The sequence below is a fragment of the Pagrus major genome, chromosome 17 (genome assembly GCF_040436345.1).
Source record: "Pagrus major chromosome 17, Pma_NU_1.0".
In the NCBI taxonomy this organism is placed as follows: Eukaryota; Metazoa; Chordata; class Actinopteri; order Spariformes; family Sparidae; genus Pagrus; species Pagrus major.
The window spans coordinates 16,004,640-16,055,364 of NC_133231.1; the positions used below are offsets into that span (position 1 = coordinate 16,004,640).

The window sequence follows — 50,725 nt, forward strand, 5'->3', positions numbered from 1 at the left end:
TGACTACAGGGGGTTTATTAACGCGATCAGAGGGAGTGGGTCGATTTTTTTTTTCTCCTATAGTTTTTCAGCTCATCTCCCTCTCGAAATGCTGTTTTTCATCTAAGGTGCAGATGTTATGATGTACTGAAAGCATTACAGGCAAAACTTAAGTTAATAGAGCAAGAATCGATTCTCAGGTTGCAGCTCTGCAGGCGTTATAGGCCTGGAGTGACTAATGCGCACAAAGAAATAAGATCACAAGGGCCTTTATTCCAAACAACGTGTGGCTCACTAACTTTTATAATCCCTCAAGAAAGTTTCCAACGTAAATTATACTTTGTTTGATAAATGCCAAACTTGATTTATGCTGTTTAGTCGTGATGTAAACAATGTAAACATGTGAAAATAACAACTTGGATTGTCCCAAAGATTTGTTTTCTTTGATATCAACACGCAGCTTGTTGCTACTTGTGTGTCCATGTGTGTGTGTGTGTGTGTGTGTGTGTGTGTGTGTGTGTGTCATTGTGCGAACCACTTTTGACGCATTTTCACAAATTTCCAAGTATTTCTCTCAAGGAGTAATTGAATGAATTTTTAAAAAAAAACATGTTTTATGTGAATAATAATGCAAGGAGAGCTCACCCACAGTGCGCGCTGAAACATCACAGGAAAAATCTAATAGGATTAATGATTATTATCATTCATTGAGGGCCAGACTGCAGCAGGTTTGACGCCATATAAAATGGCTGTACATAAACTGTAGCTCTCATTTCTAGACTTTATGGCTCCAGACTTATAGGAACATGGAGGTGGCCGATGTTGTATTTCAGGGTAAACCCACCTTTGGAGACGTTTTTATGCTGACCTAAATCTGTAGGCCTGTGGTATAAACTCCTAACCCCATTGGCGGTCTAAGGAAACGAGGGTCGATGTGTTTTCTGACTTTTTTTTATTTTTTATTTTATTTTACTTTACATATTGTAGGAGTTTGACTTGTGTTTACCAGTTGTTCGCCTTATATGATGAGAATTAGTTTAAATCTTTTTTTCTTTTTAAATCAGCTTGTGAGTCTGTTACGAAATGACACAAAGGCCATCAGATTGTTTTGTCTTGTTTATTTTAAATTAAGACTTTCCTTAAACAGTACACATCTGAAGCCAGGCTGTTCTGTCGTAGGCTGCATTACATGCTATGCAGGGGAAAAAAACGTATTTATTTCTCATTTTCATTGTATTTGTTTTTTTGTTTTCTGGCTGCATCACGGTTACTAGTTTTTTTTTTTCCCCATTACCTGCATCTCACATGCGCACGTGTTAGCCCCAAAAATGTCATGAAAAGCACAAAGACTATAAACGCAGACACGTCAAGATCTTTTATATATTTAAAAAAAAAAAAAAAAACAACCCAAAAAACAAAACAAAAGCAAAATAAAAACAGCTTACACAGGCGCACTGATCACTTTGTTGGTGCGCAGAGTGGATATCAGGAGATGCAATTTAAATTAAAACAATAAGGATTATGTGCACTTAGGCCTTGGTTTGTATGTGTGTGTGTTTTTGTACATAAACAGTGAGTAAATACGAGAAAGAAAACTCTTTCAAATTCCCAGTGTTTCTGTAAAGACATAAAAACTAGATTAAAATATCTAATCCGTCCAGTAACGCACTACATTTCTGGCAGTCTTCTCTGTATTAAGTGACCATTAAGAAACATGTAGCTCCAGGGCATTGTTCAGCTGTGCCTGCCTGCGTGTCACCTTAATAAAAGCTCCAAACAGCCCTCAGCAGTAAAAAGGTGTCTGGACGGAATCCTGGCATTTTGCACCCACAACACGCCACACCACAACCAGATAAGCTAAGCCAGTGACTCTGCAGTGTTTTGACCAGCAGTGTGTGCACTGCTTTGGGTGAGTCCTTGAGGAATTAAAAAAAAAATAGTCCAATGATAATCATCAGAGCAGGACGAGAAGGGTTAAGAATCCCTCGCCCAAAGGACCTTTTTGGGTATTTTGATGCACCCTGTGCTTCTCAGAGGCACCTCCAGAACCCTTCATTTTTACAGTGCTGTAAAAGTGGCCATAAAGCTATGCATTGTACATAATTGTTAGGGACAGCTTTCAACAACTGAGTTGTCAAACAGGGCTTGTTGTTAAATCTGCATAGGCAGCTCCGTGTTTATGGGCGCTGATCGAGGCTCAAAAAATGTGAGATTCAGAAAGAGATTTAGGATTTTTACCTATAAACTCCTCTGATGCACCACTTTCCCCCACAGTTTTCTCTTTACTTAGCCTAAAACAAAATATACGACACAGTGGAGCTGCCCGGCCGGACTGGGAGGAGTCTGTGGTCGCCTGGTGTTTTAATTGGCTGCAGGCTACAGTGAGAAGCGTGAGTATCAGTAATTATTCAGCAATGTTTTGCACAAGAAATGTCAGCCAGAAAGGGCTATCTTCATCCTCCGTCAAATTATACCACAACGATGACATGCCCCAACAACCAGACTGGAAATTCGTTTTTCGTGGACTCCTTGATCAACGTGAGAAGCGACAGTGGCTCGTATTACCAAAGTAACGGCGTGTATTTGCCACCGGCGTCGGAATATTCATATGGACTCTCCGGCGGCTCGTGTTTCCCGGGGATCGGTAAGCGCAACGAGCCGAGCACCCAGAGCGTGATCCCGTCTCCTGCTCCGTATGTTCAGGGGATGGAAACGTGGCTGGAGACGTCGAGATCCTGCCGGGTGGAGCAGCCCAGCGGCCAGCATATGGCTCAGTGTTCATTCTCACCGAGCATAAAGGAGGAGAGCGCTTATTGCCTTTATGAGTCTGACAAATGTCCTAAAGGAGCAACAGTAGATGACATTTCCTACTCGACCGCATCATGCCCGGTCACCGGCACCACCTTGCCGGTCCCGGGCTACTTCCGCCTGTCTCAGACATACACGTCCTCCAGGCTTTACCACGATGACCAGCCGAACATGAATCACTTCACCCAGCAGCGAGCTGCTCGCCTGGACAGCCAGCCAGCCTCGCAGCCACAGGCTGCCTCTGCTGAGCCGGAGCGGAGGGAGAGCCACGAGGAGGCGCCTGTCCCTGCGCCCTGCGCCCCGGCCAGGGACGAGGACAGCCGCCTCTCCTCGGAGAGCTCGTCCTCCCCCGAGCCCGCTGAGACGTGCAGCGCCGAGTGTCCAGAAAAGCCCGTCAAAGGTGAAGAGGCGACACACAAATAGCAGCATAAAGGGCATGCACAAATCATTTTTAGGCTTCTATTGTTTGTTGAGTATGAATGCTGATTTCCGTTTACTATTAGGGAATTATTATTTAGTTCAGTCACTCACAGGTGCGTTTATTTGATATTAATCTGGCCAATCAGAGCCGGGGATCAGAGCTATTGTGCTTTATTAGCTGTTTTTTTTAACATCACAGATAGGCTGCTGTATATGTGCTATTACACTGCTATTCACACAGGCATGGTGGATTTATTTTAACAGGCAACTTTATGAAGTTTTGATAGTTAAAAAGCACATGAATTATTCTCGGATTTTTAAATATTATCAGGGTTTCATTTATTATTAATAACAAGGCCAATCCAGTGTAGTCCAGGCCTGGCTATAATTTCAGCAGACTGTGCAGAGTATGTTTTATGTCTTAATAAACGTGCAGTTGGCTACAGGCTGCTGTCGTTAAAGGCTGCTTAACGGGGCAAATAGCAGTTTCTGGTAAAATGCTGAATTGCAGCTATATGGCAGATACACGCAGATATGTGGCTGCGCGTAAAATGGTTGTAAAAATCAAATAGAAGACAGAAATCATGCATTTTTGGGGTATTTATGCTCCATAGTTAGGAAGTAGGTGTCAGTTAAAAAAGTGGAATTATGTACCAAAGCATTTCTGCAGTAATTTACAGTAAAAACACAATTTTATTCATTGGGCATGTCAGGTTTTGTTTATTTTGGATTTTGAATTTTACTAGCGCATAATTTCTAATAAATATCCAGCTTTCCTTCCAGGTATGATGTTTGTTTTTCTCACACCTGTTGCCTAACATCCTGTCTCATTTTCCTCGCAGGAGATGGAAAAAATGAAAGTACAGCTAACTGGCTCACAGCTAAGAGTGGCCGAAAGAAGCGCTGCCCCTACACCAAGCACCAGACTCTGGAGCTGGAGAAGGAGTTTCTCTTCAACATGTACTTGACAAGGGAGCGTCGCCTGGAGATCAGCCGCAGTGTGCACCTCACTGACAGGCAAGTCAAAATCTGGTTCCAAAACAGGAGGATGAAACTGAAAAAAATGAGCCGGGAGAACAGGATCCGAGAGCTCTCCAGCAACTTCAGTTTCTCGTGAGACTGTCTGCGTCTTTGGCGCCCTCCTCCATCCATGGCAAGGGCGCCTGTGCAGAGCCTCCCCAACACCCACCCAACTGTGAGAATGTCCATGGAAAATAGGACCCTACTGCTTAACTTATTGTTGTTCTTTCTTGTTTTCACGTCTGTTTTGTTTTGTCGTGGATATGTATTTATAAATGGCTACATTTGTAACGTTGATCCATTGTGTTGAAACTGTTCAGAATGTGACCACAATGTTTCAGAGCTTCAGGCTTGTACATATTGTAAAGTCAACCTGAGTGAACCATTGGAATTTGCATGCTGGACTAACCCCTTGGGAGTACTTGTGTTACAGTTACACGTAAGGCCTCCATGTGACAGCTAAAGAAACCCGAGAGGTCTGATGAATATTTGCACATTTTGCTGGTCAAATTAATAAAACCATCCCTGCAACTGCAGACTTCTTATTTCATTCAGGAGGACAGATTAGGAGCTGCGCGCTGTTTAAATCTTAAAGCTGGCTCAGGTACAGCGCATCGTGCTACTGCCTTTGTGTTTCTGGACTGGGTCCGCTCTGTGCACAGTAAATATTATTACAGTAGTAGAGGGTGATGTTCTTCATAGTTTGGGCCTGTAATAGATGTCTGGCGGCTGTGCACACTTGGTTGCTTTATGTCCTTGACACAGGACTTAAAAGTGAACCGCACTGTGAAAGAGGAACAGTGTTTATTTTCCATTTTGATTACTTAATTTTAAAAATATGAACAAGTGGCTTCTTGCTGCAAAAACATACACAAACAATTATTTTTATTTTTATTGTTAAAATGCTTAATTTTAAAAAATGTTGCAAAACAGTTCGGGAATTGCCGCACATATCAGATCATCGTGTTTTGCGCATTTACAGATTTCTAAAAAAGTTACGTGCAGACTTTTTATGAAAGGAAAATACACAATTTCCACACGGTGGAAAAACACACTGAGAGAGATATTCCCGAAGAGGAGAGCGGGCTGTTGAGTGGTTTAGGTAGTCTCATGTTGTTGGGCTATTATATTCCTCCCACAACACGAAACTGCCTTGATTACCTCAGTAAAACTCGTCGCATCATGAAAAGTGAATCACTATTAATTACTGGTCCGATTTATTAATAATTTTTGGGCGCAGGCTGCCTCACACACATAAAAATTATTATTCCAAAAAGTGTAATAAAGTGTTTTATTGTTGTGCGTAAAACGAACTCCTTATATGATTTTTCTGTTTTTTTCATCATGAAGCTAAATTCTGGGCACATTTAATCTTTCACCACGTCTGTACAATTTAATTTAAGACCACCTTTGCAAAGGGTTTTCAGCAGGAAGTAAAGACGCAGGCTGTGGGGAATGAAAGGATTAAGGCTTGTATACGTCCAGGAGAGGAGCAAAGGACAGACAAGGCCTCGGTTATGATCATTGCAGTCTGCCAGTTGCCTCGCCGTAGGAAACGCCGGATGCGTCTGCCTGCGCCAGAGAAAGGACACAAAGGCTGAGCTTTATTGGTGATATTTAGCTTAGACAGCCAGGTTGTAACCTGAAGAAAAACAACCCAATTGCCCGTGATAAAAAGGGACTGTTATATAGCACCCAAATAACCTCACCCCACTTTCCGTTTTAGATTGCCTTCAAAGTAGACCCGCAGACACAGCAATGTGCATCTTGGAGGCGAATATGTTTTTCATTGTGTGACCTCCAGTGGTGCCTTTAAACACCTCTCTGCTTGTTTGGTCTGTTTTAAGAAGAAGTCTCGAAAATGTTTAATAAAGGAGCCACGAACGACAAAACAGAACCGTTCTCTCCCAAAGTAACAGATTTATAGATGGAGGTCATTAAATTATTATAAGTCTTTTATTTTGGAGGATAAATCATCCCATTAGGTTTTTATGAATGTACAACATTTTTAAAGCAAAGAGCTTGTTTGGTGATTTTACAAATTGAGTCTTTAAAGTAACACTTCGTCTGCTCCCCTCCAACACAACTCTGTTCGATTGCACCTACAAAAGATCTCTCGACAAAAATCATAACGTTTATTGCTTATAAAACGTAATATTTCCCAATAAAGGCGCGGGGATTTGCTATTAAAATATGGTGGGGGAAAATGGTGGCCATTTACTTGAGCAGCAGGCTGATTTATTATTTATTGTTCTGTCCCACGGTCACGTGTTTGGGGCGCCCTATCCAGTCTTGGGCAAGGTTCAACTTGCTGGACGCATTGAGCCCCTTTAGCTGGTGCAGGAGAGCAGCTCGTTAAATGAAATGAATCTGCTTCTTCTGAATCTATCAGGACACTAACGCGCTAATTTTTTTGTTGTTGCATTTTTGCAATGTCGACGTTGGGGACGAGCTATTACGTCGAGTCGTCTGTTCTTCCCGAGCAGCAGGAGGATATGGCACCGAGGTACTCATCAGCTGCAGGGGTGGAGCAGGCGATGCTCACCGAATATGGCGGACACGAGTCTTTCCCCTTGCAGGCGAAATCTTCTATTTTTGGTGGATCTTGGAGTCCCATCTCGGCCCACCCTCCAAACACAGCCACACCGACTTATATACATCACCCGTACGCAAGCGGGGACAGCGATGGCATGTTTACGCGCTCCTGGGCGTTGGATCCGGTGTCCGCGTCCCTGTGTTTGACGGGATTACCTTCGACAGCCATGCATTATGAGATCAAACCCGAGCCTCTGATTGGGAGTGCCGAATGTACAACTTTGGAGACGCACACACCTCTTTTGTCTGACATTGGAAACGAGGCGTCCCTTGCGGAGATTCCCTGCGAAACCACATCCAGCGCGTCGAAAGCCGCGGAGGAGAGCCCGTCAGCAGAGGAAGTGAGGGAGGTGGATGCAAGTAAGCGATGCAGTGTTTTCATTTTACTCTGGTCTCTGTGTGGAACTCGTTTAGATGAGTGAAAATGGCATTAAAGGCTTGAGGGTGTGGAGGAATTGTTTAGGATGGCACAGGCTTGGTTTAGTAGAATAAAATGGGCGTACATTTTTGTTTTGGCTGACAGAGGAACAATAATTTTACAGCTCAGTGACATGATCTGCTGTAGAAAATTCATCAAGGTGGTTGACACACTTCACTGTGTAATTTGCAACATCTACAGAGGAATGTGGTGTGGAATTTGCCATCCTCAGTCCTCAAATAGCTCAGTGAAGGGTGGAAATACACCCAAATAATTTCTTTTACAAATACACAGTCCTGCCAGCAGCAGCAGCAGCATGTCCTCCAGCTGACAGTACACTCTTGTTTTTAACTCTCCTGTCTCCTGGTTTTGACCCTCCTGTTTCCAGATGACCCATCATCCAACTGGCTTCACGCGAAGCCCAGCAGAAAAAAGCGTTGCCCCTATACAAAGCACCAAATCCTCGAACTGGAAAAGGAGTTTCTGTTTAACATGTACCTCCCCCGGGATCGTAGATACGAGATAGCGAGACTCCTGAGTTTGACCGAGAGACAGGTGAAAATCTGGTTTCAGAACCGCAGGATGAAGATGAAGAAAGAAAACAAAGACCGGCGGAGAGACAGTTAACTTGTTATTTGGGACTGATGGTGGGGGAGGGAGGGAGAGGGAGAGAGGGAGAGAGGGGGAGTCTGTCCTTAATATTCCTGACCTGTTACACATGTTGTTGTAAAGTTTGTGTCGTTATGAAACAATGCTGGATGTCCTTTTTTTTCTATGATATCCAGATTTGATGTTTGTGAGAGGACAAAGTGTCTCGTCAGAATTTAGATGTGTTGCATTTTACGCACAGAGATAGTTAACTACACTACATTTGCTATTTGCATGAAATGATCCTTGACTACCTGAATGTCTTTCAGCTACCTATTTGAATTGTTTAAGTTATTGTTTTGTTTTCTTTCTTTTGCAAAATGGATGTTTTTATTTTAACTGTTAGGTTTGATCCATCTGTGAAAACACTGTGCACACTTCAAATACCTCGTCGTTTACTGGTTCCATCCAAAATAAAGAGTAGTTTGTATAGCACATGAGAAAACTATCATGGCTCATTAATTTTAATCTTTTTTTTGTACATAATATTTAAACATACCAAACATATTCTAACTGAGAATGTATCAAATATGCTACTTTCGGCTGAGTTTACCTTAAAAAAAAATCCAAACTATTTCAACAAAGTTAGAATTTTCGCTCCTGTCACTGAACATGAATTTAACAGAAAACCTGTTTTTACATCAAGAAGAAGTGAAAAAAAGGTTTAAAAAACAAACTTTTACTACGTCTTCTGGTTTGTAACCATCGAGCTTTATGGCGCAAACAACCCACAAAGGCCTCTCCAGATTTATTTTCTCTCTGAAAGACTGTTGTCAACCCTCCTGGCAAGAAGTTTCCCATAACAATATTTATATATTACAATCACATTATTGCGGAAATGAGAGGGGTGTTTATTTGATTGAAACATTTATAGTAACTGTTTTTTTTTTATTTATTTTGAAAGACTCCAGGCATACTGTTCAAACAATTATTAAATACAAAGATGAAAAATGACCGCAGTTACTTTAATTAAGTTTGGATATTCTTGGAGCCTTTGATTACAAACCTTTTGGGAAATTAAATCAGCTGCATGGATTGCAAACCAGCGACGCACAGCGATGTAACAATTACAAATACGAAGTTCTGAACGAGCGAGAGCAAATTAAAGCGACACCAAAGCGCATTTGAGCATTTATAGATTCGTTAGCACTTAATTATTGTCTGAATCGCAACATGTGTGCATGCGAGACGTTGTTGGACATTTTTCGGCCTTTGAACGCCCCACAAACTAAACTAGATGCCCTCGTGCAATAAACCACAATCACAGCCTCGGCTGTTTATAAGGTGCGAAAACAGCAGAGCATGTAGAGGCTCTGACAGCAGTGAGGCAGCATTTCTAATGAGGCTCGGGCGGACGGTCAAATATGTGATACTGTTGTGAGATAGGAGGCCTGGAGCGCGCGCGCACGCACGCACTCACACACACAGAGGAGAGGAGATGAGAGGTGTAGGGTATGGCAGGACTGCAGATGGGTCTGTCTAATTACTTTACGACCGTCTACCAACAATTAGACTGTGTCAGTGTCTCAGAGCAGAGACATCCGTTTGTTGTTTGGTCGCAGCTCTCAGGAGGACACACACACACACACACACACACACACACACACACACACACACACACACACACACACACACACACACACAGACATCCCACAACATACATCATTTTATCTAGTGAACAAACAGAGAATAAAACAATTTTAAAAAATGTACAAATGATGACAAAAGAAAGACTAACAACTGAAATGAGCACCAGTGTCCTGCTGGTGGTGTCAGTGCTCCGCGCTGTGCTCGCACCGCCAGCAGGTGGAGGCAGCGGCTCGTCTGAGGAACAATCTGGGTGATGCGTTCACGGCACACCGAGACCACTCCCCATTTATTATCACAGAGCTGCACCAGTTTCCAGACGTTTTCGTCGTAAATCACCGAGTTCCTGCTGCGTGTTCGGTTTCATTTTATCGTCATATGCGGCATCTACTGCTCCTTACAAATCCACGTTTAATTAAAGTGGGACTGTGTGCGGCCAGGGGTTCCTTCTCTGCTTATTGCAGCCTCAGTTCTTCAAATGACTCCATCTTGTGTTTTTAAATAGCTTAGAAGAGAGTCTGTAGATATTATGATCAAGGATGAATTGATTCTAATATTGATATAGAAAGCAAAAAATCACTTTATATCCATGGACATGCGCATTGACCATGACTGAGGTGACAGTATGACCACACATGATTATCCACACGCACACACATTTTCAGAAGCATGTCATCATTTTCCCAGGAGCTGGTTTGGACCTCACTGGACCCAAACTAAGCGATGAACTTGAGGTCCTACAAATAGAAGGATACCCCAACAAGTCTTACCTCTCTTCCTGGTTTCCCCTCTCCCCCCTCCCTCTCTCTCTCACCCCAAAAGGTCATCCACATGTAGCTCATTAAGTCTCTTATTTCCTTTTGGGGAAAACTGTAAAGTTATCGCAGACAACTGATGTTCATATTTAAAAAAAAAACAAAAACATGATAAGATTAGTGAACCTCCAGTCAAGTCTCTCTTCAGAACAGTGCTGTGTGCGTATAGTTGGCATTCCTGTCTGATCCCCATGCGTGTCTGGATGGACCTCTTCCATTCGAGGAGCCGTGCTGCAGGAAAACAGAAAGTTGCTCGGATGTTGTTTGCGGTGGGACCTCTGGTGACCCCTATACATCAAACCTCATGACACCAGCGGTGACAGAGGAGGCCGCGAGTGAACTCTGGAGGAAGAAGTTCAGGGGAGTAAAGTCATGAACACATGGGAGAGTGTTGCACCCACTTATCCTCGCTGCCATTAGTGCGTCGTTTATATGTGGATAGTGAGCTGACCTCATGATGTTAGACAGGCCTATTTTGTGCAGGAAACATTTTTGCAGATAAATCCTTGAGCCATACTGATAGCCCTTCAGATTTTAGAGGAAATAGTTTGGACTTTGCTCTCTAGAGCAGTGGTTAGCAAACCTTTTCAGGTCAAGGACCCCCGAACTGACACAAATTAGACCATGGACCCCATCTGAGTGTTTTATTACATAAAATGAGCAAAATGGTTCTGTTATTGTGTTACTTAAACATGGAGTTACACAGAGAATGAATTATTCCCATTTCTTCTGGGGCTAACCACTGTTAGATAGCCTCTGTCATCAGCCACAGATACCACTATTATTCTACATATTTCTGTATGCTGATTGCTTCAAATCCTTCTTAAAAAGCCATGTTCATATTGTACATTTTTGCCTTTACCCGCAGGGCAACAGAGGAGGACCTCTGAACCAAAGAAGCTGCGAGCTGACAGGCAGACTTCTTCTCTCCCTAAAGGTGGGTTCTGTATCTTGTCATATTATTTTACTCCTTTGCTATGACCCCACACTTTTCCATTAATTTGCCTTCTTAAGGGACAATGAAGGCATAAAGGCAGGACGTCAGTGTTTCCTTTTTTATATATAGTCACCACGATATTTCTGCACACGTCTTCGTGCACAACAGTTTGATTTGCGGCCCTTTAAGTAGTAGTATCTGTCAGATCTTTCTCATGAATCCGCGGGGCTCGATAAATAAACGTGTAATGTGAAAATCCTGTCGTGAACACTGCTTTGTTTCCAGGACACACACACACACACACACACACACACACACACACACACACACACACACACACACACACACACACACACACACACACACAGCACGCAGCTAAATGTGTTTTCCAGAAGCACTACACGGCTGTACTTCTTTCTTTTCTTCCTCCACAGGCAGAATATGATGTGATGTATGATACAATGCAGCGTTAATGACGGAAACAACGTCCAATGAACACACTCAATCATTTCAACAAATAGCATTTCACAGTTTATAACTAAGTGAGTAATAAATGTGTGATAAATGTGTTATTGCACCTTTACATTAGTGAAGACTTCACCTTATTTTACACAATGAAAAACAGGAACAGACTTGGTAAATGTTCATTTTTTTTAAATTTAAAAAAAGTCTTTACATCCAAACACACGATAGATGGAAATAATTCCACACCACAGATAAGCCCAGCATGGTAATTAAAACAGTTTTTTATTAAAAGGGATTCCTCGGTGATGGCAGGTTTGGCCTGCTTGCCTCCCAGATGTCTCTTGTTGTCTCGGAACAGACGGGAAACGTGCCTCTCATGCTCTCAGCTATTCCAGACACCGTCTCCTGTCTGCATTCGTTCAAAAACAGGCAGCAAAACGTGACTTTATGTCCGTTCAGCTCCGAAACAGGAACAGCGGACGTAAATAAAAAAAAAAAAAATGTAGCCGCAGTATAAAATGTCCAGCGTGCGGCTGTAGGGTTGTGTGGAAACACTGTCGAGGTTCATCTTTGTTCTCTTTGTATCAGTGTCCTGTTTCCACACCTGTGTAAATCCATGCTTATATAAACTATTATTTACCTAAATTCTAATAAAAATAACTAGTAAATGCATGGGGTTAGTTTGGATAATTATTTGCAGCAATAAGCATACAGTTTGACAATAAAATAAGCACAAATTAAACTAAATTAAATTGAAAATAAATTCAATTCAATTCTTACAATTCAGGCTAGTATCAGAGTTGATATTAAAATATTGTTCCTTCCCAACATCTGCTTTGTATTCAGAGTACATCCTCACAAATAAGACATAAATAACAGTAAATTAGAGACCAAAAATACAGTTATATGGATTCAAATAAAACGTTTTTAAGCAAATGTCATAAAAGTAAATTATTCTGGAAACTAAACAGCTCACAGACAGATTTTCTTCACGGGGTATCTGAGCGAGAGAAAGGTACGAGACTGAATGGGGTTTCTGCTGAATGCCAACACCCACTCACCTCAGCAGACAATTGCTCCTATGTAAAAGCTGCTCCGTTCGTTTCTAAACCACTAACCAAGTCCATTCCTGTCTTCTGTGTCAGTTTAGTCCTTTCTTGCAAACGAAAAAAGCGACAGTTTCGTCTTTAGATGGATTTCTAGTAAAAGAAAAAACAAAACAGAGATATCTTTGTGCGTAATGGCCGTGCGTCCCATCCAAAAGAAATCCCCACATTTCTACATTTAAAAAAAACCCCTTCTCCTACAGTCTTTTTACCTACAGAGTGGCTGCCCTCTCTTCCTGGTCCATGTATGATCTCGGGGAGTGTTAGATGCTTTAAATGTGTTCTTAGGGCAGGGAGCTGTCAGACCTTTTGGCGAGAAAGATTGATCACGCTCAGGCTACCAGGGCTCTTTGTTTAGAGCCGGAGCAATAAACAGCCATCAGATCCGCACCTTTCCTCCGCTTCACACTACAGTGGCAAATCATTTCACGTTAGAGCCAATGATGCTGAAGTGTATATGGAGGATGGCTGAGGTCAACAGGAGCCCTGTAGGTGGAATAAAAGAAATGAAATGCCATGTGTACGGTGCAGGGAGGTGTTAACTGTAAAAAATGGTGGAAAATGCCTGTTAAATGAATGCTTTTTTTATATTGACACAAAATATTGTTTTTAGTGGATTTCATATAAACACCTCAATGATAAAATGGGTTATAATAACAGGATTTATTTGGAAGAAGAAGAAGAAGAATCAAGAATGAAAATGCGCAAAAATCTGATCGAAATCTATTAAAAACTGATTCTTCTCTATCCTTCCCTCTCTCTCCTGTGGTGTGCGTCTCTGTGTGTGTGTGTGTTGGGGGAGGGGTGGTCATGTTGTTGGATGTCTGGTGCAGCTTTTCCTCTCCAAGCGAACCTTTCATGAAAATCTCATTAGATTAACGCCTCGGCGCTGATAACGAGTGTGGAAACGTCGTCGCGTTATGAGATGCGAATGTTGCCGGTGGAGTGATGATTTGTGGAGTGCCACCGTGGACATAAACGCACACAGGACATGCACACACACACACACACACACACACACACACACACACACACACACACACACACACACACACACACACCACGGCTCACACGCGCGTACCCGCACGGCACACTGCGTGGACGCGCAGAAGAGGGCACGGTTTGGGTGCATTTTCGGGAGGGAGGGGGGGCAGCGGTGGACAAACTGACCCAAAAAAATGTGTAAATAAAGCAACCCCTACCCCCGGAATGAGGCGTTACCCCTCCGACTTTCTCGATCAATCACAGGGGACAGTGGCTTCTTTTGATAAAAACCCCAAATTGTCATTGGGCAGATGTAATCATGTGACAAGCAGCACGGTCTAATTCCAACCATGTCCTCATGAAAGCAATAGTTTATGGCACAGAGGTCTCCATGCGACTATATCCAGTTTGCTTTATGAAAATAAACTGCTTATTAAATCTGAATCCACTCTGAGAGTAAATCAGCGAGCTTTTTTTTTTTCGGGGACAAGAGAGGAGGAGATGAATTACGAATTTGGGCGAGAAAGTGGTTTCATCAACAGCCAGCCGTCGCTCGCTGAGTGCCTGACATCTCTCACTAACCCTGTCGGTGATGCATTTCAAAGTTCATCAATCAAGAGCCCGGCGCTTTCACAGTCGACACTGATTCCTCCTCCTTTTGAGCACACCATCCCCGGCCTGAACCCGGGCATCCACCCACGCCACAGCCGCTCAAAGCAGGCTCTGAGAGGCTGCAGCAGCCCGCTGCAGGCTGCATCCCTGCCCCCGGAGTACCCGTGGATGAAGGAGAAGAAAAGCATCAAGAGGAACAACCAGACTGCTTCTTCTTCTTCTTCTTCTTCTTCTTCTTCTTCTGCTGCTGCTGCTTCCGCGACTACGGCTGACTCCTCACCACTCTACTTCTCCCCCCAAGGCAAGACATGATGATTAATAACCTCCATGTAAAAGGCTCCTCATTGTCTGAGGGTTTCCCCCTCTGTAAGGAGCTGCATCCCGGGCCTTGTGCAGCGTGGGCGTCCCTTTAAGCCTCCACAGGATTTTTGATTTAAGCATGCTTAATCTCATCAAGTAACGCACTGACTTGTGATGCAGTGTAAGAGTGTTAATGTTTGACAGTAATGGAGAGTGATAGATTATTCTTACACGGGCCAGCAGCTGGCATGTTCATTAATCTTCACCCTCCGTCCTGTCCTGTCCACGCAGACCCATCATATTCTGCCGGGGGCCCATAAATCTTCCCAGTCTCGCTCCTTTGCTTGCCACAAGTTTCCCCCCATGGAGCTTGTTTTCCACCCCACACATACACACACACATCTCCTGTTTTATTTTCTGTGATTAAAAAAAAAAAAATACTCATTGCTTTATTTTTCTAGGTTCACCAGAGGTCCCAGATGCTGCTGGTGCTGGTGCCGGTGCTGGCGGTGGATCCCGGAGGCTGAGGACTGCGTACACCAACACCCAACTCCTGGAGCTGGAGAAGGAGTTTCATTTTAACAAATACCTGTGCAGACCGAGGCGAGTGGAAATAGCCGCGTTGCTGGATTTAACGGAGAAGCAGGTGAAAGTGTGGTTTCAGAACAGGAGGATGAAGCACAAGAGGCAGACGCACTGCAAGGAGAACCGGGACAGCGAGGGGAAGTACGCCTGTGCGGACGACGGGCCGGAGGACGAGTTCGAGCCGGAGGCGGACGGCGGCGCGGCCGGGACGCTCCTGGAGAGGGAGAGGTATTTCCAGCAGAATACCTTGACTTCACAACAGTGTCACAACGGGCACAATGGGGACAGCCAAAGCCCGGCTGTTACGCCTTTGAGCAGCAATGAGAAAAATCTGAAACATTTTCCTAACGCGGCTCCCACTGTTCCCATCTGCGTGTCCACAATAGGCCCGGACAATGATCACTCCCCCGGCTTGGACGTCTCTTTGCAGGATTTCCACGTTTTCTCATCCTCCTCCTCTTTCTCACCGAGCTTGTCAGATTGCGCAGAGAGTCCTCTGCCTTTATCAGCCGAAACTTTTGACCTTTTCTCAGAAACACTCACAACCATCGATCTGCAGAACTTGAGCTATTGAAATACATGTTTGGTACTCGTGTTCAGTGTAGATACTCAGTTGTAGCCTCTCACAGATAAGGTAAGTTAAAGAGAAAACTAAACAATTCAGCCTGTATGGGCAGTTTACACGGTTTATTTTTATATGGATTTCGACTATAACTGAGCAGAGTATTTTTCTTGAAATAAAACTTTACATTGATTGGAATCAGCAGCGCCAGTTTGTCTTATTTCCCCATCAGAAAGTTTGGAGAGCGTATTGATTTTAGGGCTCATTAAAACAATAATACATTTCAGAGTTTTGGCCGTAAGAGGAATGAATTTTGTTCATGCATAATTCATAGTGCTGAATAGTTTCTCACAGTAGTCACAGAAGGAGAATATAAACGGTTTAATTTAAAAGCCACAGGGTATTTTTGCTGAATTATGGTCTTGCAGGATAAAGACACCATTGATTTTATAATCTCAAACTTCCACAAAACAAACTGCTCCAGTGAACACAGAACAAGAGAGACAAACATTTGAATTAATACAGATGCATCACATTTTATTTACTTTCACAGGTCGAGTTGAGACATTTTCTTAAACGTGCCCGTGGCTCTGCTGTGATTTATCGAAACAAAATGGGAGATTGATTGTCTCCGCATGTTTTAAACCCAGAAAAAGCAGAATGTGCAGTGAGAACTGCCTGCAAGGAGTCCCAGGCCAAAAGCTATGACTTTTCTTGGCTCTCTAATTAAATTTTATTGCCTATAAAACTCACAGCACTGAGGGTGCTTGTTTATAGCCTGATCCGCAATGTAACGCAATCTTTTTGAATTAGGAATCCCGCCTGAAGCTATTGTGGATTTCCCCCCCAAAAAAACTTTTAATGATTTTAAATGTATTTACGCGTAATTGAAAACAGCCGAGATGAGATTTAATTTTTCCAAATTGTTGTAAATTATAATTAAACAGGGTTTTGTTTAAAATGGGCCCTGCACGGTCAGATATCAGTCAAACAGAAGAATATATATTTATTTAATTCATTAATTGTAAATTACTACAACGTTACATTTATGTTAATCGGACAAATTTTCTTTTTATTTACTACTAAAGGAATTTTTCACACCGACCAGTTGAACCTCGGCGCGATGGAGTCGCGTCTGTCACAGTGAAGCAGCCGTGGTGCCTTTTATTATTATTATTATTATTATTATTATTATTATTATTATTATTAGGATACCATGCTGTTATTAAATGTTTAGGGAAAATGTTTGATGGAAAGCTGAATCACAAGATTAACAATAGCACTCATCGATTATTTTGAGTCTGCAGGCATCAGGATTCATTTATAAGCTGTGTGTATGTACGTGTGTGTGTGTGTGTGTGTGTGTGTGTGTCTAACCATCGTAGCAATAATAAAAAAAAAATGGTAATGTGAGGGTGTGAACTGCTTTTCCTACTGAGCTGCATATCACCTGATGGCTAATTGTGATCATTTTGAAAACAGGGACTAACTAGGAAAATTACTGAAAGCCCAGGAGGCAGCCAGGCAGTCAGATTTGATTTGGTGCAGAAGCCACTGAACTCACTTTGAATACTGAGACCGCACTGTGTCAGCATGTCAGTGTCTACAGACTCTGCTACACTGCAACCACAAATACCCTCTCTCATGTTGCTCATTATTTATAAGAGCTCAGACCACTTATTCCTCAGAATAATCTGCTTATTTATTTTCATGAGAACAAAATAAAAAATTTTTTCCTACATTTATAGGTTTAACCGTGACAACTTTAATCATAAAGACATGACATAATCAGATACATGTATTTGATTTATTGTGGGTTATATGAAGGAGCTTGGTGGACATGCACTGAGTGGATTAAAAACATGTCAGGAGTGATCAAAGGGGAAGGAGTCGATTATAAGGAGGAGTTTGTGAGATGAGGGGATGAAGCTTTATGGGAAACTAGATACAACACACACACACACACACATAGCCTACACACAGACACACATGGAAACACACACAGGTCAAAGGTCAAGCTGGCTTTCCTCTCCTCTCCAAACTGGGAGGAACTACTGCCGGGTCAGGAGGGGGTCAGGTTTTGAATGACCGCAGAGGATTTGAGGCTCATAAAGAATTTATTGTCTGTACTCAGATAATGTTGAACAGGAAGTGACGTCAGAAAATGGAGATGATCTGAGGTTTCATTTTGCAATATGAAGCGGTGAAAGTGATCATTTATCACATGACAACCAATCAAAAGATCTGAAGGTCTGGTGGCTCCTTTTCTTGGTATCATACTGACTACAAATCCATAAAAAAAATCATAAATATGTAAAGCAGATATAGACAAATATGTCAATGCAGGGTGTATTTTCTTAACTATCCCAACACATCCTTTCCTTTATGCTCGGACAAATAAGAAAGACCAGAACAGACTGTGATCATTGTGTGGGTATTAGTCTTCTCAAAGCTTCTGGACTGAAACCGAAGTAAGTCTGAGTGTCAGGCAGCTCTGACAAACACCGTCCACCACCTGCAGCTAAAGCACAAGCTGAGGCTCTTCACACAGCCCCTCCAGAGCTGCACTGACATTTCTGTCTCATTTCTCAACAACAACAGGCGATACAGTTCAAAGGCTCGGCCTTTTCAACCTGGATTGGCTGATACAGCCTGTCAAAAGATGACTAATGAATGACTGACACCTTTAGAAACAATATGACACTGAATACACCGGGAGGCTTCACTTGATGTAGGAAGTGAAGGTTTGTTGTGTAACTCTTGCCAGCAGTGGTTCATTGAATGCATCAGATATGATGGAAATGTGTGTTTCTTCTTGACTGAGTGACACAAACTGATAAAAATGGTTTTAGAGAGAAGATGCAAATGATGCCGCAGTTATCTAAAATACAATTTAGGATTAAAGGTGCAACATGTACGAATTGGCCACCTGTCAAATTCATACCTAAAACAAAGAGGAGGCAGAGTGTCGCCGAAGTAATCGCTAACTGCTGCTAACTGTAGCTGCCGTTAGCTAGTAAGCTCAGTTTGCCGTGCAGCTAGCAGTCCAGACTGGGAGCTCAGGGACCAGGGATGTGTTACACCGCTAGCAGGACTGTTTGGACCGGGACAGGCCGCTCTGGAGCCATGCTAACTTCAGTTGATATCTCTGTAATAAGATATATAGACATCATAACGTCATAACTGTAATTTCTTCACAGTCTTTTGATAGTTTTGGTTAACTGAAATTCTTACATATTGCACCTTTAAACTCAAGACACCATGTTTTTTATGGTTATACTATTCCATAAAAAAAGGACATTTTGTTAACATTTTCACATATTTGGTAAGTTTGAGGTCTTGAGTAGAGTTTGCATCCAATGACAGAGCCGGCAGAGTTTAAAAGGTTAATTAAAGGTGCAATATGTGAGAATTTGTTGTTTAACATGAACTAAAATGATCAACAGAGTGTGAAAAAATAACAGTTTTTATGTTTTAATGTCTATATAGTGTATTACAGTGATATCTACTTAAGTTAGCATGCTAACCAGCTAGCCTTGGCCACTCTCTAAGTCCTATGCGGTGTCACACTCCCCTGGTCCCCAAGCAGCTCCCTGTCCGACCGCTAGCTGCACGGCTAACTAAGCTTATAGCTAACACTTAGTTTTATTCATACAAAGAAAAATTAAAGATGAAATCAAACCTGAAGCAGCACAGGCTCCTTGAAACACCTCTGTGGCTCAAAGACGAATAAACCTGGCACAGGAACCCTCCTCCACAACAGTTTTATATAATTGCCTTTTCAACTATTAATGATCCCTGTTTGGATTTACAATGTTGACATATTCATAAACTCTAAAGTGCTCGCATCACATCATTGTAAAAAATAAAAATAAAGACAGCCCCCAATGTGTCCAGTGAGTCAGTCAGACTTTTAAGTGCCAGAGAAATATTATCTGGAATCAATCAAAAATAATGTGGACTTTAATAGTCTGTAAAGACCCGAGGCTCCATTAAAGCATCAGCTGCCCGTCATCAGGAGCAGTCAAAAATATATACACACACATATAAACGTCAGGGTGGGTGTTGAACAACACAAGTGTGTGGTCAGACATAATTAGCACATCAACTTCCGTGTATCGAGCCGCCACCGCTGCTGCTGCTGCTGCTGCTGCTTCCGCGTCACATGAAGCTTCAGCCCGCCGGACGGTCCAGAGCTGCCCGCAACAAACACCCGGCACAATGCGTCCCATTCCCGAGGAGCTAACGACGCTCATTGCAGGTGAAATCTACATTATTCATGCCTGTTGTTGTCTCCCGTGCTCTTTCATGCCTTGTTGCACAAAGTCCAGTTTTTCAGAGAGCGTTTAGTTAAAAGAGGAAGCGCAGACTCAACATGGACGACTCAAGTTTCAGACTTCTCATTGCTGCTTTTTCCATTCACGCTATCAATCAAACAATACGCAGGTTGACGTCAAAGCTGCTAACTGCTGGGTTGTGTGTGTGTGTGTGTGTGTGTGTGTGTGTGTGTGTGTGTGTGTGTGTGTGTGTGTGTGTGTGTGTGTGTGTGTGTGTGTGTGTGTGTGTGTGTGTGTTATTGTGCTTGGAAAGGTAAGATGATCTCCCAGCAGTAAAGGCTGGGCCACATGCCTGCCAAATAAAACAGCACAATCAGTAAGTGATCTCAGATTGAGTGAATATTTTACCTGCTGTTTGTTGTTTAGATCTAGAGAGTTTCCTTTGTGATGGATTAAAAGGGGAAAATCTGAGCAAGAAGGCAAAAGAGAAGAGGGAGGCCTTCATCAAGCGGATTAAAGAGGTCAAATTGAGGTTTGTTTGTTTGTTTCCTGTTTTGGAGGCACTGAAGTCAGTGGTTCTCATGTCAGAAGTTAGACCTTGGTCCACTATCTGATTTAAAGACTCTGAACCAAAATGTGAACATATTTAACATCTATTTACGGTCTCCCCAACAGTTTCCCACAAGATTTCAAGGACAAAAGTGAGTGTTTTATTTACTTCTATTAATATTCTTGAGGTTTATGTTTAAATAAGTGGCACCAGTGGTTCCCAACCTGCAGCTCAGGACTCCACATCAGTCTAATTAGATCAGGATAAACCCCCTTGAGATCTATGTATCATCAAGAGGGTACCAAAAATGATGATAAGACATAAACCGTTTTTTCACTATCTATGGCGTTTTTCTGGTAATATGCTGTATAATTTTTTAGCTCTTTAGGCATTCAAAACATTTAAAACTCTTCAAATGAACTGTTCACACCTTCTAGATACGTACCCAAGGCTGGGAACCACTGTGTTACACGGTGTTATAAAAAGTAACCAACAGTCATACTTGAGTAAAAGTAAAGGTATGGTGTTGAAATATGAATTAATTAAAAGTGAAAGTCATCTATATGCATAGTAATTTAGTAAAAGACTTAAAGTATCTGATATTAAATGTACTTAAGTATCAAAAGTACAAGTAAAAGTAAATTAGACACATATTTACATGAATGCAGATAATGTATGCTATGGGTTGACTGTTTGTTTATTATATCCGATATTCAACATTTTTTTAAATGATTGGAATCAGTGTTTGTTTTTTCTTCACCTGATTGGCAATAAAATAAATTAATTTAAGAGTATGGTACTTTGGCTCTGATGCAGCAGATAATCTGCAGAGTAACTAGTAACTAAAGCTATCAAAAAAAAAGTAGAGGAGTAAAAAGGACAAGACTGAAGTGGAAGTAAAATTCAGAAAATGGAAATACTCAAGTAAAGTACCTCAAAATTGTACTGAGCAAATGTACTTAGTGACATTCTTTCACTGGTGTCACACAATAACATGCATCATCACTACACCAACATTTTTTCCCTTGTAGGTGGAGATGACTCAGAAGAGGAGGAGGAATTTGACAGCAACAACGAAGGAGGCTCGCTGCAGTCTGAGCGCACAGACAAGGATGAAGAGGCCTGCGAAGGTTAGCCACAAGCCACTTAGCAGACGTCCAGAGCTGACTTGCTAACTGCTAACAAGCTGCAGATTAAATTGTCGAAAATTGCATCTTGGCGTTAAAATATACAAATCTTGGGGTCTGCTGCCGGAGAAAGTGACTTTGAGTGGCACAATGAGGGAGACATTCCAACTGTAACTTGGCAACATACTTGGGAAGCAATTTAGGGGCACACATGCTACTCCCACCGCCTCCTTTCACTCCACCCCTCTGACAGCTAGAGCACGCTTTATTGCTCTCAGCCGCGGTCTTGGGACTGAAAATTACTGCCATGGCTGTAGTTTGAGAAAAAACATTCCTCCATATACAGTAGCTTTAACCTCGTACGCTCTGTCGTGGCAATCTATGTAAGATTTTGTATTTACGTTTTTCAATAGTGGAGTATCAGGGAAAGCCTTGTGAAATGGTGATTAGGGGTCTGGGGTTTATGGGCTGTAAGCAGCTGCCAGCTTTATGGCTGCTCTTTCACACAAAGCAACTTTGACACAGCAGTTGAACATTTGCATTGAAGTTGCACACTGCGAGGGGCATCTCCTCCAGAGACATGCAAAACATTGCTGAGTGGAGCCTCCATGGCTTTCGCTGCTTGTTTTTAACATCAGCCAAACAAATACAGGATAGCAGAGTCTTCTGTCTGTTTATGGTTAAAGCTGCCTCAAGGAGCTTTTAATTTTTGTTGATCCTGGCGGCCCCTGTGGACAAAAGTGGTATGTGCACTAAGATCTTGATCCAGCAGCTTCTTTCCTCAGGCTGTGAGACTCCTCAATTCATCCTCAGCTCCGCCATAAAATATAGTTCTTAGTAAAATAGTTATAATTTTATGACTTATTCGACCTGGTGACAGTCATTAAGAATAACGATAATAACTATATAGACATAGCCAATCTTAGCTACTGTTGCTCTCTGTTAGCAGAGCAGAGAGAGGCACTGAGACGAGGCTCTCAAGGAAGTGCATTAACTCACATCCTTTGGACTGAATCAGAAAATCCGGCCCGAGTCCTTCACAAAAAACTCCACGGTCCTGCAGCATTAAACAACTTAAACAAATCATCCACAGGCTTGTGTTGTAGGCAACCGAGAGACAGGGGAAGGTCTCATTTTTCATGTCACATTACAATTTGCTCACATATGGCCAATAATGATAGATACATGTAAATTGCTACAAATGACATTACATTATATAGAGCCCCTGTAAACACATGTTGAATGGATGATGTGTTCAGAGAGGACACTGAACACACTGTGTTGGGTTTCCTCAACTCTGTTCCAGGTGTCCAGCAGTTACCACCTGTGGCAGCTCAGGACCTGACGTCTGTGTTCAAAGCAGGATACCTTGAGAAGCGCAGAAAGGGTGGGTGCTTTGCTAAGAACATACATACATGACTGTTTTGTATATGACTTTTTTTTGGTATTTTAGAAGAAGAAGAATGACACACACATGACATGACATAGGTGCAAGGCTATCAGAAAACGGCATCAATAAAGAAAGGCAATGTCTGCACACGTGGACCTTCGTCAATTCAACATGTTTTGAAAATTGGAAACCACACACAACAATATTGTATTCAGTTGGAGGAGTAAAAGAAAAATCTTAAATTCATGTACAGAAATTGGGTCTTATTGTAACCTTCTATAAAAAGTTAGCTAGATCAAATTGCAGTAAGGAAAAAGACACAACAGTTGTTTTTGTAGCATTTAACTATTTTTCCTTTAAAATAAATAAAAAATCTAAAATTGCACTCAATACGAGAATCACTTCAACCATACATTTTGTTAGAAAACAAATACTTTTATGAACTTCACAGAGAGGACACGCATCATTTTTTGTGAAAAATAAACAATAAAAAAATCTAAAATAAGACGTCATAAATCATGAGGTTATACAATGTGTAAGCCATGCCTTCAGCCATGGTGACAGGCTTAGGCAATTCAAAATAAATTGTGAAACCAGTACAAGACTGTACATCAGTGAGCTTGACAACTTTTTCAAGTCAGTCATGTGAGGATATTCAAATTCATCTTGATTCACAATTATCCCGGCATGTGACATATTTTTATCGCCATCCATGTGTGCAGGGATTACTGTTTTCTATGATTTTTTTTTTTGTCATTTTCACAGTTTTTGAACACACGGCTCTAATTTATCCTCATAAACAAACCAGAAAATGATCTATCTCTTCCATGCTGAGATTATTCAGTTTTCCCTCCACAGATCACAGCTTTTTTGGCACCGAGTGGCAGAAGAGATGGTGTGCTCTCAGCCATAATATCTTCTACTATTATGGCAGTGAGAAAGGTACTACTTTGGCTTTCCAGTCAGTTATGAATCAGATACTGTTTGAGTTAACTTAAGTGGATGGAGATTCTGCTCGTTTCCTCAGAGTTGACAGTGACATTGCCTTTGTTGTATCTGAACCATTAATGATGTTTTAATTTCCTGTAACCAGACAAGCAGCAGAAGGGGGAGTTCAATATCGACGGGTACACTGTCAAGATGAACACCACCTTACGCAAAGACTCAAAGAAGGACTGTTGCTTTGAGATTTCAGCTCCAGACAAGCGAGTCTATCAGGTACGCTTGTCTGTTGGTGATGCTTTGAGTTAGTGCGTCCCAAATTGAAAAACAGAAGTGGGCTTGAGATGTGCCATGTTTAAGACTTGGAAAGGCATGTGTGTACATGCACTTCATTAAATCTTTATTTTTAAAACCCATTCATTCATTTGACACTGCTGCCTTTGCCGTGGCTCAACCTGACACGCATATTTAAAAGTCTAAATGAGTCTTTCTAACATTCAGGCTCTTCCTTGTGGAACATTTTACTATGCATAAATGCAGTATTATTTGTTTATGTTAATTAATATATGTAGACCTGCATATTGCACTGACTGCAGTCTTCATTTCTGTCCTCTTTCATCACAGTTTTGTGCGTCATCGACCAAAGAGGCGGAGGAATGGGTGAAACAGATAGACTTTGTTTTGAAAGGTTTGGACTGCTTTAATCATAAAAAATCAAAAACTTTAGTTCCTCCATGAATGAAAACCCAAAAATTTAACAATATTCTCTAAAAAATTTATCATAAAGTCAAACATACTACGTTCCTCTGTTTGTAGATATGACAGGCATCATCCCAGAAGATGAAGACGAGTTGGAGCAGGAAGTGTACGATGATGTTGGGGCGATCGATGAGCCGATCGATGACGACATCTATGAAGAGCTCCCTGGTACGAACACACATTTTATCACTGTGACAATCTGTATTATGTACATGTTGCCCTATAGAACATGAAGACCTTGAATGCATCTCTTTGGTATTGTTTTTTTTTTAAAGGGTACATTTTCTGTCATTGCATATTTCCCTGTCCACTTATTAGACAGAGTTTCATAACCTTTTCACTGCACACTCATCCATCACCATCTCCGCTTGTTTCTCTAGAGGAAGAGATGCCCACTCCAGCAAAGCCTCCTCCAAAGGTGGAGCCAGTGAGCAAACCTGCTCCTCCCGCTGCAGGTACAGCACAGAAACATGTCTGACTGTTGGTATATTTAGTTTGTGGGGTAGAGTGTAGTAACTTTCACTAGAGGGTAGAAGCGAACTGAACAAATTGCCGTTCTGTCAAATAAATCTATTTGTGCTGTGAGCAGCTCAACCTTCACCCGCAGTTCAGAGAAATGACACTTAAAGAGGAAGTTTCTGTGAACGTGCGCAACTGAAAGTTAACACAATGCTGGAAATAACTCTGAGGCCAACTTCCTTGTACAATAAGTGACGTATTAATGTTCTGCAAGTGTAAAAACACTGTGCTATCTCTCTATCTGCTGTAACTATGGAAACATTCCAGTGACATTAACAAACAGAATCACCACCAAAGAGGAAATGACACTGACACTTAATACATAGGATCAGTGGTTGAAACTAGAGATTAGAGATACACAACCTTTTTTTTGAAGCCAAAACTGATATTAGGGAGTAAAAAAATTCTAATATCGAATTTAGGCCAATATACACACATTTTTTGCAATGATCTCTCAAATGTGTTTATCAAACATTTGAGACAAATACAATGAAGGCAGGATATTTGACAGTTTAACAATATACTTTATTGTCTAAAAGGACATAAGAGCTCTTAAAGCTCCAGTTGGTAAGATAGTTGATTTTTGAGTCTCATTGCCAACTTGTGTAGTAGTACACAAGTAATACATCTATATGATTTCAAATGGAGCTAGTTTGTTCTTTTCATTAGCTACTGTCTTTTCCATGTTCAAATAATAACACATTTCTATTTTCCAGTGTAGTAGTGTAGGGTGGTACGTGGATTTTTCCAGTATTTGAGTAGCAGTTTCTTTAATACGATAGATAAAAAAACAGAATAATCCAACCAGCAATCAGAATTTCCCCGAGTCCACAGTGATGTCCTCAAATATCTTGAGTCTGAAACCCAAAAAGATTCAGTTTAAAACAACGAAGAAAAGCAGACAATTAAATAAAATACCTAAACAATGAATCGATTACCATTGCAGGTACATTTTCTGTCAATCCAATAGTTGACTACTTTACAATGACGCTGCAAATTAAATTGAAAGTCACAGCTCGATAATAGTAACATTGCTGTTTCACCATCCATCAACATTGTTATTGTGTTCCAGCTATGAGCTGTGACTCCATCTCTTTTCTGCACTGCATTGCAGTCTATCACTTTCCCAGTGTGAACATACTCCAAACCTGCTTAGTTACTATGTAATATGAACTTGGCTCACAGCCTCCTTTTCTGTTTTAGGCTCTCCACTGCCTCCTGTTGGTTTTGCTGCACACAAACAACCACTGCTGCTAAATGTGATTACTCTCAGTAGGAATTAAATAAGCCGTTATCATCTCCTTTCTTTTTTCCATCCAGTTGATAAGAGCACAGACTATCCCAACTACTACCAGGGCTTATGGGACTGTGCAGGGGACTTCCCAGACGAGCTGTCCTTCAAACGTGGAGATGCCATCTACATCCTGAGCAAGGTATGCCAGGGGAACCCAGCTGCTTGTCCCTGAATGAGTGTTTTCTTGAGGTATGGTAAATCCAGGATTAGCTGAAACTCAACTGTAATGCAGAAGTTGTGAGATGAGGTTTGTAGTCAGAGTGGTTCTGCTGGCCTCAGACCACCTAAAGTGAGTTATTCCTAGGCCCTCAGAGGAACTGTCTGTTCATATCCTTTACTGGCAGCATCTGGCCCACCGCCTGGAGGTGGACGGCTGATGGTAAGAGGCAGACTGGGCTCGGCTCTCTCTCTGGCACTGTGATGGGGATTAGTTGTGTCACAACGGAAACTGTTTTAGTGCTGCTGGCGGACGCTGGGCTTAGCTGGCACACGGTGCCATTCCATCACTTCCATCTGGACTGTTTCAGCACGCTGCCATGCCGGGCGACGAGCAGCCCGCAGCCCACACACCTCTCAGACGTCTCCCTCACCTCGCCAAATAGAAATGTGTGTTCTCAGGAAACCCAGGCTCAGTCCGCCACTCTATTCAGAGCAGGTGAGGACGTGTAGTGGACGCACAATTTCCGAGGCTTGTCGACTAGGTGTGGGTGCCAGGTATTGAGAACTGAGGGGCCGTTCTTTACCTTTATTATGTAACCAAACAGGAGCCCTTTTGTGCTCAACTGGCTCATGTGAACGCAGAATTTGGAATTTGTTGTGATGCATTTAAATAGCTTGTTTTTGAACATCGCACTGCAAATTAGTCGAGGAATTTTATGCTTTTACAGATGCATGTGGACCCTGTGGTTTGTGTAAAAAAAGAAAAAAAGAAAAGAAACAAAAACGTGTGAAATGTGCACCATCTAGACTGGCTCTATTTCCTGTCTGGTTTCTATGGAGTCAAGTGAGGCACAGTGATGTCAACTGGCCAGGCTTGTTTCCAAATTCAAGTCTGCCATCTAGTGGCACCTTAGAGCCATGAAGAGTCAAAACATGATGAGCTCCAAACATTATTTATTTATAAAAACTTGAATTATAATTTTGACTAATCATTTTATTTCTTCTTCAGTCAGGAGTATAGATGTAGGCTGCATCTACTAGTTATTTTCATTCATAATTACTGAGTTTAGATTTCTGATTCATGGAAAAAATGCTTAGTCTAAAAAATGTTGGAAAATTTGAAATATTTGCCAGAGCCAGAGGTGACATCTTGGATTTTTTTGGTCTGGCCAGCAGCACAAAATCAAAATAGAAGGCATTTAATTTTCACACTTAGGAAGCATTTGTGTTTAATAACTGACTTAAAAAAAGAACGGATTATCAAAATTGGTAATTTTCCGTCCCCCAGCTAATTGATCAATTGATTCTGCACTAACGGAAGGAAACAAATGCACAAAGCAGACGGACTCATCAATGCTCAATGGCCAAATGCCCGTTTATGACTCCCTCTTCGTGTGTGGAAAAGGACCAAGAATCAAGTTGCCCTTTCACTCAGACTGGGAGTGCCATTAGCTGAAACCTTGGTGTTGGGGGTTGTGGCCCGCTGCGAGGGCAATGACCATAAAACCTGTCTGGACTGCAGCAGCCAGCTGCAGCTTGAGGGACAGTCAACTCCCTCCTCCCTCATTCTCTTTTCTCTCTCTCCTCCCCTGCGTCCCTCCCCCATTCCACCGGCCAGGAATAGCTGTAGTGTTACAGCTGCGAGACCCCCCAGTCAGGACCTGGGTGTTGATTATAGGGTGAGTGAGGGAGAGAGTGTGGTGTCCGGATATATGCTGCACCACCCCCTTCATCCAAGCAACAGCACATAAAACTAATAGAAAGATGTAATATCTCACTTAACTTAATGGTTTGATAAAACGTAAACGCAATCCCAACATGTTGCTGTCGTCATCATGCCTGCAGAGATCTTTGTGCATCAGCTCTGGAGCGTTTCGTCCAGTGAGCGAGCAGTTCAGTAATATTGTCCAGTTTGAGGTATTTGTGTTAATGTGTGTGTTGTCACAGTGTGTGGTGTCATTAGTCTTCCACAGCTCTGTGTATGTGCTCTCATGTTGTGTCCCGCGCTCACTCAAGCACGGCTTATTTGTGAGCCAGAACTACACAATGAGGTGTTGCTGTTTTCAAAGGCTGGCTGCAGGAAGTCATAATGTGCGCACACACACTCATTCTCGCACTCTCTTACACACACCTCACGCCAATCTGCCCTATTATCCCTCAGGGGCTTGTCAAATGTGATTTTAATCATGTGACACATTCATGAAATTTTGTTTTTTTTCTCCTGATGTTGAATTTTTTTGTTTATGAAGTTGTGACACGGACAGTAAATCAAGCACCTTTTTATCTGACATGATGAACGGCCCATCACCACACAACTGCCGACGCGAGACATCACTTATTGTGAATGTAATCTCCCTGAGTCTAATGCTACCATATGATCACTTACATCCATTAATCTCCCCTGGGAATAACCGGACACAGATGTGGTCCCTCCCTGTCCCTGAGTTTTGGCATCGATTTGAAACATTGTGCAGGTTTCTCTTCCTTCAGCCTTGTCAGGACGTGATCTCCAGAGTTGATTCATGTCGGGGGAAGACTTTGATGTGAGGTCAGGCTCTTGGCCAAAGAGAGAGAGAGAGAGAGTGTGGGAGAGAGAGGGGTATTCTCCCCTTGTCTCAGATCTCCCCTCACAGTGTCCTCCTCACATCTCAGCATGCTGACAGCCATTTGGAGCTATTACTTGTCATGCCGTGACAGATTTATGTGTGATGTGCTCTGCGCTCACTGAGGTTTTTTTGTGTGGAGTGGAGGGAGGTGTGTGCAGTCCCAAGGCAGGCCAGAGAGCAGGGAGTACAAATTTGTTGATGGGATGTTAGTGTTGTTTTGGAGGTGGGAATGAACAATAAGCAAGAATAGCATTTTATACTTAACTTAAGGAAATAAGCGCAGAGAGAGAGATATGGGTAATGACAAAGTTCCCCAATCTGACACCAACCAAGGATCCTAAAAAGTTAGGAAGGGTCATTTTGTCACTTCGCCAGAAAAATAAAGAACACACTTCAGAATAGGTTAGGGATGGACTTTTTTATTGACACCTTGTTCGTCCCTCAATTTTTTTTGGGGAAAGACTCCTGTTCGCAGTGTAGTTACAGACTCATCAGCAATATTTGGTCGGATCTGCCCTGTCAATCATGGGGGGAAAAAGTCTGTCCCTAACCCATTCTCTGAAGTTTGTTCATTCATTTTCTGGAGGCATTTCTTCATCAGAAGTCATAAGACGTAGATATGTTGGGTTTTAGTGTGTTTCTTCATGCATCTGCCAATACAGCCAGCACCACAATCTGGCAACAAAGCAAGATTCACTGACGTAATGATCCTTCCTTCTTTTTAGTTTCCTTGACACAAACCAGGATGTTGTGGTTCTTTGGTTTGCATCCTAAAAATATGCCACCAGGGAGTCATACCCTTGCTAATTCTGAGTTTCTGTGTCATGTACTCCAGAACAAGAGTGTTTTTCAAAGTAATATCACTGCTTTCTGTACTTATGTACATTTCCCATCAAGAGTCTGATTTTAAGATAAACTTCAACTTTGCAGTGTAATGAATAATAGTTATATTTACTTCAATAAAAGTTCAGTGTTTTCTTCATGTGTTAAATGATCAGGAAATGCATTTCCTAAACACACTCTATCTACCTTCCACTTTGTCCCAGGAGTACCAGAACTTTGGCTGGTGGGTCGGAGAGAAGAATGGAAGTGTAGGAATCGTCCCCAAAGAGTACCTGACGGAGCTTTATGTTCTATAAATACATTACTTGTAAGTTTCTCAGACCTCATGACTCCAATGAGCATATTTACTTTGTCAGTACAAAACTAAAGGCTCAAAATATGTAACAGGAATTATTCTACTTTATTTTAAGTGGTGCATTTGTGTCATTTTCAGGATCATTCCCCTCCCATTTCCACTGTAAGAGACTGATGGCGACCGGATGAGAAGATTTTCATATGACTGAAATGCATGTTTGAGAGTATTTTTCTACAGTATCTACACTTTGCACTGCTTTTTTGTATTTATTTTCTTTCCACAACAACATTTCATGCTGTGCTTTTGGCCAATTTTGTATTTGCAAAAGTCAAAATGAATAAAAATGTAAACATGTGTTGTATCAGAGCAGTTTTTAACCTGCTAGTTGAGCCACAAGGTGGCAATAGAGTCTCTTCAAAGGTCAGAGATTACCTCTGTGACAGAGATGCTCAAGGAAGGAATACCACTTCTTTCTTTCTTTCTTTCTTTCTTTCCTTCTTTCTTTCGATGCCTCAGGAGACAAATTTTGAAATGATGTTCACAAATTTTACAAAACGATTGTTACATATAATTTACAAGAGACAGGAAGAAGAGGATCTAGCAGTAATTCATTTAAAATAAACTAACTGCAAAACTATCGTCAAGGAGGTTTGTTGGAAAGAAACAGTTAACAAGCTTGAACATGAGGACTAGTTGCATTTATCATTAATATTTTAGCTTATCGGTCCCTTTATTTGCTTTCTGTAATGCTGTGCAGCTAACATCAGGCCACTGTCAATATACAATCCTTTGTGCACACCAAGATATACACAAAACCTCCCAGATAAATGAAAAAATAATCTATTTTTTAAAATGACTTTATTCATCTGGTCAGCACTTTTGTTCCAAGCTTCAAAGGGACACTGGGCTTTTTTTTATGACACCTGAGAGACTTTGCTGGGCAGAGGATCACAGCGTGGCAGATGGTTGGCTGTGCTGCGTGCCTGAGGTGCACTAATAAGACAGCCACCCACACAGATAGCAGGGATGCTTATCACCCTCTGAGGGGCTGTTTGACAGCAGGCGGGGTGGCGTTAGCTGGGCATATTCCACCGAGGTTACATACATACTGTACATATCTTTTTACAGCCTCCTCGCTGAAATACCAAACTTGTACAAGAATTTTATCTATTAGGGTAAAACGATACTTTTTTTGGTTTGCTGCAGACAAAAGGGGCCTTGTCAAGGTTTCCTCAAGGTTGCGAGAAAATGGGAAGGAAAATGTGGTCATTAACCAATAACTCACTGTATCTTTTTCCTCCCTCTTCCCTCTATTTTTTTCCTCGCTCCTGTCTCTCTGTTTTGTTCCTGTTGAGTGATGAGCTCGTCCTCTGTCCTCTGGGTGACATTCAAAGCCAACATAAATCCTCCTCTTTACGGTATAGTGCAGCGATAAAGCCTCTCTGCTAATTGGAGGTGTAATGAATTACCATAATTAGTTATTGAATATACTACATTGGATATAGAGAGGAAATGCATTGTTTTAGAGCAGGAGTGAAACAATATGATATATTCAGTCAGTGAACATTACTGACACTGAGTGTGTGTACTTCCATCATAAAGGCTGATTATAAAAGACTTTAAACACATTTTGAGCTTGAATTTTGGATTTAAAACATAAACACAAATATTTCTTTACTTCTGACTGAGCTTGGTATTCCCCCTAATAGTCCTCCCTGTGATATTAGGCTGTGGGTTAGGTTGCCAAAGGCAAGTAAGGCTAAATATTGCCTCTCAATTTTATGTGCCAATAAAGGATTTCCTTAATGGATGTCAACTACACCCCCCATCCCCCCACGTTACATTTGGACAGCCATATCCTCAGAATATACAGGTTCTTTTATTGCAATTTAACATCAAGATATAATGTTTCATAGATAAATGCCAGGGGGCCATTAATCTAGCGAGCACTAAATTACACTAATGATACCAGAATATCACTAATTAATACTTGCGACCATAAAGATACACTTTTACCGGCCAAATATATATAGATTGAGCTGCTGAGTAATAATAAATAAAGTTGGATTTGCTGAGAAAGATGATGGAAATATAAAACACATTTCCATTCAGGACTGGACACATTCACAGTCATTTTATGCTGACAATCAGGCACTCAGGTATGTTAATTCTTACACAGCTCAACAATTATAACTTGTCCATCCTCTGTTAATGCACACCTTCCTCTCAGGACAATATCTTCACACTATCTTCAGACAGCTGCTCGTCTTTGTTGAGTATCATCATGTACCATCACCATTTCATACCGTCACCCCTGGGGTTGGTGAGAAGGCTAAAGACTTGATCTATACCACTTTAGAGAGGTGATCTTGATCAAGCTGTCAGCTGTTTCTGCTGCTCTTTAACCGGGTCACTCGGCTGTAGATCACAGCACAGCTTCATAGAGAGTTTCTGTCAGGAATAACACTGCTTTATTTATGTGGTATCCCCTGGCATTTTGCAGGAAATGTATTACCTCTCCAACTGGCCCTCTGTCAGCATTCCATTAAAGCCTCTCCCCCCGTGGTCTAAATCTTAAAATCCGAAATAGACACTTTTTAAATGCAAGTCACTCTTAATTGAGGTCAGTTTCTGTTAACATAACTCACAACAGCTGACAAATTAAGGTTTCCTCAGCTGGCTTATGACATTGTGAGAAGACAGGATGCATTTAAAGTGAAGACTAACGAAGATCATGACAGGCTGCTCTGGAAATTCATATTTTTTGGAGTTTGAGGCTAAAATTTCACTCCTTTCAATGATTTTTCAGTATCTTATGTGTAATATTGCGAGTGGAAGACCAGAGTTAGTGGCAGGCCAGTAAATGTGGGTGTAGATGGGTCATTTATCACAAGCGCCACACCCACCTCTTTCATGTTACCAAAGTCTGTACTTTCTTCTTGTTCATTTCCTTCTGCGAGCTGCAGAGAGTCACAAGAGGAAACCGCATTATCCTACTAAAAAAAAATCTGCTTTCAGCTAATCTGCCTTAAATTAAAGCAGTACATGGAAGTAGAACAGTTAAAGATATAAGATTTCTGCATACAAATGTCTAAAAACAACTACACCATTGTTATATATTTTGTTCAGTTCATTATCCCAAATGTTTCCAGAGATGTTCCAACCCAGAGAAATCTGTAATTTTACTCAATGTAACGGTGCATTTCAATTCGTCAGCAGTCGCAATAACTTCTAGGAGAAATTGAGAAAGTTGAAAAAAAACTTATAAACTTTACCTTGTCAGTTAACACATCTGCCAGTCACATAGATGGATGTTCATTGTTTACAACTCCCATGATCCCACGCTCCTTATGTCTTTTGTTTTGTTTTGATTGACAGACCCCTAGTGGTAGACATTATATACTGTGTATGTAAGAACATGTGATATAAGCCATCAAATATGTCAGCAATAGTTTGGATACCTTCATCATTAAATGTCTGTCGTTGCTGCTAAACTGCCTGTTACTTGACCTGAATTAGTGTTATTGTTGCCCTGTTGCTCATGTCTGTCTGCTTATGTCTGTTTTTGCTCAGTTGTTAACTAATTTGTGTGTCATGTCCATCCTTACTTGCGTTTGTTTGTTGTTGTGTTGCTTGTTTTTGCTTTTTGCTCTGCTTTTACTGCTGCCCATGTCTGCATTCCGCTTTCCCTGTAATCGACCTGGCTTACATCAGTGTTTTTCCATCCTGTTCCTGGTGGCCCCCTGCCCTGTATGTTTTATGTTTCCCTGATTCAAATGATCCACTCATCATCAAGCTCTGATAACGACCCGTTCATTAGAATCAGGTGTGTTGGAAACTTCAACCACATGCAGGGCAGGATTAAAAATCACCGCCTTACATCATCATTGTTGTTTTGAACTTGGTACTCTGGTTTTAGGCTGACTCTAGGTTGCCAACTTCACACCTGGCCGGGGACTGCAGATGAAAAACTAGCCCATTGGCTAATTCTGGTGTATTTACCGCAATGTTTGTTAATATGCATTATAATTATTATAAAGTAAAGTAAGCAGTACAGATAGTGCTTGAGTTAAAGTCTTGAAGTATCTCATATAAAATTGTACTTAAATATCAAAAGTAAAAGTAAATTAGACATTTACATGTCTACATTGTGTCTCTGTTTTCTTACTGAGTCTTTTATATTTACAGAGGGAGCGGGTCTGCCATGTTTCTACAGTAGCCCAGAATGGACAAACCAAACACTGGCTCCAGAGGGGGCCTTTCACGTTTCATGCTTTTTAAGCAGCCACCATAGTAGGGGAGGGTGATATGAGAGGTGTCAAGTTTGCAATCTGCAAACACACTGCATGATGCCACAAAATCCTAGTGCACACTGCACCTTTGAGTACAGTACTTGCATAAATGTACTCAGTTACATTCCCTCACTGGTCATATCTTTTACTTCCTGTACGCATCACTGTTACAAACAGGTCTCATGTTCCAGGGTGTGGGGTTGACACCCGGGCTGTCAGGCAGGGCAAAGCTATGTGCTGACATGTCATTCAGGATAAATCAGGCTTATCAAAGTGACAGGTGTTTGTCCACCTGCTATAAACATCTCCCACGCCGTGCTCCTGCTCCATCTCCTCGCACATTATTTACAAGGATCCAGCCTCCATACTCTGGCCCTGTTTACTCTGTGGCTGCGGCTCTAATATCAGGTCAGCGCTCCGCCACTGATTTACTCTACTAGTTAGTGAGGTGAGTAATGACCCTGGATGGTCTGGAGGGATAGTTTGTAATCAGGGGAGGTCAGAGATGCCACAGATGCTCTAACTGTAATTACAACCCTTTCTCCACACTGTACATCTCACACCTCACTGCAGTTGACTGACTGTCCATCCAAACTGATCTCTCCCCTTCTCTGCATCTCTTTACCCCCCACAGAGTTAAATGCCCATGGTTCTATGACCACATAGGTTGAGGTGCCATCTCAATGTCAGGCCTTAATATAGCAGCTATTTTTTGTAAGACAGCCCCCTGACAGAGGAAGTAAAGGTGTGAGGGTTGAGTTACAGGAGCTAGCTGAGTGAACTGTGACACTGGATATAGCGTACTGCTGCCATGACAGCTTTGGTATGTATCCAAGCACAGGTCCTGCCAAGCTAACCTGAGCTAATTTAGTGCCCAGAGTACATGTGCTGGTCAGTGCAGAGTGACCATGAACAAGTGGTGGGGAGACTAACATAGCTTCAGTGTCCTAATGTTTAAATTTGACAGTTTGGTTTTCATACTTCTCCTCAAATGTTATGTTAAGAGGGCTTTGCAAAAGCATATTTTAACACGTGAGTTAACAAACAAAATTGCGGGAAAAGACAATCCTGCATTTTTCTTGTAATCCTGGCCACTGCACACATCATGACAAAAGAGTTAAACTTGGTGCAAACCATCGCTGCTTTGGTTGTGGTGTTGATTTGTTAACCAGCTAAATACAGTATTATATATCATATCTATATTTCCTTTTTCCTGTTGGTCACTCTCTGCTGTTCCCTTTTGTCAGTGGAGCTTGTGGCTGATAATGTCACGACTGTTTCTTTTCACTTACTGTAAATCTTTTTATAGTTTGGACTAATGCACTTATGTCACAGATGAATTGGCTTTCTTGGCCTGCTGGATATTCTCTCATGTTACTTAAAGGACTCACTGTAAGAGTTGATAGCCATGTAATGTTGCTGACAGTTGCTGCTGACTCTCTTCCAAATGACATAAATAAATATGACCAACATTTGTAGCATCTCTATCTCTCCTGTGCTTTGATGATGTGATGCATGATGATACTGACTCATGACTGACTAAACTATGGTGAAATCCTTTGAGTCCAGGTTGTTTCTGTGTGTACAAATGTTTTATACTTCAATATCACCTACCATTGTGACTCAGTGTTGCTGCCATTCTTGGCCAGGTCTCCCTTATAAAAGAGATCCTTGATCTTGATTGGAATAACCAGGTTTAATAATGATGATTTAGATACGCCCTATTAAAGGGAGTACATTCTTAGGGTTAGGGTAGGGTTAGTAGGTAGGGTTTCTATCTTAACTCAATTTAGATCACATTGTAGAGCTCTGTTTCCACTTTGATATTAAAGAATCTTTTTCTGTAGATCAGTGCCAAAAAAGTCACAATAAATCTTCTCTGATTCAGTGCTATAAAGCAATAAAATATGGACACTTCCAAGAGAACTGAATAGTTTTTATTAGCACTGTAAGTAAGATGGCCTTACTTTATTGGTGTTAAATGGTGAGAAAAACAACATAAAGCTCAAAGATCCACTCACCACCTTTTCATGCTTTCAACTTTAGAACTGGCACAATATGGTAACATGATGGCACCAAAACCTGTTCATGCCAAAAAAAGACCATATGGAGCTCCAAAAGCTATTAAGCAGAGTTTAAAGTTTAAATTGTTTTTGGTTATATACTGCACTTTGTTCTCAAAGGTCAAGAATGAACTTCCATTCTTGAACGATGAAAAATGTTGAATAGCTGAAGTTTAAATAAGTTGTTAAACTTCAGTCCAGGACTTCATGTGTGTTAAACCACATGTGCAGAACTTGAGACATCCCGGCTTGTCGGTCCATGTCATTTTACGTGCATATTAATGAATTTGACATGGGCCTATTAACATACCATGAGTGATAATCATGTGAATTTAGGATACTCATTACATATGTATTACATGAATAGCAGGTGGGGTAATTTGAGTAATTTGTGGCTGTATGCAGACACTGGGATGATGGACGGTGTCTGGAGAAGACAAGCTGAGCCGGCCAGTGGATCTACTGCAGAGTAAGGAGAATTTAGGCTCATCATAAAAGATTTCTCCTTGCCTCTTATTTCACTCGGACATTTTTATGTTTTTTTTATTTTCTACCTCATTGCAGCCGTGAGCTGCCTGCTGATTTACACACACTGGCAGCGAAGCACAGAGGCCTCAAGAGACGGTGCCCTCTACCCCTCCATTTTTCCCCCCTTGTTGCTCCATCCACCATCGTCCTCTCACTGCCACCGCCGGGCTCTCCATTCACTGGACTGACCAAAGGGCTCCCTCTCTACCTGTTCCTCATCTCTAACAAGACATTAATCTGGAGGCGTTGTTATTCACACATGATCTTGTGACACACTGAGGGGCTGCTCCCATGTGCCAAGACACACATTCCTGTAAGGATGAGCAAAAGGCATCACAGACATTAAAAAGGTATCTTGCAGCACTCATGTTTCATTTTAGAGTCCTCACAGTCCTGTCTGAGCTCATTTGTAAGCTTTAGGATCCTGTTTGTACAAAATGCATATGAAGAAATGTGTTTTAGCATGTATTAAAGGAATATTCTAATAAGTTAGTGTCCAGGCTGCCTTAAAATTTTAAGTTGACTGAATTTAAGAGGAGAGGTTGAGGTAATTTTATCATGATTCAAAACAAATAAACTTATATAACTTCTTGGTCATATAAATAACTTGATATTAATTCAGTTGTACTTAAAGGACCTATTTGTAAGAAAAAAAACGCAGGTTTCCCCATTCATCTTAATAAGGATAGTCCATTTTGGCTGCGGTGGTGCTGGCTGCAGGGGGTTCCACAAAAAAAGCCACAGCCGACCGTGGCACAAGAGTTGAAACCTACTAAACTTTCGGAGAAGCGCAGCCCGACGTCACATTGTGAAGGCCGCTAGCGGGGCATGTTATTTAGCATGGCTAAATTCTACAGAGGGACACAACGGACATTTCTCTGTTTCACTTGTGATCACTCGGTTGGGATTTGTGCCCCAGTTTAAAACACTGCAGTAATGATCTGCCTCGCATCCTGGCTGTTTACTGTTATTTTTAATCCGTCGATGAGGACAAACGATCACTAGTAGGACCAGCATGCCAGTAGCATAACAACATAGCAGCTTCAGCTTTTGGCAAACTGATCAGTTTCACACACACACACACACACACACACACACACACACACACACACACACACACACACACACACACACACACACACACACAACCGTGGAGTGACACTCCCACACCACCAGATTTGGTCTGAATGTACCCTAACCCTTAAAATAACCTGCAACCTGCAGATCAACTTGTCCTGGGTACAAGTAAGACTATCAGCAGCCCTGGATTAACTTCTTCTATCACAGCATTGATAATGAATGAAAATGAATACATGTGAGGGGATAATGGTTATCAGTGTTTTCATTACTGTCATTATGACATATCTCAAAAAGATGAGTAGATTCCATATAGATTCCTTTGTGTACACTATGGGCAGAACTGTTGTCTCACCACAAGGCCCTTCCTTCTCCATCTGTTTTCAGCTGTGTGCTCTAAAGGAAAACACATCTGATATTATTTCAGGAAATGATGAAGCAGTGTTGAATCAGTTTCCCTTTTCCCCCTCAGGCCCATGTGTTCAAAGCAGAGGAGCTGCTTTCACGCTGATCAGCCCTGATTCCAGGAGACGAAAAGCTGTTGCTTGCCTTGCTACAGTGATCACTGCCGTTCCCAGTAATTGCTACATCCACGCACCATGAGGCGACAGCATGTGGTGAGGAAATAGCAGGTAGAAGCCATGCAGAACCGCAGCGAGGAACTGGGGTTGTTGGGTTTGATGAATGATGGATAGCTCATAAGTCAGCTCATTTCCATCTGGGACAATTGAGTGGCAAGGGAAAATGTTTCAGCCTTGAGAAAAAAAAGTATTTTTCCACCGGATAGAGTCAGGTGTCAGGACATTGCACACACACAAAGACAGAGACACACACATCCACAAGGACAGATGTTAACGTCTGAAAATCCTTTTTTGGCTGTCAGATTGTGCAAGTTTTGTGACCTTCAGTAAATCATCGCTCAGTATTGGCATGAAATGTGGGAGACCTTGAAAAATGTTCAGAGCCGAGGCGTATGTTATTAGCAATTCAATTAACCCCAGACATCCAGATCATTTACCTTAGTCCTTCATCTGCCCCTGCTGAATGTGATTGTCTTGCTGTATAACAAGCCGCACATCAGCATCTCCAAGCTTTATCATATGACTGCTGTTGGTGTATCATTCCTTTAGGTCTCTTCTCTTCCCCTATCTATCGGCAGTGCAGCTGGTCTTCTCTGATATTGACTCATCCTGGTTCCACAGAGTTGCAGGCAAAGAGATTTAATATCTCGAGTGGTGCTGAAGTCCTATTGCTACTAATGGATTCTGTATAATGTGGCACTTAAAATGCATGAGCAGCCTCTGATTTATCTGTAATTTGCCTCCACTGGAGCATATCTCCCTCAATACTTTCATTTGTTTTTGGCTCTGTGCAGTGTGCTCAGTAAACAAACCCTGATTGGGATTTCATATTGTTACATTCGAGTATGACAATTTGGCTCTTTGCAACACGTAAAATGGATTTTTTTTGTGCTTTTTTGTGACTCTGTTTTAATTACACGACTGGTATTTGTGAGTCAAGCATGAGATCACAGACATGAGGTGGGGTTTTTTCGAGCTGTCGCTGCAGAAAGACATGCTGACTTGGTCTGAGGCAGATGGGCATCTCCCTCAGGGGCCATTTTCCTTTATCTTATCTTCTACTGTTTTATGTGTCAAACAATAAGCATACTAATTAGATTAAACTGAGCAGAAGCATTTGTGGAAATTGTGAAAATGCGATTTTATCTTGTGCTGCTATATCCAACCTGAATACAGAGTGATTTTACTCCCTGTTTTCTCTCCATTTGACCTCCTTGGGGTCACGCAACATGGGGCAGGGAGCTGTTAGCCAATCGATCTGATGGGCTTAAACGTGTCAGTGTTGTCATGGCAGCAGAGCCCGCTGACAGGCTAGGCTACAGTGGCTCAAGGTTAACAGCCACTGGACCAGAGTCAGACCATTAAAAGAGGAGTCAATACTTGGACAGGTCGGACTAAAACCAATGATGTAAACGTTTCAATCCTCCACAAGCAACAAACAAAGGCGTTACTGTTAAAGAGACTTGTTTGCAAACATGTGTGTGTGATTTATCTATCTCCAGCGGTTTAAAACCCAACAGAATCCCTTCCTGAAAGTAGTGTGACTAACTACACATTTGCAGCATGTTTAACAGCCTCTTACATTCGCTGCCCCAGGGTTATAATGTTGCCAAGATCTTAAAAATACTGAGGTCACAAGCCCTGCCAACGCAGCTCCAACCACTCTCATAAAGTGTGGTCCAGAAACCAAAATTAAGGTCTTTAAAATGTTTTAATTAATTTGTAAGTTTGTATTTATTTAGTTAATAGCTCATTTTTGTAAAAATATATCTCCCATCGTAAAGGTCTAAAGGATGAGGGAGTGGTGAACTGCTGGAGCTTTATTTACTTATTTATTTGGCCAAAAATTGCCAAATTTAAACACATTTAGTATAAAACCACTGGAATTGACTCATAAAATACCCACCATGTCTAGGTTTTTTATTGTACAATTTAAGTCCTTCAAAATTGAATTGAGACTCTTGTGGACGCCCTATGCCACTAAATTGGGTAAATAGGTCTGATCAAGTCAAAATTGCCATGTGACAACATACTGAAGGTGACAGTACCATTTTCAGTCGGAGTGACTGCAGACAGTGGAAAAGCTAGTGCGGTATTTCCAATGTTTGTCACTGGGAAATGCCTGATTATTATATTATTTTTAAAATGTTTTATGCAAGAATTTGCACAAGAGCCTGTTAGAACATTGACTGTATAGCAGGACAGGTATATGGGTTTCCAGGTCGAGACGGGGCTCGGCACCTATATGTGTACTGTCATCTTCTGTTAAAACGTATTTCATAAAATTGGTCGTTCAGGAACTGGTGTCAAAGTCAAAGTATCGGTACAGAATTGTTTTTAATGATACTCAGCCCTAAAGATTGGCTCTAAAGATCCTAAATATCTGTATCAGCATTGTCCCAGAAAATTCAATATCGATCGGGCTCTACGGATTTTTGTAAAATTGCTGTCATTTCCACACCCCTAGGTGTGTTTTCTGGATGTATAAGAGGCTTAAACCTCTTTTGAATATCCAGCTGAAGCAAAGCAAGCAGCACTTGCAGCCTGAGTGAATGTGTTGGAAGGTTCAGGGTAATGTTGCCCCACACTGTTAAGCACTGACAAAGAAGACACATGCATATACTGCATTAGCATATGTGGATGCGCATGACCACACATATACACCCACACATCTTCAGGGAAGATGTCCCACCCCCCAATTTGAGTTTGTGGGCTTTCCTGCTGTCACAAACTGTTCTGCTGCTCAGAGCAGAGCAGGTCTGAGGTGACGTCACCTCTCTGTTCTCTCTGTTCTCCACAACACGAGCCTTTTGTCTGCACTGAATTCATAATGAATAACACAGCCGCTGCAGAGAGACAAAGCTAATCTAATTAGCTGTGCAGATATGTCAGCCTGCCTTCTCTGTTTAGTGGTCATTACCTCTGCATAAGCATGGTGCTGCTCACTGTGGGAGTATGTATTCAGCACACACACATGCAGAGATATGTGACTGTAGTGAACAGGCTCATACAAACACAAAGCGAGAGAGACAGGTAGAAAAGGTGGCTTGTCAGTGCAGCTGGCATTTTGTTCAGCAGGGAGCAATGTCGCCTGTCTACCTGCTAGCCTCCTCAGACAGGAGCGAGTCCATTGGGATCCCACAGGACCTCCTACCAGCCACACAACCTGACAGGGGGGCTGTGTGAAAACTCTGCAGAGACCCTATTACCCATCATACTGCTAAGCACTGCAGTGGCCACAAGATGACAAGCTTCCCACACCTTACTCTTTATTAGGAGAGGGGAGTTCAGCCACAGAGAGACATTAGGCTGTCGTTGCTTTAAGATACTGCATTGTTATCTGCACATATGTGGCAAAAAACACACTGTGAATGAGCATAAGTCACAATGCCTCTGTTTATAAAGTAAGTAGGGACAGTTACAGCATATGTTCATGGATTAAGTGAATATACAAACAGATGGATGAAACAACACTGCCATCTTCAGGCACATTTTTGCTACAACTGTACAACTGCTACAGAATACTCATCATATAGGTACATTTTTATTACTATAAACTGTGCATGTTTCTAACTAAGATGCCTGAATTACAACATAATACCTCATTACTTTTTTACGAGTAGTAATAAGGAGAAACCACATGGCTAAAAGTGCTGTATGACAGAGTAACAGGCGGATTTCTTCCTCTCAGGTCCAAACATTCCTGCCAGTGAGCTGATGATGATTTCATGTAGAACCAGACGAGGAGCTGAGGGTTTCCTCCTGACTGCTTTCCATGAGATCAAGCAAACCTGCGCTCTGTGATTTGATTATCGTCAAATTCTTAATCCGAGGTTCTGGATCTCTACACTCCGAGCTGGAATGACAAAAGGCAAAAACAGGGGATGGGAAGTGAATTGTTCTCACGTGAGTTCTCGTATTATCTCTCCTGGAAATTACATCAGTGAGTTTATATTTAAAAGCACATTTTTTGTCTCACTGTTGACAAAGCAAATGCAAACAGAACTCTATCCTAAGAGGTAATAGACTTTCAGCTCTACTGATGGGTTTTTAAGCAGATAGATGAATCTTTGGACTCCATTATGATACCTGTCTGAGTCAGAGTCACAGGACATGCTGAGGTCTTTCTGCAGATCCTCTTCTGAGTGGAATCGCCTCAAGCCGCAGTCCTTGACCGCCTGTGCCACAGAGTAGCGGGTCCTTCCAGAAGCACAGGCCTGCATCTTGGACACACTGAGCTGTGACTGCAGGAACAGATGCAGGCAGCTGTCGGACAACAGCAGAGGATTCTGGACGATGCTGGAGAATACAGGACAGAACCATTTAGATTGTTGTTTGCAGCATATTGTATTGCTTCTTTGAAAGCAGCAGTCATGTGGCTCAGTGTTCGTGGAAACTCTGATTCACCAGTTATGCTATGTTTGTGTTGCACTATGTCAAAGTCCACGTTTATTGATCTATGAAGTCACTCTTACTTTTCCAAAAACTTCTGGAGCCCTTTCATGCGCTCAGTGATCTGTTGGCCGTTGTTCAGGCTGAAGAAGGGGTTCTTTGGAGGCAGCACTGGAAGCTGTACCCTGCAAAAGACACACATACACACTAAAAATGACAGGAACCAAAGCAGATGGCTTTTAACATGAAAACTGGAAGTATATGTGCTCAAGATACTGTACTTACATTAGCAGTGAATTTGCTTGTAGCTTCTGCCTCAGCCATACAAACTCACTGTACCTCCTTCTCACACACGAGATCTTCTTGGTGAAGCACACGCTGTCGGTCTGAAACAGGTGACACATATATTGCAGCCAACTCCATTTGATTGTGGAGATAAAAAACAACTTCCTTTTATCAATTTACTTACATGTAAACAGATTTCATAGTCTATGTAGGCATGCCAGAAGTCATTCTTTTGTATCCGCGGGTCCCGCACCCAGACACTGACGATCTGCTGCATGGAGGAAGCAGGAGAGACGCTGAACTGAATGCAGTGTATTATGAAAAAGGGAAGTTTTTATTGGCAGATAGAGGAAGTGTGATGAGCAACACAAGAATCAGGATAGGAAAATCCTCCAAATATCCTTCATTGCTCAGGATAGAAAAAGAAGTTGCTTTTTATGGCTGTACCACAAATTAAAGCTTCTGTACTTTAATTTAAAAAACAAATCTCATTAGAATTAACTTTCAGACCTACCTGACTCACAGCATTGTCACTTTCTTCTCTCATAATCCAGGTGCTCTTGTTTGGGTCCCTGTAAGGTAGTCAGCCAGATAATAATGTGCTTAGCACTATAGTGCCTTTTTTTTCCACTTTTATTGTCCAGGAGCAAAGGTTTTAAAAATAAAGTCACAAGACTGAGATAAGCTCCTCCCCACCACTCAGCCAAACTCCCTGTTCATCACTGAACAGAGCTGGCATGACACGTGCCAACATGCCTACATGATTTTAGTGCTGCTTATCACTTTATTGCTTATTGACGGTCATTTAGAGTCAGTCAAAACACACCCAACCCCTTACAGCAGCTACTGTTTTGAAGTCAGATCAAAACTGATCATTTGTTTCATACCTCAAGATTTAGCATGTGACAAATGAAGTAAAAACAAAACAAAAAAAAACAGACTTTTTAGAGAAAAGCTTCACAAAAGGTTTCTTTTATTCACAGAGACTTCACAGATCCATGGTCAACAGTTACAGTAATTCAGTAGCAGGAGTGTTTGAGGAGGTTTAAGGTTCAGCTGAGTGTCCCATTAACAGTTATGGGAGATATGTCGAGTCAGGACAGTGCCATCGGGACACAGGTGTCATGTGCATGGACCTGTGTGATTACTGGAAGACAATGCCCTGCATAATTGGACTGTCTTGTATCTAAAGTGCTACATTTAACAATCTCATTAGTCATCACAGGTGCACGAAAGTTATTTTCAATGTATGTAAATTGAAATAGATTTACTTTAGAAATACTCGGCCCAGTCGCCAGAATAAAATGTTGGCAATGTATGTTTCTTCAAAACCTGGATACTGTAAATGTGTACGCATCATTCACACTTTAACAACATGTATCATATTACGTTCAGATTACATGTATATGAGCTGACTTTCCCCTGGGTAAGAGGAGTTGCTGGTGGCGTGACATCTAAGCCAGAGACTACGCTTCACTTCCTGTTTTTAACCAACAAAACTTATTTTAGCAACCGTCAGGATATTTTTTGTGTTGCAACCTGCCACACCTTCAGCAGAGTGTTGTCGCAACATAACATTGAAAACTGAACTGTCAAGACAAGTAAAGTTGAAATATGCAGAGACGTAAAGAATCCGTAAAGTCTATGACCTGACAAAACTGTTTGGAAAAGGGCAGGCACATTTAAAAAATACTTGGCAGGTGATTGGATGAACCATCTGTATTTCACCGTCTACCATGGGCTTAACTTCCAACCAATCAGATTAACAGTGGGAGAGTGTTAACAGTGTAGCCTGTTGAAAACACCTTTTCCATTGAGAAAAGCTCTCATTGCCGTTCTTTCAAGGAAATATACTCTACAGTTCTACAAACAGATGCTATATCAGAACATCTTGAGGAGCCTCCACTGTTGTTTTCAAACATGTCGCTTCTCTCGCTGGCTGTTGAATCTAAGCCACATTTGTAGCTGCCAGAAGTTCCTTAAAGGACACTGTGTGTTCAGCGTACCTTGAGGCCTTGCAAGATGATCACACCAATCCAGCTGCCTCGCATAGGTGGTAAAGTTTCAACATATCCCAAGGTTGGAGTCACGCACAACATTTATTCTGGCGTTGCAAAACTACAACCTTTCGAGTATTTCTGCCAGGACTTTACTCTGCAAGCACCACATAATGTTTTAAAAACTCAATATTCTTGTTATAATTCAATACAGCCGGGAAGAGAACGTTTGGTACTTAGCAGCTGATTGGGAATTTGGGGAAATTTCTGGTGGGCAACATTTTTAAATGCTTCACATAAACCACAAGGGTCATACAGAGACACAGTAAGACACAGGAGAGGCTGTGGCTATAAACACCTCACACAACACGTGTTCAAACAACCAAAACGTTCGAAACAACAGGGCTACAATCTTCAGCTACATGGACTGGAGGTACAGTTAGTTCCCTCTGCCTACATAGTGTCGAGCACACACTAAACAACCAAGATCCTTGGAGCTAAAACAGGACTATAAATACTCAATAACTATAGAACAATAAAAACAAAACACATGTCCACAGTGATTGTGTCTGCTTACACAAGACTAAAGCTGCTACAGGTTAGTCCGACCTCACATCAGCTGCTACACACAAAGGTTAGTTTTAGTCTCCATCGCGGTCTCCACAAAGGCACAGAGCTGTCGTTGAGCACCACAGGACAGAGAGCACTTCAGACCCATCCCTGCCGAGGATCTCACACCTGCCAGAATCTGAGAGTCTACCTGCAGCGGGACGTAATTTCACACAGCGTGCCTCTAATGTCAGCTGAAGGAGGACACTTGATGGAGGTTAAACTAAGCTTCAGGCGAGAGCACAGCTGTTTATCAGTTCTGTACACACACACACACACACACACACACACACACACACACCACACACACACACACACACCACACACACACACACACACACACACACACACACACACACACACACACACACACACACACACACACACACACACACACACACACACTTCACTGCTCCTCGTCTCCGCAGTGCCACATCAGCTTCTGCTCGTAGAAGTCGATAACCATCTGGGGACACCTGGCGCTGGCTTCGCGGGCCGCCAGCAGGGCCACATCGTCAGAGTTCTTCCTGTGGGGAACATGCAGGAGTAGGAAACCATTAAGATGGCCGCCTCTCAGTTTTAATATATGTAAAATGTTTCAGCAGCAACACACATCTGCCAGTTCAGAAAAGGGCAGTGGAGGGGAGGCTTTTGAGAACAGTTCATCTCTTATTAATGTAGTTTTGAAATATCTGATGACAGATTTTTTTTACTTAAAATGAGTAATACAGCTATTAAGTAGTGTACTTGCATAATGTTGACTTTTATCCAATTTCATTGTTATAAATGTTGTTCCAATGTCTTTCTTCACCTGATGTAAAGCACTTTGAATTGCCTTTGTGTTTGAAAGGTGCTAATAAATAAACAAATGAATAGACCTGCCGTGCTTTACGTGGACCCAACTATTCCAGAATGCTAGTTTGTCCACTTCCTATTCATGTTGTCAAAAGCAAATAACACTTGTTATAAATTATATAATATCCGCATTTGATATTATCCAAAGTACCGAAGCTATTAAAAAAAAAAACGAAGATCTACAATCCATTTTTCAAAACATATTCTTCTCTTTCGTGCACCAAGGACTTTTTTTTCTTTTTGCCGTGGAGTCAAAAGACGTATTGAATATATTTTTTTTTATACAAGTATTGTGACTAAGTTCAAAATTGTGGTCTTGTGACAACCTGACTTCTCAAAATGAAACTAAAAGCTTCTTTTCCTCAGTGGGAGTTCAGACCAAAAACAATCCAAGAAGTTCAGTTTGAGTAACAGATTCATGATCTTGAAGGCTCATTAGACGGAAAACCACCCAACTGTTTAAGAAATGAGAAAAGATTTCACAACTCTGGAAAGTTACCACGGAGGCAACCATTTTATCTTTCATTTTCACAAGTGGGAATGGTAACCTTTGTGTTGTCGTCTCTGTATTCATGCTTTATTTGTATCACTTTAAGTGACATGTAATATTACTGGTGCTCGGGAGTCAATACAGAAATAAAATCAATGTTCTCATAAACATGAGATTTTCACATTTTCCGTTTGATATTATTGTTATTTTGTTGTTGTTAATAAATATATTTTTAAATTTTTAGTCTACCATATTCAATTATGTATTCATAGTTTAATTTGTTATCCTTGTTATTTGTATTTTTTCTTTTAAATTGTGCAAATTTAAACTAAAAACGGCTGGACATACTTTTTCATTACAAAGTTATCTACCAGGAATGTGTGTGTCCAGGTATGTGATTGGCCAACGCAGCTGCTTGCTGGGTGACTTTGTGTTGCAGGGAAAGTGGAGCCAGGTTAAACGTTTTTGCCAGATGCCCTGGTGTTTCCACATTTATACTAAGTACCCACATCTTCTCACACCTGCTGTTTGTTTTTTTAAAAACAAGCTTTCCCTCAAAAATTCTTTCGTCTCCAAAGACAAGCTAGGAGTCATTTCCTCAAACCTCACAAGGCTCCTTCAGAGCCACACAAGACATTATTCAAGGGTCATCACAGTACTTCCCGTGACTAATAAACTGACATTTATTTTTTCTAATTGGTTCCTCTTTAAAACTACACAGCACATTCACTGCGGTCAGAGATGCTCTCCCTGATCACTTACTCATCTGATGAATGCTTTGTCAGGTGTCAAGGTAGACGTCATCTAACTTTGTGTCTTAGTAAATGATATGTTCACATTATATAGTCGGTAGATGACGCGACACGCTCAAAAAACAAGATGAAACACCCTCATAAACCCGACACTCACTGCTGCATCATCTTCGCTGGACGTTAAACCTGTAGACTGCAGCTTTAAAATATGAACTGTGACTTTTACCATTGTGCAAACATTTACCCAACCTCTGGCATTCATTCAAGGATGGAGTAAAAAAACAAGGAAGCGGCCGAGTTACCATTTGACTAGGAACATGAGCTCTCCCTGTCTGTCTGTGGAGCCGATGATGCATTCAGGCTCGAGGTAAGTGCTGAGGTTAGTGGGGGCGTCTGAGTGCTCATCATCTGGCTGGAGGACGTCGCTGTTGCTCTGCATGGTGCGAGCCTGCTGCTGAGACTGCATACAGGACTGCGGGGAGGATGACAAGGACAAACATGCAGTGCTTAGGAGAGAACACAAAGATACAAATCTGTGTAAGAAAGCAGCCTGGTTGTGACTTGTGACTTTTTATTTTCACTGTACATGCAGATTGTGAAAGAAAGGGAAATTGAACAGCTTTCACTTTCGGTGCATTGCGAAACCAACCACCTTCACACACCATTTAGTTTCATATTCAGCCTCAAAGCTGCCAAAAAAGTAGGAACAGAATCTGCCAGCATTGAGTTATTATATGAACCGACTCCGGGAGAAAAAGCTTCCTGAATTTTCTGAGCGTAAAGCAGCAAAAGCACCGTATAAAAAGGGCTCTAATAATATGATTTCTAAGTGAGGAAGTCCTGTAAATAAACATGGAAAACACAGACATTCAAATACTCACAATTTCCGTCTCCTGCTCCGTCATTTCTTCTTTGGGAATGAACCCTAGTTCGTTTTGCTCTTCCTCAATCTGCTCAGTGTAATGGCTGTTTCTCAGGAACTCTTCAATGAGCTCAGGACAGTCCAGATTGTCCTCAGGTTCCCACGTGTTGTCTGCACTGTAGATGTGTACACAGAGGGAGGAGAGAATACACTTTAAAATCATGCATGCACACACACCCAACAGAGATGACACCATACACAGTATGAGCAGGAAAACTGCTGATTGTCGCAACCTCTCACTCACTCGGTGAAGCCTTTCCACTTCAGGAAGTACTCCACTCTTCCATTAAATATTCTGCGGCGTATTATTTTCTCCACCACAAACTCCTGGACTACTGTAGTCTCCTCTGTCTTCCTCTGTTTGGCAGTCTGCTTCTTTCTCATCCTGCCATAATGAATGACAAACATCAAAACATTTAAAGTGTATTTAGTTTTTTGCTTCAACTCAACAACAACACACTTTCATTTCCCTGTTCCCGGCATGTTTGCACAACAACAGCAACATTGCAGTGTGAGTGCTCTGCTGTGCCCTTCACACAATGATCCGTGCACTTATCACAGCGCTCCACCTGCTGTTTCTTTCGGGAGCTCAACACACCACACACACTTTCGGTCCAAAAACGCAACACGTTAGTCTCGACACACGTGTATAGTTCATTGCAGTTTATGTAAGAGAATACAGAGCGAACAGCAGCCTGAGAGCAGCAGAGGAGACGTGCCCCTGCGTGATGCACAGGAACAATATGCACGTACGCTTTCGCTGTTTACTTAATCTCGGCGGACGGACAGCCTGCTGCGGTGCTGCTCAGCTCGGCTCGGCTCGGCTCGGCTCTGTTTGGGAGCTTCCTCGCTGGGAAAAGAAACAACTACATGCACACAGCGCCGTCGATGCAGCTTCGTGCGCAAACGTGTCGGTCGGCGCGTGTTTACATGAGCGAGACAACTTTTCATGAATGAGTTAAAATTAAAGATGGCCGTGGATGCTCGGAGGAAGTGGTTGCCAAGGGAAAAGGTCATGCCAGGAAAACCGGGAGGAGACGACGGGGACGCGCACCGAGCCGACCAATCAGAGAGCAGTCCGCTCGTCCGTCCCCTCCCGTCCAGTGGTCCGGAACAGCCCTGCCACCCATGGGCGTCAGCTGGGTATGGCAAGGACTGTGTGCACTTGGCGTGTCTCACTGGGATTAAAGATTTATGATTGTTTGATCTTTTTGGTCACTGTTATTTACAAACTACTAAGATTAAAAAAATATAATATCACAATATTAGGGCTTCACCAT

At 41.8% G+C, this 50,725-nt stretch overlaps 6 protein-coding genes across 10 annotated transcripts; 4 read left to right on the forward strand and 2 right to left on the reverse strand.

The window, feature by feature from the left end:
* Positions 1 to 2,409: 2,409 nt before the first annotated feature.
* On the forward strand, positions 2,410 to 4,324 carry hoxa10b (homeobox A10b). The gene is made up of 2 exons (XM_073485870.1): positions 2,410 to 3,187; positions 4,050 to 4,324. The coding sequence occupies exons 1-2, from the start codon at positions 2,410 to 2,412 to the stop codon at positions 4,322 to 4,324; spliced, it is 1,053 nt and encodes a 350-aa protein (XP_073341971.1).
* Positions 4,325 to 6,659: 2,335 nt separating this feature from the next.
* hoxa9b (homeobox A9b) lies at positions 6,660 to 7,867 on the forward strand. The gene is made up of 2 exons (XM_073485862.1): positions 6,660 to 7,182; positions 7,629 to 7,867. Exons 1-2 carry the CDS (start codon positions 6,660 to 6,662, stop codon positions 7,865 to 7,867), a joined length of 762 nt encoding a protein of 253 aa, XP_073341963.1.
* Positions 7,868 to 14,283: 6,416 nt separating this feature from the next.
* Positions 14,284 to 15,853, forward strand: hoxa2b (homeobox A2b). Its single transcript, XM_073485609.1, has 2 exons — positions 14,284 to 14,695; positions 15,174 to 15,853. Exons 1-2 carry the CDS (start codon positions 14,284 to 14,286, stop codon positions 15,851 to 15,853), a joined length of 1,092 nt encoding a protein of 363 aa, XP_073341710.1.
* Positions 15,854 to 19,935: 4,082 nt separating this feature from the next.
* Positions 19,936 to 30,956, forward strand: skap2 (src kinase associated phosphoprotein 2). The gene is made up of 13 exons (XM_073485320.1): positions 19,936 to 20,102; positions 20,545 to 20,650; positions 20,794 to 20,819; positions 21,700 to 21,798; positions 23,102 to 23,182; positions 24,044 to 24,127; positions 24,279 to 24,403; positions 24,752 to 24,815; positions 24,944 to 25,054; positions 25,267 to 25,341; positions 26,726 to 26,838; positions 30,511 to 30,614; positions 30,741 to 30,956. Exons 1-12 carry the CDS (start codon positions 20,063 to 20,065, stop codon positions 30,601 to 30,603), a joined length of 1,017 nt encoding a protein of 338 aa, XP_073341421.1. The 5' UTR covers positions 19,936 to 20,062; the 3' UTR covers positions 30,604 to 30,614; positions 30,741 to 30,956.
* Positions 30,957 to 42,521: 11,565 nt separating this feature from the next.
* Positions 42,522 to 44,464, reverse strand: snx10b (sorting nexin 10b). Of its 4 annotated transcripts, none has more exons than XM_073485167.1 (6): positions 44,344 to 44,464; positions 44,005 to 44,088; positions 43,821 to 43,921; positions 43,619 to 43,720; positions 43,233 to 43,442; positions 42,522 to 42,999 (listed from the first exon to the last, which is right to left on the reverse strand). In XM_073485167.1, exons 1-6 carry the CDS (start codon positions 44,365 to 44,367, stop codon positions 42,870 to 42,872), a joined length of 651 nt encoding a protein of 216 aa, XP_073341268.1. In that variant the 5' UTR covers positions 44,368 to 44,464; the 3' UTR covers positions 42,522 to 42,869. The 4 variants fall into 4 exon arrangements, with proteins under 4 accessions (XP_073341268.1, XP_073341267.1, XP_073341266.1 ...); XM_073485166.1 differs by having other exon boundaries at positions 44,005 to 44,091; XM_073485165.1 differs by having other exon boundaries at positions 44,335 to 44,464.
* Positions 44,465 to 44,776: 312 nt separating this feature from the next.
* Positions 44,777 to 50,420, reverse strand: cbx3b (chromobox homolog 3b). Of its 2 annotated transcripts, none has more exons than XM_073486077.1 (5): positions 50,214 to 50,420; positions 49,690 to 49,830; positions 49,405 to 49,561; positions 48,826 to 48,995; positions 44,777 to 46,953 (listed from the first exon to the last, which is right to left on the reverse strand). In XM_073486077.1, exons 2-5 carry the CDS (start codon positions 49,827 to 49,829, stop codon positions 46,833 to 46,835), a joined length of 588 nt encoding a protein of 195 aa, XP_073342178.1. In that variant the 5' UTR covers position 49,830; positions 50,214 to 50,420; the 3' UTR covers positions 44,777 to 46,832. The 2 variants fall into 2 exon arrangements, with proteins under 2 accessions (XP_073342178.1, XP_073342177.1); XM_073486076.1 differs by having other exon boundaries at positions 50,199 to 50,420.
* Positions 50,421 to 50,725: the final 305 nt, after the last annotated feature.

Bases quoted from the DNA above. Each gene is read 5' to 3' on its own strand.
- hoxa2b (XM_073485609.1), top strand. From the start codon at position 14,284: ATGAATTACGAATTTGGGCGAGAAAGTGGTTTCATCAACAGCCAGCCG. The intron at 14,696-15,173 runs GCAAGACATGAT...CAGAGGTCCCAG, and splicing joins ACTCTACTTCTCCCCCCAAG to ATGCTGCTGGTGCTGGTGCC.
- hoxa9b (XM_073485862.1), top strand. From the start codon at position 6,660: ATGTCGACGTTGGGGACGAGCTATTACGTCGAGTCGTCTGTTCTTCCC. The intron at 7,183-7,628 runs GTAAGCGATGCA...TCCTGTTTCCAG, and splicing joins AGTGAGGGAGGTGGATGCAA to ATGACCCATCATCCAACTGG.
- snx10b (XM_073485164.1), bottom strand. From the start codon at position 44,367: ATGAGAGAAGAAAGTGACAATGCTGTGAGTCAG. The intron at 43,721-43,820 runs GTAAGTACAGTA...TGTCTTTTGCAG, and splicing joins CAAGCAAATTCACTGCTAAT to GGTACAGCTTCCAGTGCTGC. The intron at 43,000-43,232 runs GTATCATAATGG...TTGTCATTCCAG, and splicing joins TGTGACTCTGACTCAGACAG to CTCGGAGTGTAGAGATCCAG.
- skap2 (XM_073485320.1), top strand. From the start codon at position 20,063: ATGCGTCCCATTCCCGAGGAGCTAACGACGCTCATTGCAG. The intron at 20,651-20,793 runs GTTTGTTTGTTT...TCTCCCCAACAG, and splicing joins ATTAAAGAGGTCAAATTGAG to TTTCCCACAAGATTTCAAGG. The intron at 25,342-26,725 runs GTACAGCACAGA...TTTTCCATCCAG, and splicing joins ACCTGCTCCTCCCGCTGCAG to TTGATAAGAGCACAGACTAT.
- cbx3b (XM_073486077.1), bottom strand. From the start codon at position 49,829: ATGAGAAAGAAGCAGACTGCCAAACAGAGGAAGACAGAGGAGACTACA. The intron at 49,562-49,689 runs GTGAGTGAGAGG...ACACATCTACAG, and splicing joins AAGTGGAAAGGCTTCACCGA to TGCAGACAACACGTGGGAAC. The intron at 48,996-49,404 runs GTGAGTATTTGA...TCCTCCCCGCAG, and splicing joins CGGAGCAGGAGACGGAAATT to TCCTGTATGCAGTCTCAGCA.
- hoxa10b (XM_073485870.1), top strand. From the start codon at position 2,410: ATGTCAGCCAGAAAGGGCTATCTTCATCCTCCGTCAAATTATACCACA. The intron at 3,188-4,049 runs GTGAAGAGGCGA...TTTTCCTCGCAG, and splicing joins TCCAGAAAAGCCCGTCAAAG to GAGATGGAAAAAATGAAAGT.